General features: G+C 54.1%; 4 protein-coding genes across 9 annotated transcripts; 1 reads left to right on the plus strand and 3 right to left on the minus strand.

Moving 5' to 3' along the window:
- The first annotated feature begins 6 nt into the window (after positions 1 to 6).
- On the plus strand, positions 7 to 4,610 carry LOC130605609 (ornithine decarboxylase antizyme 1-like). The gene is given in 6 exon segments (XM_057421226.1): positions 7 to 156; positions 2,467 to 2,524; positions 2,526 to 2,612; positions 2,739 to 2,911; positions 3,972 to 4,057; positions 4,179 to 4,610. Coding segments are annotated over 6 exon segments (651 nt in total). The 5' UTR covers positions 7 to 40; the 3' UTR covers positions 4,310 to 4,610.
- Positions 4,611 to 6,529: 1,919 nt separating this feature from the next.
- Positions 6,530 to 10,488, minus strand: PEAK3 (PEAK family member 3). The gene is made up of 4 exons (XM_057421205.1): positions 10,343 to 10,488; positions 9,499 to 9,629; positions 8,585 to 9,240; positions 6,530 to 8,089 (listed from the first exon to the last, which is right to left on the minus strand). The coding sequence occupies exons 1-4, from the start codon at positions 10,447 to 10,449 to the stop codon at positions 7,088 to 7,090; spliced, it is 1,896 nt and encodes a 631-aa protein (XP_057277188.1). The 5' UTR covers positions 10,450 to 10,488; the 3' UTR covers positions 6,530 to 7,087.
- Positions 10,489 to 14,913: 4,425 nt separating this feature from the next.
- On the minus strand, positions 14,914 to 35,530 carry LINGO3 (leucine rich repeat and Ig domain containing 3). Of its 5 annotated transcripts, none has more exons than XM_057421222.1 (4): positions 34,505 to 35,529; positions 31,879 to 31,957; positions 26,274 to 26,377; positions 14,914 to 17,500 (listed from the first exon to the last, which is right to left on the minus strand). In XM_057421222.1, exon 4 carries the CDS (start codon positions 17,464 to 17,466, stop codon positions 15,649 to 15,651), a length of 1,818 nt encoding a protein of 605 aa, XP_057277205.1. In that variant the 5' UTR covers positions 17,467 to 17,500; positions 26,274 to 26,377; positions 31,879 to 31,957; positions 34,505 to 35,529; the 3' UTR covers positions 14,914 to 15,648. The 5 variants fall into 5 exon arrangements, with proteins under 5 accessions (XP_057277205.1, XP_057277204.1, XP_057277203.1 ...); XM_057421221.1 differs by lacking the exon at positions 34,505 to 35,529 and adding an exon at positions 33,774 to 33,884; XM_057421220.1 differs by lacking the exon at positions 31,879 to 31,957.
- A 12,866-nt stretch (positions 35,531 to 48,396) lies between these two features.
- LOC130605610 (uncharacterized) lies at positions 48,397 to 53,245 on the minus strand. 2 transcript variants are annotated; one of them, XM_057421227.1, is made up of 7 exons: positions 52,979 to 53,245; positions 51,045 to 51,131; positions 50,394 to 50,613; positions 50,074 to 50,213; positions 49,598 to 49,714; positions 49,175 to 49,405; positions 48,397 to 48,548 (listed from the first exon to the last, which is right to left on the minus strand). In XM_057421227.1, the coding sequence occupies exons 1-7, from the start codon at positions 53,039 to 53,041 to the stop codon at positions 48,531 to 48,533; spliced, it is 876 nt and encodes a 291-aa protein (XP_057277210.1). In that variant the 5' UTR covers positions 53,042 to 53,245; the 3' UTR covers positions 48,397 to 48,530. The 2 variants fall into 2 exon arrangements, with proteins under 2 accessions (XP_057277210.1, XP_057277211.1); XM_057421228.1 differs by lacking the exon at positions 52,979 to 53,245 and adding an exon at positions 51,211 to 51,270.
- Positions 53,246 to 65,238: the final 11,993 nt, after the last annotated feature.

Below are 65,238 nucleotides of genomic sequence, written 5' to 3' on the forward strand. Positions count from 1 at the left end.
AGGCAGCGGAGGGTTTCGGGGTTCGGACCAGAGCGGCCGGATGGTGAAATCCTCCCTGCAGCGGATACTCAACAGTCACTGCTTCGCTAGAGAGAAAGAGGGGAATAAAAGCACCATCATGCCCGCTGTGTTGAGCCTCAGTACCGGACAGAGCAGGTGAGGGGCCGGGGCCTCCCTCAGCCTACGCACCGCTGGGCGCTCGCCGCCTTCTCCTTCCCCCTCAGGGCCCAGCCTCCTCCCGGTCCTGCAAGCGCCGGTCGCCTCCCCCGTGGCCGGGGGGAGGGGTGCTCCGTGGCGGCAGGGGGAGGGGCGGCCCTCGCCGCCTCAGTGCTGGGCGCTGCGGCCTGGCCCCTTCCCTCCTTCCTCCCCCTCACAAAAAGGAGGGAGGGAAGGGGGTAAAAAAAGGGTTTTTATAACGGCCAAGGCGGCACCCAGGGGCCGTGCGGCGGCACCCGCCACCGTGCTGGGTGACACGTCCTTCCCCCCCCCCGCCCCGGGGGGTGCCTGCGGCTGCCTCCCGCCCTGTGCCACGTTAACTGCCCGCGGGAGAGCCTCCCTGGAGCTGTCACAGCCATGGGAGAAAGCCTTGGAACCAACTCGCTGCCCTCCGGGTAAGCGGCTCTCGAGCAAGCCAGCGGGCCCAAGGGAGCCTGCAGACAAAGCCGGGCCGGAGGCAGGGCCTGGAGGTGCCTTCTAACCCCTGAGGGGGGAAAAAACAGCAATTAAGCAAAGATATCAAAGGATTTGGAGCTGGTATCCCCTTATGTAATCGTAGATATTCTTGAAGTCTAATCGAGGGTACTGAGCCTAAAGTAGAATATAAGAGTGTTAGGAAAGCTGCTAGTTTAAAACTCGACCAAAAGATTAAACAGTCCCGACAGATGCTGGGGTGGCAATACCTGAATCTGGGTGATGGACACTTAAGATGCCAGTCTGCCTCGTATGAAGGGAGCTGGGATTAGAGCTTGTATGTGGACTGTGAAATGAGTTCTAGCATTAGTTTTAGAGAGCCATTTTTATACTTCACTGCTTTTTACTGCTTATGTTTTCTCGAAGAGGTGTAGGTGCGCACAAGCATCACTCTCAAATGCATTGTTGATTGCAGTGTAGGCAGCCTTCATTATGCACCACCCTTCGGTGGGGGAAAGGGGAAACTGGCTCAAGGGTTGCCACTGCACGCTTCCGAGCTGGGTGCTTAAAGGTTTATTTGTAAGGTAATTGGGAATGCGTGGCTCTGCAGTCATTGTGAGAGAAACCAAGTACCTAATGCTCATACTAAGAGGAAGTGTCTTTTGACCCTTTCAAAGAGCGTAAAATAATGGATTGAATGCTCCTTTAATAGTGTAATTTCATTTTTTTTAAATAAACCTTTGCAGTTGCTGTGTTGACTGATGTCTTCCCGTGCATAATATTGCACCTATGTAGACGTTCAGTGCCTTTCTCATGCAGATTATTCATCCCAAATCTGCAGCTCGTGAAAAAGAGGAAACTCCTGTGAACTGTGCAAAATGGTGGATTATTTGGTACATGTTTATTCTGATTTGCAAATGGCTGCTGGCACTCACAGACAGGATGATTGTGAAAATTTCCCTAAGGGCCTCGATTGCTGCATCTGCTGAGATGACGCAACTCAAGAGTGAGCCTGCAGGGTGAAGGATGGTGCAGAGGGAGGGGCCAGGCACCATGGCTCTTGCTACAGTAGCAGGCTTATTCATTTAAGCAGGCTTATGTGGATGGTGTGAAACTTAGCGTGCATACAAGAAACAGGCTTCATATCTTAAGAGGATAATGTTCTTAACCTGAAAGACTGAAGCAGTGTGAAATTGCTCTGAGGAATTCAGTAGAAAGGTTGCAGGTTTGCCAAATGCTCAGGTATGGTCTCAAAGTGAAAAGTGGTGATTTCGCCTCGGAGCATGGTGAAAGCGTTTGAGGTAGTGACATCTGTGAGGCTGTTTCATGTAGCTTGCTGATCCTCAAGCTGAATATGCTGGTGCCAAGGTCTGAGGTGGTTAGGGACATTCATCACAGAGAAAAATGACCCCTGGCTTGCTGGGGCAGTATACTGGTGCCAACCCCAAGAACAAGGTGGGGGAGAAAATGGCATCTTGTGTATGTGACAGCAGAATGGTTCCTCTCTTGAATTCAGGTCAAGCATTCTGCTGCCTTGGTATCGAGATAGATACCCTGCTCACTTCAAGCTGAGAGTATTTTCATCTCTAATTTAGTCTTTCCCTCAAAATACTGCAGTAGCAGCTTTCTGACCCTGTGGGTCTGGGTGCAAGGCAGCAGTGTTCCATCCCTGGTCTGGAGGCTCCTTTGTCTTACCACTTGTTTAGGTCACAGTGGGAGGAGTTCTCTTGCCCTAGGTTGGGTTTTATTTTCTATATCTTGCCATCTGATTACTGTTTAAAACATCTAATTCCTATAATCCCTTTGTCTAACACTCTAACTGTGCTCCTTTTCTAGTTCCAGGGTTCCCTTCAATTGCTGTAGTAACCTGGGTCCGGGGCCTCGGTGGTGCTCCTGATGTCCCTCACCCACCCCTGAAGATCCCAGGTGGGCGAGGGAATAGTCAGAGGGATCACAATCTTTCAGCTAATTTATTTTATTCGGTGAGTATCAATAATAAGCAGCTTGCTCTGGTGAGTTTGAATGTGTTTCTTGCCTCAAGCCTATCGATGGGATTACCCCTTCTCCAAACTGAACTGGAAATAACCATGCGCATCTCACTGCTGCAGGATAATCGGCTGAATGTAACAGAAGAACTAACATCTAATAACAGGACAAGAATTCTGAATGTCCAGTCAAGGCTTACAGATGCCAAACACATTAGTTGGAGAGCAGTGCTGAACAACAACAACCTCTACATTGAAATTCCCAGTGGTGCTCTGCCGGAAGGGAGCAAAGACAGGTGGGTTGGCTAAAATGCAGCTCTGGTTTGACTTGCCTCTGTCTCAAAGGTCTGTCAGTAGGGTGGAATAGCACTTCAGTGTCATTGGTTTGCCTTCATTGTTTGAAGTCTTAATTATGGTGCTTGATCATAGAAACATCAGATGGTTTGGGCTGGAAGGGACCTTAAATCTCACCCAGTTCAAGCCCCTGCCACGAGCAGGGACCCCTTCCCCTAGAGCAGCTTGCTCCAAGCCCCTGTGTCCAACCTGGCCTTGAACACTGCCAGGGATGGGGCAGCCACAGCTTCTCTGGGCACCCTGTGCCAGCGCCTCAGCACCCTCACAGGGAAGAGCTTCTGCCTAAGAGCTCATCTCAGTCTCCCCTCTGGCAGGTTCAAGCCATTCCCCTTAGCCTCTCCCTACAGGCCCTTGTCCCAAGCCTCTCTCCAGGTTTCCTGGAGCCCCTTTAGGCAGTGGGCACTGCTCAAAAGTTCTCTCTGGAGCCTCCTCTCCAGGCTGCCCCAGCCCAGCTCTCTCAGCCTGGCTCCAGAGGAGAGCTGCTCCAGCCCTCGCAGCATCCTCGTGGCCTCTGGGCTTATTCCAACAGCTCCAAGTCCCTCTTGTGTTGTTGCTCCAGAGCTGGATGCAGAACTGCAGGGGGGGATTTCCCCAAAGCACAGTAGAGGGGGAGAATCTCTGCTGGTCTTGATGCTTTTGTGTAAGAGGCTGCAGCTTAAGTGATCCTGCTTTGAGGATCCCTGTTCTGTCAGAACCACCCAAAAGGTCTGTAATTTCAAGCCCTCGCAGGTACTGGGTGGCTCCATCCATCTCTTGAGAACACCAGCCTGGTTCTTAGCCTGTCACTGCATTTCTGTTCAGCTGCCGCAGTAAAGCATGCTACCTGTGTTACTGAAGATTTCCAAGTTAGGCCTGGGGCTTGGGGATTGCTTCCAAGTACAAATTTCCACCCCAGCCTCTTTCTCAGGCCTGTACATTCATGTGCAGATGTCAGCAGGGTCTTACTGTCTCTAAAGGAAGTGCTTGCTTGTGTGTGCTGACCACGTTGTATTTGTCTTGCAGTTTTGCAGTTCTTCTGGAGTTTGCTGAAGAACAGCTTAGAGTTGATCATGTGTTCATTTGTTTCCACAAGAACAGAGATGATAGAGGTAGGTGAAAACTCACGGCACTGTCTCCAATGATGGGAACGTTGTTTGAAGCTGGTTTTGGTGGACACTTGAACTGTTGTACAGCATCAGTGGATAAAATGTTCTATGCTTTTTTTCCTAGCTGCATTGCTCCGGACTTTCAGCTTTTTGGGCTTTGAGATTGTGAGACCAGGGCATCCCCTTGTCCCCAAGAGACCAGATGCTTGCTTCATGGCCTACACGCTTGAGAGAGACTCATCAGAAGAAGACTAGATTGCAATGTTTGCCTCTTAGAGCTTTCTTGTTGTCTATAAAGATGATTCTGTAGAAATTTTGTCAACATCTATTACAGTACATATATAACTCTATATGAAATGTTGTGACCAACTGCTCTGGTGGTGAGATGTTGAAAATTTCAGACTCCACATCTTTCTCTGGATTTGTGCGCATGTTGTGGTTGTGCAAATAAATGCTCCCTCCAAATTAGCAGTATATTTCTTGAAGTTTAATATTGTGTTTGTGATACTGAAGTATTTGCTTTAATTCTAAATAAAAATTTATATTTTACTTTTTATTGCTGGTTTAAGCTGTTTTAGACTCACACGCTGAGGAGGTGGCTCTGGAACTGCCCCCGCCATTAAAGTTGCAGGTATGGAAAGGTGTTGGTCATTCTTTGCTTGACTGGAGCTCATGGCTGTTATCTACCAGGGCTTGAAGGAGTTCAGCAATCCTCTAAAAGCCCTACTTAGAGTGAAATAATGGTCCACTTCGACTGGTAATTTGGGACACTGCATCTGTGCTCGGTCACTGTTTCTTTGCTGGATCACTGGCTGGGGAGCTCTCAAGGAAGGTGGTAGGTGGAAGGTCTTTGCTGGTGGCCTGCTATAGCAGAGCCAAGGCAGAAACAGGTTCAGATGTGGGGTAGGCAGAGCAGGCTTCTGTTTACCCCAAAGCATTATGCCACCTTCACCCCCTTTGGGTCACGGGTTGGCTAAAGTTACCTGCTGGGTGATTTGAAACCTCACTGAGAGAGGCCAGCATGAGGGTGTGGTAATCTCTATGGGGACAGCATGCATTCCTTAGTCCAAGCCAAACTTCTGCCTCAGAGCTCATCTCAGTCTCCCCTCTGGCAGGTTCAAGCCATTCCCCTTGGCCTGTCCCTACAGGCCCTTGTCCCAAGCCCCTCTCCAGGTTTCCTGCAGCCCCTTCAGGCACTGGAGCTGCTCTCAGGTCTTCCCTTCAGGAGCCTTCTCTTCTCCAGGCTGCCCCAGCCCAGCTCTCTCAGCCTGGCTCCAGCGCAGAGCTGCTCCAGCCCTCGCAGCATCTCCGTGGCCTCTGGCCTCTCTAGGTGTCCCTCTTGTGCTGTTGCCCCAAGAGCTGGACTGCTCCAAGCTTCTGGCAGAAGGGGAGGGGGTCCCCAGAAGCAGGGGTGCAGGGGATGCTCGGAGGTGCCCCTCTGCTGGGCTGGTTTCCTCTTTGTTTTCCAGGATCAGCTGCCCAGGGTGGCTTTGGCCGTGCCATGAGCTTTACTGCCATCTTGTAGCCGTGCGAGATACTACAGGAGAGGCGGTGGGGACGGGGCTGGGGCTCACCCTGGAGAACCCCTCCAGCATGCTTTTGGTCCAAAAGCCCATACTGAAATTAGAGCAATGTTTCTGTGGCCTGGCTGTGCTCGGGTGGTGAGCCCTTCCGGGTCTGTGTGCCCAGGGAGCTTGTTTGGTCCCCCCCTTAGAGGCTGCACTGCTTTGGGTGCTGCTTTGGGAAGGAAAGTCCCCCCATGTCTTGAAGAGAGGTGTTGTGGTCTCGGCTGGGTCTTCAGCCCCAGGTGATGAGGCTGCTGCCTGCCCATGCACAGAGCCAGAGGCAGAAATGCATCTAATTATAGAGCAGGGAGCATCCTCTGTGGTTTCGCTTTAGGGGATGCACGTGTCACAGCGCTGTTTTACTGGGGTTTTTTGGGGTTGTTTTGAGCTCAGGGACTCCTAGGAGGAATCCTCCTCAATTCAGCCGTGCTGCAGGCTCTGATGACTGCTTTATGTGCTACTGCCCATGTCCATGGGCACGCTGGGGCTGCCCCAGCCGTAGCTGTGGGGAAGGCCAGGATGGTCCATCCTGCTGTGTGCACAGCCCGTGGAGGATGCTCTTAGATGGATTAATAATTAATTAATTAATAATAATTGTCATGACCCAAACAGGGCTTTGCTTGGTGCTTCACTGTGACAGTCACTCAGCATCCACATGGCTTCAGGGACCAGGGTGTGGATCCCACATGGTGCTGCTTGTTTCATACCAAGCATCAGATGCCACGGACCTGCCTTGGTGCAGCCAGAGACCAACCCTGCAGCCTGGTCCCTGGTGCACCAGCCATAAACTGACACCATTGAGGCCATCCTGGCTGAGCACCACTGGGCAGGGAAGTTTGGCTTTGTGTTTCTCTGTGCATACATTACTGGTGTGTGTAATGCTGTCAAAGAAGCACATAAAGGACCAGTATTTAAGAGGCTCAGCTCTGGGTTTTATTGAAGCTGTGTGGCTGCTGTATTTCCCCCTTTAAAATGTCATTTATATTTGTGACTGTGCCACAAATTGTTTCTAAAGAGAGCAGGTTATACAAGGTATTTATTGCATTTCCCCTTTGCTAACGGTGCATTCAGGTGAGCTGTAATGTGTGGCTTTGAAACAGTGAAAGCCACAGGAGAGGTCTGAGAGGTGTTTGTGTAAAGTCTGAGCCCCATAAACTCTACTTGGCAACTGGCACTTGATGCTGTGGCTTCTATCCTGTCATCTTCCCTGAGATGCTCTGATAAACTGGTCTCTATCAGACAAAAACTGGTTGAGGGTATAAAAACGCATGTTACAGGAGCCACGGGTGGGAGTTTGGTCCCAGCTTCATCGTTTTTGTGCTGGGGGGAAAGTGGGTTTGGGTTTGGCAACAGACTTTACCCAACCAGGACCAGCTTGGGTTCCTTGTGAGCTGGTGGATTTGGTCAGGTCCTCATGGGCTTTTGGCTTTGAGGAGACCTTTTGGGTGGGCTAAACTTCAGCTTGCCTTTAGGGAGCGTAGAGAGCCTGGGTCACTTGGTAGAGCGTGTGCTCGGTGACCTCCTTGAAGTACTGGCAGCAGAGCCACTCCTCAAGGCCAGGGCTCCCCACTGCCCCAGCCACGTTCTCCACAAACCTGAGGAGCAGCAGAGCCCTCTTCACCTCCACCCAGCTCCGGAGCAGGGTGAGGGTCTTCTTGGTCCTGGCAAAGAGCTCCTGTCGAGGCCCCCAGAGCAGGACCTGCAGGATGCTCCTTGCCTGCTCAACAGAGACCCTCTTGCAAGGATCTCTGTGGAGAAGCAGCATGGCCAGACGCTTGAGTCCCATGGAGTAGATGGACAGGGAGGGGATTTCAGGAAGTCTCTTGCTTCTGAACCCCAAGGCGCTCTCCAGAGAGATGTCCACGTGCAAGAGCTGATAGATCAGCATGCCTACATTCAGCTCATCTGCCACCAGGGAGGGTGGTGCAGCAAGGCCCTCTGTCCAGTCCTGCTCTTGGCTAGTAGAACAAGGTCTTTGCTTATCTTTAACCTTGTAGAAGCTGCTGATGAGCAGCCTGGGAAGGGAAAGCCCTAGGGATGCCTTCTTGCCTTGCTGGCTCTGGGGAGGACACAGGCATCGCACCAGCAGCAGGTTCTCAAGGCAGAGATCCCCTTGCTCCACGTTCTGCACCCGGAGATGCTCCAGCCCCATGCACACCTGCAGGAGGAGGAGGCAAGCCAGGCGTTCGTAGTGCCCAGGGCAGGTCCTGTGCAAACCATGGGATCCCTTCACGAAGTCTGCCAGGGTCTGGTAGGGAACCTCAGGGGAGATAAGGACCTGCAGGACAGGATGGGTGGCAGGATGGGCTGGCTCCTCTCCGGGCAGGGACCGACTCTGCTCCCCAGGGCTTCCCGGGAGCAGAAGCTCCCAAGGGAGGCAGTCGGTGAAGCGGCCAATCACGCGCTGGATGCTGCAGTGTACCCCAAGGGAGCTCTGCACCCCCAGGCTGGTGGAACCTGGCTTGGGGACCTGCAAGGAGAGACAAGGCACAGTCAGCTGCAAGGATGGAGCCATGGGGTGCCTCATCCACCACCTCAGCTCAGGGCCACCACCCTGCACCCTCCAAACCCACTGGCAGCCACCAGAATGGCTTTGAGGAAGAAATGGGATACAAGGTGGGGTGTTAACCCCCAGGTGAGCTGCAAAGCTGCTTTAATGGGTCTTATCCTGCACTGCCTGAGGAGCCAGCTCTGCTCCATCCTTTCCTTTGTGTACGCTGGCCCCTCAAGACCATGAGGTCCATTTCCCTTGATGCGTTATTTGGGAGCTGTCACCCTCCCTGCCTGCGCTGGCAGCGCTGCCTCATCCAGCAAATGCAGAAGTAGGTGCAAAAAGGGGAAGCACCAGCGTGGAACAGGAAACACTCCGGGTTCACACTTGCCTGCAGCACCGCAGCCCCCCCCCACGCCACAGGAGCTGCTCCCTCCGCTCCACCCGGACCATTCTGCCTCAATCCCTGCTTACCTTGGCTGCACACACCACCCGCGTTTGCTCCATACTGAAGCCCACCGGGAAGTACCAGGCATCCCGGCTCTCGCAGCACGGCTCCCGCTCCAGGATGCTGAGCGCTGCCCAGCTCTTCCCTGCCAGCTCTGCCTGCAGCCGCTGCTGCCGCTCCTCGGGTCCCACCAGCTCCTCCTGGATGCGCGCTGAGAGCCGGGCCAGGGCGGCCTCCTGGCACCCCAACAGCACCCTGCACACCCTGTCCGGGCTGTCCAGGAGCTGCAGGAGCTTCCCCAGCTCCCCGTCTGCCACCCCAAAAGTCAGCTCCGCCGGGATGGGCGATGGGGATTTTTGCAGGCTGCTCCAGGCCACCACTTCCCCCAGGCTTTGGGACTTGGTCAAGCTCTTGTGTGCCCAGGAGGGTCTGTCCGGTGAGGGGATGGAGCTGGGAGCCCCCTCCTCACGCTGTAGATGGGGCTGTGGGATGCTGCTGCCCCATGCTGTGGAGTCACCCCGATTGTGCTGGGATGGTCCAGGCTCTGGGAGGGATTCCGCTCGCTGGAGCTGCTTTTTGGGCAGTGGCGGAGGCAGGGGGGTCCCATCGGGATGAGGGGGGGGTCTCCCAGCTCCTTCCCCTCGGCAGGCCTTGCGTGGGGTGAGGTCAGCCCGCAGCTCTCCTGGGGAGGGAGGAACAGACACAGTGGGTCTGAGACCTTCCCAGGAAGGGAGAAAGTGGGAGATGGTGTGGGATGGGAGTATAGACACGTTGTTATCTGCCCCACTGCACATTTCCAGCCCCAAAGCGATGCCCAGCGCCAGCCAGAGGGGTGATGGCTGGGTACTACTGGAGAAGGATGTGGACAGCAGTGGGGTTCATCCCCACCACCCCAGCTGGGACGTTGGGGGGCAGGAAGTGGGGTCGCGGCATCACTCACCCACGTTGCTGTAGATGAGGGCTGAGTTGGGGGGCCGGGGTGGGTGGCTCCTCGGGGTGTCTGGCATGGGGTTACCCAGGTCCAGGCTGCTGCTGCGGGCACGCATGCTGCCCTGTGCCTGCATGGCGGCCCTGCATAGAGCCTGGAGTCAGCAATGACCCCCCCCCCCGGGGGGAATCTGGCTCCTTCCTGTGCCGGGTCAGGGGAAGAATAAAGAGAAAAGGGGAAGCAGTGGCCTGGGGAGCCCTGGCTGCGTGGTCTGGGGGCAAAAGGCAGCGAATTCGGTGGCCCAGGGACTCCAGGTCCTGCATTGGAATGTCCTGGGGGTGCTCTGGAGGGTTGGGGGCTGCCTGGGCGGGGGCTTCCCATGCTGGTTCAGAGCCATGTGTGTCTGTACACACAGGTTTGTGTCTGCCCTGCGGACCCTGTTGGGTGGCCACGAGGAAGACACGATGGTGGGAGAGGTGTGGGTGCCTTTGCACCCACAGCCCCGGTGTGTGGGGCAGGATGGGGACCTGTGTGTGGGGCAGGAAAAGCAGGAGCCCATGGGGAGGAGCGCAGGGGGAAGGAGCCGCCCGCAGCCGCGCTGGGGTTTCGCTTCCCTGCTCCTACGCCCAGCCCTGACCCTGCTGCCACCACCAGCGGCACCGGAACCACAGTGGGTTTCTTGACGAGCTCCCGAACAGGCTTTGTCCCTGTTTGACCCAGCTCAGTCCCCGTTACCCCTGGGGGAGTGAGGCTCTCAGCCTGCCTCTGGCACGGCGCAAAGCACCGGGCTGAAGCAGCCCTGCCGGCTCCTGCGGGAAGCTCCGATCTGGCCCCGTTTGCGGAGCAGTTTTGTTACCTCTGAGTTTTCCCCGGCAGCGGCGGGGGCCTGCGGGGCTCCAGCTCCATCTCCCGGCTCCGCAGCGGCTCCCGCTCCTCATCCCGGGCTCCCCCAGTGCCGGCCATGGCACCCCCGGGAATCTCCTTGCACCGCTCGCTGCAGCCCCGCTCGCAGGAGGATGCTCTTTCAAAACCTGCATCTCGTAAGGGTAAAGGAAGCCGGAGGCTTGGCCTTTGGTGCAACCTCCTGCAATGGGTTTGTGTCCCCCCCCCCAGGCTGCTCACTCTCACTGTGCCCTTCTCCAGGGCTGCTTTCCACATGGTGCCTGCATCGAAGCGGGGATTTCACAGTAACCCCCCCCCCCAAACAACGTAGTTAATTCCCAGCTCTCCAGGTTGTGAGGGACTGGCGAGGTGGGATTTGTCTGTTTTCTGCAGTGGTTTTGCTGGGGTTTCCTGCAGCCGTTGCACAAGAGGAGCACGGTTGTTAGAAACCACTTTTGTTTCCATCCCAAGGCCTTACAGGTGCTGAGGGAGCACAAAGTGACCTAAGTCAGGGGCTGAGCTCCCCCCATCTGTGTCTGTATCCCCTCTGGGATAAAGTCACTCTTTTAACACTTTAAAACACCCCAGAATATTTTAATACCTCTTCCCTGCTCTTCAGCCTTTGAGCTCATCAGCAAACAGCTCATGGAACTGGTTAGCAATGGGCCTGGGGGGGGTGTGTGTGTGTGGGTGAGCCCCTCTGCGGGGAGCCAGCTCCAGGGATATCTCCTGGGGATGAGCAGGCTCTGGGGGACATGGATTTGTACGAAGAAGGTGGAAACATCCACTGTATTCTCACCATTTGGGCTGGACCATGCAGTGCCCGTGGGAGCAGGCACCTCTCCAGGGCTTTAGGGGCCTGGTTTGGGGCTCAGTGGGTGCCTGTGAGTCTGAAGCCGGCTTCCTATCTTCCTTGCTGTGTATTTTGCAGCTCTGTGTTTCCCAGCCAGCCCCAAGCAAGCCAGGCGGTTTGTGTCTGTTGGGTCACGGTGAGTGATGGGAGCTGCTTCTGTTGTGCTGAGGCTGCGTGCTAAAGCTGATAAAAATATGTGCTGGGGCTGAGTCATGTTTGGATCCGGCACCAGCTCGGGGAGGATGTGCAAGGCTTTGGGAGTTGACACCCGGCGCTGGTCCTTCCCACGCTGCTGCCTGGCCCATCGCTGCCTGGCTTTGTGTTGCTCCCTCAACACGTCCATTCCTGACATAGGGAATGGCTTTAACCTGCCGGAGGGGAGACTGAGATGGGATCTTATGGATGGAGCAAGCTGCTCTAGTGGAAGGTGTTCCTGCCCATGGCAGGGGGTTGGAACTGGATGAGCCTTAAGGCCCCTTCCGACCCAAACCAGTCTGGGATTCTATGAGTATAAATGGAGCATTTAAGATTCAGCAGGATCCTGAGCTTATTGATGGTGTTCAGCAATGGGGTCAGTGTATGTGTATCCCTCATCCCAGTAAGTGATTTATGTTAATGACTGTAGTACAAACTGTTTTAAGCAACAGAAAATCATTAGAAGCATCAATATTTTTCCCTAATGAGTAACGTTACCTTCAAGACCATTAGGAATAAAACTGCAGAATTAATGCAATGAGTGTGACCCCACCAAGCTAGAGAGGGGGGGCATGAGCCTGGAGGAGCCTTGCAGTGGGCAGGCACGAATTGCCTTCTGCTGGAATATTAGCTGCATATTTCCTGATGCCTCTTGATAGAATAAAGGAGATGATGCCAAGTTTAAAAGCAACCCAAGCCCTTTAAAAGGGCTGTGACTTTACACTGCTAAACCCTACAGAACTGGGAAACAAAAGCTGCTTTGCTTCTCCAAGCATAAGGGCACCCCTGAATCCATCAGTGAGCTCCTTGTCCTGTGCAGGGGGATAAAGCAGCATCAGGACAGTGATGGCAATTGCAGTCTGTGGTCCAGGGGTTGTGGAGCCGTTTGCCCCCCCCCCCCAACCCAGTCTGCACAGGGTGGGATTTGGAGAACTGATGCAGGGGAGTTTTATTTAGCTGCAATCTTTTTAATTTGCAAAGAAATTGGTTTCTCTTCCCAGTGGGAGATACGAGTTTTAAATGCACCCACTGGAAAATTGCTTTTTTCCCTAATTGTCTCCATTTTTCAGCACTTTCTTCCCCATCAACATTATTCTCAATGCGTGGCTGCTGCAGGGATGCTCGCGCCTGGCTCCAGGAAGGTCAGGGTGATATCTGTGGCACTGCTGGGCCTGTGTGGGCACAAAGGGCACCGAAACCACCTGAACTGGTTCCTCAGCATCTTTGGTCCTGGCAACTCTCATCCCTCAGAGGCTGCTGATGGAGTGGGTGGGCTCAGTGCTGGCTCCCATGGCTGTCCCAGAGGCCACGGTGCACCCAGGTCCTTCAGCACTGGCCCAAACTGTAACCCCAACCCTTCACCTCCTGGCTGCTCTTGTGCCATGGGGTATTATTTTATGCAGGAAATGAGAAAAAAACCCAATTTCCTCTTTCACTCCCATGACAGCTCTCGCCACTGTGACTGCAGGAGGTGCAGGGCACCGGCAGCACCCAGTTATTTCACAACCATGCTCTGTCGTGTTGGTGAGGCGGGTGTTTGAGCCTCCCCTGTCTATGGGGAGCAGTGGGGTGAGGAAGTGGGGGTGCAGAAGCTGGGAAGCAGGGCCCCTTTCTCCTGCAGATGAAAGCGTTGCTTTGCTTCCACCAGCCCTCAGCCTCGCAGTCCTCAGCCCAGTCCCATGCTGGAAAGGCTGGGATTGGGACTGGCATGGGGCAGGTCAGGCATGGAGCCTGGGATGAGGGAAATTTGGGTGCTGGGGAGGTGTAGCCCTGTTTTCCCATCTCACCGGAGGGGTTTGGCTCTGTGTGTGTGTATACATGCGTGTCTGCACACTCCTGTGTGTATGGGAATCCTTTTAACCCCCCAACCCCAATTTCCCTGCAAGCAGGAGGGGAGGTGCTGGCTTTGCACCCTCCAGCTTAAGTGCGTCCTTACAAACACCCTATTAATAATTAATAATAGATTAATAGCAGCGGCAGTTTGTTAACATATGCGCATTAATCATTTATTAGTTATAAATAGGGACTTCAGTATCCTCTGAAAGATGGTTCATTAAGGGGTTTGTGGAGCTGATGACCAGCCGATGGGCTGCACTTCCCAGCAGAGCTCCAGGGGTTTAACATCTGCCTGGATCCAGGGACTCCTTTGGCTTGCACCGGGCAGGAAAGCACAAAAGCACCAATCCTGCATGTGGTGCCAGTGACTCCAGCTGCCCTTTCCAGGTTCTGCCCAGCTCCACGCTTGCCCGCAGCCCTGCTTGGGCTTTGTCTGCTCATTTTGGCTTTTCTTACTCAGGAACAAACATGGGGAAAAAAACCAAAGAAGCCACAAAAGTCCCTTTTTTTTGTCTCTTTTCCCCGCAGATACAATTCACATGCTCGGTACATACAAACCGGTGCCAGGTCTGTGCTGCCCAAACCTGCCTCTGCTCCTGGACACGAGGGTCCATCCCTGACCCCCTTCCCACCCCTAACCCCCCCCCCAGCTAAAAAACACCAGACAAGGGCACGCGGGTGAGACCGCGGTGGGACACGGCATGCACGGCTCGGGGAGCGGGGGGCACCGGGCATGCGAAGGGAGAGATGGGCAGCATCCCCCCCACTTTGGGGCTGGATCCTGCCAGTGACCAGCGGGAGCACCTTGGAGAGGAGGGTGGGTGCTGAACCCAGTGGCTCCATCGCTCCTCTCCCCGCTGGGGCTCCCATTGGTGCGAGAGGGGAGCATCTGAGCAGCCACTTGTGCAGCAAAGCCCTGACCCCTCGGGAGCCCCTGCCTCCAGTGCAGCCCCCAAAGCCCAGGGATGCCCAGCAGAAGATGGGCAACTGCCTTCTCCAGCTCCCAGAGCCCTGCATCCAGGTAGGTAGACGTGCCCACAGGAACGGGGCCAGAGGTGGGATGTGCAGCAGCTCCCATGGGTGCACATGGGAGGAGAAGAAAGAGGAAGAGGAGGAAGTGATGGGCTCCTTGACTCGTCTAGGTCCCATCCAGGCTCTTCCTTTCTATCTGTGCCAGCTCTGCTCCTTCTCCCACCCAAAATCCTATCCCTGAGCTGAAGCCAGCTCTGCCCTGGGCAGGGGTGGGGTAGGAAGTCGGGAACAGTCCCCTTGGCAGCAAGGAGCCAAGCCCAGGGACACCGACCCCTGGTCCTCAGCGCTGGAGGGTGCAGGATCCGGGCGGACACAATGCAGGTGCCAGCCGGGTCCTTCTCCTGGTATTTGCTTTTGCTATTGGTTCCTGAGCGGCTCATTCCAAGCCTTTCTCTCTTCTTCCATGGGCTGTACGGGCCCCCCTGCACAGGACGAGCCAGCTCCTGCTCTGCTGCAGACTTTGCAAGCCAAGGAAAATGGACCCAAAACCGCCTTTGCACTGCAGGAATCCTGACTCCCCACCCTGCTGCTCCCACGGTGGCTTGGGCGGATGCAAAGACAGGGCCTTGCATCACCCCAGGGCTGCTCCTCCTCATTTAATGACCTTGGCCTCATTTTGCCTTCCTTCCCCCTTCTGTTTCTTGCTGTTGCCTCTTCAGAGCCCAGCTTTGGGTGGGTTGTTATTGCTTGTGCAGGAGCATCCCTGGGCACCCACGTTTGCAGATGCCGTGTCTTCAATTTGCCGATGGGAAGCTCTCCAGGCACAGATGTGCCTTTGGGGATCCAGCTTTGCCAAGGGGCTGGGGGGCACCCCGACTTAGCACGACCTCCCCCAGTGCCTCTCCCAGTCCCGCATCGCCACGGAAGACTTTTCTCTTGGAAATTCATTAAAAAAAAAAAAAAATCATTGGACCAAAAATCTCCCAAACCCCAACAAGAAGAAAAGAGAAGAACCAGAACCGACCACCAGGAAAGTTTTCCAGAGTCTTTAAAAAAAAAAAAAGAAAAAGGGAAAGGGGGAAAAAAAGGGAATCAGTTTGTTTTTCCCAGGTCCAAACGCTGCTGATTTGTTGGCTGGAGAAATGCATAGTTGGTAGCAAAGATGTTGGCTACATTGGGAGCCCCTGGAGCCGGGATGGCCCCTGAGCCATTTGTGCCCCTGGGGTTCACCATGGGGCTGGGGTCATCGCTCTCCAACCCCAAGGTCCATGCGGTTCTGACCATGGTTCCGGCCATGTCCCAGCACAGCGACGTCCCATCGCCAGCCCTGGGACATCACCAGTGCTCCCACATCGCCCAGCCCCATCCTCCTGCGGCTGTGCCCATGGCCAGGCAGCAGACAACAGTTCTCCGCCAGGAGAGGCTCAGATCATCTTCATGTTGAACTTCCTGGCTCCTCCTTGGCCGGTGGTGGTGGTGGGACCGTCCACCTTGCGGAAGGAGTACTCCACTGAGAAGTTGTTCTTGTGCTGCCCGCGGCCCCGGCTCCACACAAAGAGGAGGAGGAAGCAGAAGAGCACCACGCCAAGGAAGGTGATGCAGCCCATGGCCGTGGAGACCAGGATGGTCTTGAGGTCCAACGTAAACTTCAAGAAGACCTGCGTGTCATTGTGAGAGGTGTCGTTGAACTCATGGAGGTACAAAGTCCGGTTGGCATAGTGGGAGCCGTCATTCAGGCGCCCCTTGACCGTCAGCGTGGCGAAGTAGGTGTCGTTGCCACCGGCGTTGCTGGCGATGCAGATGTAGGTGCCACTGTCCTGCACCTGGGCGAAGCGGATCTCCAGGGTGCCCCCAGGCAGCACGGTCACCCGCCCCGTGCTGCGGGTGGTGATCATGCGGTGCTGGGGGGACACCCAGGCAATGGAGGGGTCTGGCTCCCCATCCGCCCGGCAAAGGAAGGACACGGACTGTCCTTCCCGGGCCGTCACGTGCTGCAGCTTCCGATCCTTTATCTTGGGCTTCTGGCAGGTGAAGTACTCGAAGAGCACGGAGTCCGGGAAGTCCCGCAGGGCATTGCCCTGGATTTCGGGCGGTGAGGAGCACATGGGCTGCTGCCCGTCGAAGTTGAGCGTCTTCCGCCGCTGCAGGATCCAGAGGAGGCGGCAGTCGCAGGCCAGGGGGTTCCTGTCCACCCGCAGCGTCTCCAGCGTGTTGACGGAGTGGAAGGTGCTCTCCTCCAGCGTGGAGAGAAAGTTGCTGGAGAGGTTGAGCAGCCGGATTTGTCTCAGGCCGGAGAAAGCCTGTGGTTCCACAGACACCAGGAGAGCACCCACGATGTGGAGCTCCTGGAGCCGGATGAGGTCTTTAAAGGAGCCCTTCAGCACAGTGCTAATGGGGTTGTAGGACAGGTTCAGGTACCGGAGGTACACCAGGTTCCTCAAGGCAGCAGCGGGCACGGCTGTGATGTTGGTGTAGGTGATGGAGAGAAAGGTGAGGTTCAGGCCCTGAAAGCTGGTGGGGGAGATGTCTTCCAGCAGCGGCCAGTTGTCGATCTCCAGCTGCAGGAGGTTGTAGAGCTTCTTGAAGTTCTGGTCCTCCAGCGCAGAGATGCTGAGGTGCCGGAGCCGCAGCACCTCCAGGTTCTGGAGGTAGGAGAGCGACTCGGCAGAGATGGAGGTCAGGTTGCACTTCTCAATGGTCAACTGCTCCAAGCCGAGCAGCCCGGAGAAGGCCCGCTGGGAGATGTACACCAAATCGTTATCCCCCACCTCCAGGCTCTTCAGGTTTCGCAGGTCCTGGAACATGTAGTCCAGCAGGATGACGAGTTTGTTCTCACTGATGTCCAGGAGGGTGAGGTTGGTCAGTTTGGTGAAGACCCCCGGCGGGATGAGCTTGAGCTGGTTCCCCCGCAGCCGCAGGGTCTGCAGGTTGAACAGGTTGCTGAAGGCGCCCGGCTCCACATTGGAGATGATGTTCTCGCTAAAATCCAGCTCCTCCAGCAGCGGGTACGGGGAGAGGTCCCCCGGGTTCAGGCAGCGGATGCGGTTCTTGTTGAGCTCCAGGATCTTGGTCTCGGTGGGGATGCCCTCGGGGATGGAGGTGAGCCGCTTGCGGTGACACACCACCGACTTGATCTGCGGGGCGCACTCGCAGCGGGCAGGGCAGGCGGCCGCCCGCCGGGGGCTCAGCAGCACCAGGTGGAGGACCAGGACCGGGAGCCAACATCTCATTGTGTAGAGCATGATCTTATGGGCTCACGACCATTCTCCCATGCGCCTGGAAGGGAGAGAGATGCGGAGTCAGCAGCGAGCTTGGGGGAAGCCAACAAAGTCCTGCCCAGCCCCAGATCACCCGTGTGGGCTGAGATTGGAAAACTCTCCCCAAACCATGTCCCGTGGTAATGATGAAGTCCCAGCCCCCAGCAAGAATCCCTGCAGGACCCTCAGCATCTCAAGTGTGACCCAGTGACTGTGCCCTGTGCAAAGCTGGGCTAAACAAGCCTCATTGCCTGCACGTGCTGTTAGGAGAGCAGGGAAACTGAGGCAGGGGGAGAGACCTGCAAGAGGAGACATGGAAACAGACTCGCATCCCAGCCTCTGCTCCCTGCCTGGCTTATGCCTGCTGGGCACCACTGACAGTGCACACACAGGCATGGGGACCATGAGTGCCCCAGGATAACGGGGGACACAGACCCCCCAGGGCAGTGTAGAAGCAAAGAGATGCAGTCAGAGGCCCTGCAAACTCATGACACAGGTGGGATGCCACATCCCCTCTGCTCCCTGTCCTGGTCTCATCCCGTGGCACAGATCCTTCCCAGGCCCTGGGCTCAGTGAGGTCCCGCAGGGCAAGCAGATGCTCAGCACTGCACAAAGGGACCTGTCCTGTCCCTGTCCTCAGCGTCACCCTCTTGGAGTGGAGATTAAAGCATCCATGGGCACAAGCGTCTCAGATGAGGGATTAGCACTGATCCTGCGCGGAGCCTGGCTGCCCTCCTTCCCAGGGATTAGCACTTTGCTGCTGCTTTCCCTTTTCTCTGCTTCCCTTTCCCTGTTTCCCATGCCCCAGATCTTCCAGGCTGCCTGGAAACACCTCTCAGGGCCTGCAAACTCCTCAGCTGCCTTTCCACAGGGAAGCACTGTCATTAACCTAATTAAGTGGCAGAGCTGCTTGGCTGGGGTGCTGCGGGCTGTTTCTCAGCCCAACAAAGGCAATTTGGGGGGTACAGAGGGCAGAGGCAGCCCCTCCAGCCACCCCTGCAGAGGTGATTGTCCTCACTGCCCAAAAGCTTCTGATAAGGTGGCTGGTGCTTGTTTTAGGGGGTGATGGAGGGATAGAGGAGGAGGTGCTGCTTGCCACCAGGAGACATGGTGGGAACTGCTGGGGCAAGCCCACAGCAGGAATAGGATAAGGCACCACCACCCAAATCCCCCATCCTCGTCCCCCATGGAGGAGGGAGCACCCTGGAGTGGTGGCGCAAGACACATTCCCCTTCCTCTTCCAAAAAACCAAACCAAGAGGGAGGTGTTATCATTTCTCCCACAGGGAGGGGTTTTGCAGCATCGTCCTTCCTTGCTGTGGGACAGCAGTGTGGGACCAGAGACCCCATTGCTGCCCCTGCCACACATCCCAGCTCCTCCTTCTCTCCTCACCAGCCCCACAACCCTCTCTCCAGCACTGCTCAGGCTTCACAACTTGCACCCAAACCCCTGTGTCCTGCGACTGGGGATCCTTAAATGCCTGAGGACCAGAGCTCCTTGCTCTGGAGCTGCTCGGCAGCCTCTGCCTTCAAGGAGGCTGCTCACAGCCGTGCCAAGAGCCATTTTGCAATGGGCTCTGCCTGGCTGGTGCCCTCGGGAACCTGAGCTGGCTCAGGGGGAGGATTTGCTTGGTTCCCCCTAGTTCAGAAGCCTCCATTCCTGCTCTGCCACAGGGCTGGATAGGATGGGTGCAGCCAGGCACGACCTGCAAACCCACAAGGAAAAAGCTCTCCCAACGTCTCATAACACTTCTTATTTAGTGTCTCTACACTAAACAAATGTGCCCAGGCACCACTGCCAGAATAAGGGTCTCCCATGCTTGGCTGCATCCTGACCCCTTCACCTCCCTGCCCACACCGCTGTCCCGAGGCAGCCCGAAGCACGCCAGCTCTGTGCTGTGTTCATTATGAATGAGCCCGGGGTAACCCTACTCCACTTTTGGTTACTACTCCGGCCACCTGATCCCCTAAGCAAAGGTCTGAACCCACTGGCATTGTTTTACCCAGCAGATGGGGAGCGGGAGCCTTAGCCCCAGGCTCTCCTCCCCGCTCTGCTGCTGGAGCAGAGCATCGGCCACCCCGGCTGCCCCATGGGTGCTCCGGTGGAGCTGGGCACAGCCCTGACACCCTCAGCAAAGCCCGTGGGGGGAGTTGCATGAGCCCCCTCCCAGCAAACCCTGGCGGACAGGAGCTCTCATGAGCCACGGTGGCTGATGCCAGCTCTGACCGTGGGGGTCCCTGCCAGCTCCAGGACATCCCATAGGAGCCAGCCCAGTGACAGAGACCCCGCGTCCCCTGCAGTGACAACCAGGGGGATGTGATCCCCATCCACCGCAGGCAGAGCCGAGCTCAGAGCTGTTTATTAATAGCTCATTACCCCGATAGTGCAGCTTGGTCCCTGGGGAGTGAGGCCAATTAAGCCTTTAGCTGAAGGCTCAGATTGAGGCTCTCCTTGCATCTAATTCGGTTTTAAAAATAACACGCTTGCTGCATGCAGGGATGGGGAACGGAGCCGGGAAAACCCGAGGGGCTGTGGCAGGGTAGGGGGGAAGCTTGGACCACCTCTGACCCCTTCCTCCCCTCCCTTCCCAGCAGGATGTGAGGCCACAGAGCCCAGTTTGTCCCAGCCACCGGCACCATGGTGCTTCCCAGCAGGCAGGGTCAGAGCATGGAGGAACCGGTGCTCTTCAACCACCCGGCTCTCGGATGCTCAGCCCCTGCAGGTGGGGTTTTGCTCCCTTGCACCACCACGTTGTAGAGAAAAGGAGGGAGCAAGGTCTCTTCCACCCCATTCAAATGGCTCCTGCTTTGGTGTACACGCTTGGCCCAATCACCTCCTCTAAGAACAATGGCTCCTCAGCTGCCATTTTCTCCCTTTTTCTGAATAAAGACCAGAAAATAAGCCAAGGTTGACAATTCCAGGTTCCCCTCTTTTGACACTGTGCAAGTACAAATACTTCAGTCATAGCGGCGTCTTGTTTTATTCTTGCTGACTTGCAGGATGCAAAATGGTCCTGCTGAGACCTTCTTCAAGAACCCACTGCTGCTGCTCGAGGCCAAGCCCGAGTCACCCCACTGCAAATGGTGACCCCCATGCCTTTTGGAAAGGCTCGTCCTCAAAATACTGATGGAGGGATAGTATCAGTGCCCCGACGCACAGGTCACAGGGTGGTGGCAGTGCCAGCGACTTGCACCGGTGCCAGCAGGTCCCAAACTTGGCACGGGACAGGAGAGGGCTCCTACAAACACCAACAGCAGCCAAACGCTGCTGGAAACACCCCGAGTGATGCCCATTCACTGCTCAGCCCTGCCCTGGCAGCCAAGTGTCCCAGTCACTGCCTGCATCAGGCTCAGTGCCAGCGGCTTGGCAGAGGCAGCCACCTTTACCCCAGCACTGCCAAGGCCACCACTAACCCATGTCATTAAGGGTCTTGTCTACACGGACATGTACCAGGATGGCTCAGGGGAAAGTCTCGGATTCACCTTCAGCACAAGCTCCGTGTGCTCCTTGGTCCTGGGCTATCAACTTGACTACCAGGAATGGGAATACGGCTGCATCAGCTAGGCTCCATGGCTCTTCTGGGACTCAACCCACCCACCGCCCTTGAAATGGGTTTATAGTGGAGGATGGGCACCCTGAACGTCCCGATGGTGACCTGTGCTGCATTTCTGAGGTTTCTTGTGCCATCACTCAAAAATAAACCTGTGCCTTTATTTAATCCATTGCCTTGAGTCTGCAAACCCAGCAGGTCTGTGGCCACACTGAGCTTGGAAAAGCCCTGGAAAAGACCAGGGGGCATGGAGAGGATGGATGTGACAGGGAGGAGGGGAAGGGGCATCCCTAGGACCTTTCCTGGGTCCAGGAGTTACACCAGCATGTTTTCCCTCTTGGAAGGCATGACCCATCTTATGATGGGGAGCGGAGGGGATTAAATCAGAGCTGAGGCACAAACAAAAAGGCAGAAAGCTCAGAGGGTCAGAGGAGGCCAGTGATGTGTCTGCCTCATTCCAAGGAGGCTTTGGAGATCAGGCAATTAGCAAACCAAGCATGAGAATAATCCAGCTGAAACAGGGAGAGGAGGTGAGAGCTGGGGCTAAGCAGGAAGAAAATCAATCACCAGACCTAATGGAGAATTATCTAGCTGGGAGTTATTCCTAATCCCATCGGAGTCTTTTGGGGGAACAAATTACCCCGGCTCTGCTGCTCTTGGTGCACCCAGAGCACATTCCTTTGGGTCAGTTCATTGTCCTGCAAAGCCACGCTGGGGCAGGAGGAGCACCGGGGAGAACCGAGCAGCTGGGTTGGTGCTGGGACACCCACGGTGGCAGGGGTGACCGTGCTCCTGACAGACACCTTTGTGTCCCTCTTGAGGCTGCTCAAACAGGAGCAGATTTTCCTGACAACTCGCAGAAACAGGGAGAGAAAGCCTGAAAGGAGAGATGTGTGTGAGGAGAGAGGCTGGGTCACTGCAGGAAGGGTCCTGAAGCGCGGCTCAAAGGGACTGCTGGAGAAACATGAAAGCCTTCTCTAGAAGGGAGTTATTTTGGTGACTGGCAGCTGCTGCATCTCACGCATCAACCCCTGCTCAACAGCCCCAGGTCTCGGGGCCAGCCGAGACGATGCTGGAGCAGGAAGTCTGTGTGAGCTCTCAGCAGAGGGAGGATTTACCCTTTCTACCCAGGAAAAGCCAGGACTGACGTCTGCATGGAGCCGTCTTCCCACCCCATCCTGAGTCTTCGACAGCCGCGACCACTTCCCTTCCATGTGGAAATTCCCAGCCCTCACAAATACTGTGAAAACCCAGAAACGAGGATTCCCTAATGAGCTCAGATGCCAAGGAGACAACTCAAAAGAAGCCACCGCTTATTTTTAGAGACAACCTTATGATTCTTGAGCACATGGCCCAGGCAATACTGCGCAGGCAGCCACAGATTGGCCGCAATCTGCTTTTCTTCTTGATAGACATCATGTCTGAATCTCTATCTCCACAAGATGCTCCCAGGGGAGAAGACATTTAGATACGACCACAACGTTCAACATTTCTAAAAGGTCACTGCATGTACTAGGGAGCGAGGTGCAGAAGCCACTCATCAGCAACAGGGGCTTTGGGGAGGTATTTAATATTCCATGAGCATCTTTATTTCTCTACCAAGGTGAATAACGCCTCTAAAACCAGGGAAGGGGGAGCAGGACAAGTGGGTGCTCTACTCTTACTTCGACCCAAGCAGTTGAACTGAACCATCAGCCAGATCTGAATCTCGACTGCTACCAGGAAATGTTGGCTGAGAGCAAACCCAACCTGGATCTCAGCAACTTCGGCATCTGCTGGACCACATGGGAGCTAAGGCTGAGCTTAACTCCCTGTCTTCAGCTGCACCCAAAACCACTCTGGTGCCAGTGAGTGTTCCACTAGCGCCCATTGGAAACACTTGAGCTGAACTTGGCTCTAGGCGGTGGCACTGGTCCCCACATGGGCACTAGGAGTTATTTTGTTGAGGTTTCCCAGCAAATGGAAAGGTTCACAGTGAGAACTTTCAATGTGCAGAAGCCCATTAACATCATGGGCAGGGCGATGAGAGTCTGGAAGGGAAATACAGACTTGACAGCCCACATCCCCAGGACTTCCCCCTGATGTTTTACCATCGCTGGCTGTCACCAGGACCAGCTGCTGGCCACAAACCCCTTGGTATCCTTGTCTGTTAGCACCCACCCAGCTAAAAGAACACCCAACAACGAGCTCAGAGGCAGCCTGGGTCTAGGACACTACCCTGTAAAACCACCTTCCTCCTTTCCCACCAAAGGGCAGGAGACAGCCCAGGGGCTCTGGGCTTTGCAAAGCTCCCCATCTGAACCGAATCTGAACCAAAGCTCCCCATCTGAACCAAATCTGAACCAAAGCTCCCCATCTGAACCAAATCTGAACCAAATCTGAACCAAAGCTCCCCATCTGAACCAAATCTGAACCAAATCTGAACCAAAGCTCCCCATCTGAACCAAATCTGAACCAAATCTGAACCAAAGCTCCCCATCTGAACCAAATCTGAACCAAAGCTCCCCATCTGAACCAAATCTGAACCAAAGCTCCCCATCTGAACCAAATCTGAACCAAAGCTCCCCATCTGAACCAAATCTGAACCAAAGCTCCCCATCTGAACCAAAGCTCTCCATCTGAACCAAATCTGAACCAAAGGTCCCCATCTGAACCAAATCTGAACCAAAGCTCCCCATCTGAACCAAATCTGAACCAAAGCTCCCCATCTGAACCAAATCTGAACCAAAGCTCCCCATCTGAACCAAATCTGAACCAAAGCTCCCCATCTGAACCAAATCTGAACCAAAGCTCCCCATCTGAACCAAATCTGAACCAAAGGTCTCCATCTGAACCAAATCTGAACCAAAGCTCCCCATCTGAACCAAATCTGAACCAAAGGTCCCCATCTGACCCAACCCAGGGCCCAAGGTTTGCCCGTACTCAGGTTTCTGCACTAGGCGCAGGGATGGGGAACCTGAGCCCCTGGGAAGTGTCTGCCTGGCATCTGTCTGTTTTAAAGCCCACACCACGACGTTGCTGAGAGATTTACAATCCACGAGCCCATAACAGCCCCGGCCAGCGCAGACGTGACCGTCGGGCACGCACGTACCCTGGCTACGAGCAGAGCATCTTGGAAAACAGGGCTATGCTCCTGGCAAGGGCTCCTTCCCCTACGGAGGCACAAATAAAGATCATTAAATGAGAGAGGGGAATTTGCTCCTTCTCCTGCAGCTGCTTCCCCCTCCTGCCTCCTGCGGTGCGCGGTGCCCGATTTACGAGCTCATCGCTTAACACAGCCTGGGAGCAAAACCTCGGCAGAGGAAAGCACTGAAGCCAACCATGCCCGGGCTGGAGCCACGGGGAAGGGGCAGAGGGAGCTTGCTGGAGTCTGCCCAAGCAGGACAGCCCCAGCAGAGCACTGGGGCTGCCGGGGGACACACCCCACACTGTCCCCCCATGCTGGGAGCCCCCGTGTCCTACAGAAACCGAAGGCGCAAAGCCCTAGAAGGGCTCCTAAGCAGCATGGAACGTGCCACCTCGGCACATGAAGGGACCCTGTGCCCACGCTCCTCTAACACAGGCAGCTCTGTAATAAACGAAGTGCAGGAGCAGGATGATTAATAATCCCAACAGAAAGACACACGCTGTAATTAGCCACCTTGCAGAAAGCTGAATGATGATGCTGCCTGGGGCCATGACGAGGGCTTGGGCTGGCACACGGGCAGCAGCCCCGTGGTCCTGGCCTGGCTAAGCCCCCCCCTCATGCTGCTGGTGGAGCTCTCATGCTGCAGCCCAAGAGCCAGATGCTTCCTGCAGGCTCTGCCCCAAAATGACCCCATTTGTCCCCCTGGTCCTGTGCGCCAGCCCTCGTACATTAGGTTGTTCATTAAGCTCAGCATCTCGGTGATGCTGGCCTGAGCTCCTCGAGGGCTGGCACATAAATCACACCCTGATCGATGCCTGTGGCTGCCAGCGCTGGACCTTGGATGGCAAAGTCTGCTCTTAATCCCTTACCTCAGGTCTGCTCCGAGGACAGCGCGGGAGAGGCAGCCATGGGTGGAAAACCACCCGACTCCGACACCACTGCTTGGCTCTCCAGAGGGAAAACAAGCTCGTAGCTCTGTGAGCAAACCTCTGTGCATGCAGAAGGGTGCGAGGTGCAGATGTGGGGGCTCTGAGCTGCTGGAAACCCTGCTTGGAGCAGGACCCCCACAAGGGGAGCCACAGCCTTCACTCCTCCTTTCGGCTCTGCTCAGCATCAGTCCTGGGCTGGATGCATTTCTTAAGAGCTGCCTACAGCTGCTGCATTGGAAATTTTATTGCCAGCCCCATTATGATCATGGGAGCAGCAAGCAAACAAAGCAAAAAGCTGTTACAGGGTGGAATAACGTCTGACACTGCAAACCTATACCTTGTCCTGCAGGTGGGAGTGAGACCAGCCCTTGAGGGCAGGGGTACAGGGGCTCATCCGAGGCCTGCCCAAGCCCTGGGCAGAACAGATCCCTCTCAGCCTCACTGCTCAGATTTGGAGAGAGCCAGCCAAGCCTCAGGGGGGTTCAGCTGCAAACCCCCCCCCCCCCCATCTCCTCCAGGCTGGACATTGCAGCAGTGACATTTGGAGAGAGACACACTGGCGTCAGTGCCCACGTCTACAGCTTCGGGGCATCAGCTGTGGCTATGGACCCAGGAGAGCATCTCCTTTCCCATATGCAGCCCCAAAGAGGTTCCCAAAAGTCAAAAGTCTCTGGTGGGAAGGTAAAGGGATGGCAGGACTGGATCTAACTCCCTGACTGGCATCCTGACAGCAAGGCAAGGGCAAAGTTACCAGAGCCCCTCTCCCAGGATGGAGCTGGACTCCCATGTCCAGCTGAACCGCTGCTCTTCAAACGGATGCTGCACGTGCATCCCAGTGCATCCAAGGCTGGGCCCCCACTGCTGTCTGCCAGCAACCTCGAAGTGAGTACCAGAGCTTAACGCCCCTGAGCTTCGCATTATGTCCCCACTTCAGTTAATTCTCGCTCATTTTGGGGTCAGGCAGGAGATTTCTCAGCTGTTACATGCGATAAACCTCTGGCTTGATGGTACCACACTACAAAAGGAAGGTGGGCACAGGGAAGGAGCTAATGCCACCAAGCAGGGATGGCCATGAGTTAAAAATGAGCTGGGTTTCAAGCATTCAAGTGTACAAACCCCATGGGGTGCAACAGCAGTGATGATGCTGACCCTGCCTCACCCCACTCAAGCCCAGGGAAGCACTCACCGTTCTGCAGGTCCAGGGCTGCACCGACATCTGGGTCTGCTATGGCATCCAAGACCAGGAATGTTTAAGTAGCAAAGCATCCAGCACAGCCAGCCTCAGCCCCTCTGGACAAAACAGCACAAGGAGACAGCTGTAAATCACCCCTCCACAGTGTCCAGCACAGCAATTCCAAATAAACACCCCCAAAGCCCAAGGACGTGGACACAGGCACCTCCCAGAGAGGAGAAGCATCCTCAGTGCTGCTCCAGCCTGATGTGCGACCGGACCATTGCAGCTTGCCTGCTTGTATATATAAATTATACAACAAGAGATTGGGACCCCAGGAGCCCCTCCACAACAACCCAAGTGTCCAGGGTCTGGCCAGGCAGTGTTGCACTGCCTGGCATCTGGGAGAGTGTCACAGGGAGCACTAAGCCAGAGACTTCTGCTCATTAGAGTAATTACCATCAGCCTTCCAGCCGGCCAGGCTTGCGCTTGACCTTTAGCTATTGAAATATGAACAATAAAAATGACACATTCTTGTGGAGGGGGTGTCACAGGCTGCTCATCTGAAATCATCAGTGAAATCCTCTCTTAGTGAAAGGCCCTCAAACAGCATCTGTCTGCACAAGGAAAAGAAAAAGGAGAAAAGACCTCTTTCTCCAGAGTCTTTGGAGAGTGGGAAGTCACTGAGCTGGACCTCAGCGTCAATAGGTCCCAGCCCAGCATCAAGCGATCCCCACACTGGTGACTCTGCCCATGTCCTGCTGTGAACCATAACTCACAGGCCAGCAACAGGCAGGACCCAGGGAGAACCCTAGGGGAAATCCATGGGAAAACAACCTGGCAGCCGTGACAGGAGAGTGTCCGGTGATGGATGAGACTCATCCATCAGATCACAACCCCGTTTGCCACTGCAACAGCAAGCAACCTGAATTTCCAGAGGTTGCCAGATGTTGGTGCAGGGCTGAGCAAGGCAGGGGAAAGGCTGTGGTGCTGAACCCCAGCAGGACATTCCTTAAGCTGGAAATTCCTTTGGCACAAGGCTGGTGCTTGATGCAAGTAAAGTGATCCTGAAGACAAGAAGGAAAACTGCCCCTTGAAGTGATGATGGGACCCTTGAAGTGCTCCAGCCTCCAAACTAACTCCTGGAGCAACACACTGCTGGGGCATCGGGCATGGAGGGATGCCACATCTGCACTTCCCTGGAGCAGAACAAAGGCTCCAGTTCCATGTCAGCCCTGAGCACAAGGACTAATGAAGGCAAGATCATGCCCCCCTCATTTGTCACACCTAGTTAGTACTCCTGCTTATGGAAAAAGGTCACAATTTAGATCTCATTTATGTCGCTTCCATCTTCTGTTTGCAATTGCAGGGCCCTGCTCCTTTTCCATCCCCAATTAGCATTCAATTATGGGGGCCCTGCTCCACCCCACCTTGTTGCTGTGATACAGAGGAGAAGAGATGGAGGTCCTGGCCATACAGTCCCCATCTGTGTTTCCAGAGAGGAGACACCCTGAAAAAGCTGACCCAAGAGCAGCCTTTTTCCTCTGGCAGCACGAAGGGAACCAGATGGACTTTCCTTCAAATGAGATTTAAATGGAAAAATACAAAATAGCTCATTCTGCCAATACCGAAGAGTTGGTGCCCAGCTGTCCCGCACACGGGGAAGGTCAGACCGGGTGACCCTCTGGAAAAGAGGCCAGAAGCATCAACCACCCTCATGGTTTTGCTCCTCTGGCTGCACCACTGAGCCAGGGTATGGCTGTGGGCACAGAACTCGGTGCTTCCCACAAAGGGAAACAAAACCACCAGCCTAATTTGAGGTATTAAGAGTACCCATGAAGCAGTCACTATGGAGACTTGGCTGATGGAGTTTGGATGGGATGGTCAACTGCGGCTCTACAAACCCCTGATGGTCACTGACCTGCAAGAAGCACTGTAGGGACCATGTTCATGAGGCCTATTGAAGATGGAAAACGCCTTCCCAAGCCCACCTGGGTCCTATTCAGTCCATCCATGGTCCATCCCCACTGGCAGCACGCTGATGCTCTGCTGACTTTGGTTATTTTACAGCTGATCCGGCTGCCCAACAGCTCCACACTGCAGCCAAAGCTCCTGGTGTCGCAGAGCCAGGTGAGTTGGTCCCTCACCACGCAGCCCATCAACCCCTCTAAGTCTGCAAATGAACCTTCCCATCTGCCCAGGCAGAAACAGCACCCAAATTGACCAGGAAAAGCAAGTGAGGCCTCAGGGAGACTTTTCTGGAGATGCCAAAGATGGGAGATGATTTGGAGGTCAGGCGCATCCCCCTGCCCTGCTGCAGGTCCACCATATCTCTGCTTCTTCCCTCCCACATCTGCCAGCATTTGCTGCAGAAACAACCATGATGTCCCCACGCTCTGAAGACAGAGGCAGCTTTGCCACCTCCATAGTGATGGGTTCCACAGCCCCAGGCAGAGGCAGGACCCCAGGCTCACCCCAGGTCCCACACGACCTCCTCAAGTCTGTTGGCAGCACTTGGGCTCAAACATGCCCATGGCAGCGAGAAGGGCAATATTTGTTTCAACCGTTTCTTTCTTCCTTTCCTGTTAAATATTTTCCATCCTCCTTTCTAAGATCATCCTTCATTTCCTTCTGCCTCCCTCTAGCAACAGTATCTGGGAGAAATAATGAATTTTTAATAAGAGGGGGCGGTGCAAAGAGGGAGACCCTAAGGCAAAGTGATAAAACATTGATCTATTAAATAACCCTCATCATCACTAAACCACATTTCAGGGAGGCAGAATCACACAAGGGACCTCACAGCATCGGGCAGGGACTGATGGGTGTGAGCATCAGCTCACGCTCGGGGTCGCAGACCCCCCCCCCCCCCCCCCCTTTTTCTCCTAACCCAGTGGCAGGATGGATGCTGCTCACAAACAGGTTGCAGACAGCATGAATGCTTCTCAGAGGGACTTTTCCAGCCAGGCCACATGTGCTTGGTGGCTTGGTGTGTGCAACACCCCTGGCAGGCCATTGCACTGGCAATGGGAACCCTCCAGCTCTCCTCCCCTGCAGTACCATGGCTGGAACCTCTGCAGCATCTCAGAGCTGAACCTTTCCCAGCTCCTGGTCCCTGCATCCCCCCCATATCCTCCCCAGGCGCTGCAGGGACAGGGCTCGCTTCCCATGGTGCCTGGCCCTGCTGCCCCAGCACATGGCTGAACCTAAATATAGTCCCTGGTTCTCTTTCCTTGTAGACACAACCGGTGCTCTGGGTGAAAGTCTTTTCCCATGAACTCACTGTTGCTTAATAAAGCACAAACCCTCGGAGACCCTGATGCTGGATTCTGTCATTTTAATTTTCGGTGACACTTGTTCCTCTCCACTACGGTACGTAGCCGCTGCTATTTTGGCTGGCACACTGGGAGCTGAACAAGGAGCCCCAGTGCTCCAGGCCCAAGCTGCTAAGAGCTGGGATGCAGCTTTAAAAAACAAGCCCCTATGATGGATGGGGCTGCAAACTGCAGTGGAGCTCATGGTGGCATGAAAAATTCAGGGGGAGTAAAGCAAGGAAAGAGCTGGGCTGAGAGAGATGCTGCAGGAAGGAGGAGGGCATGTGTTGGGGCTGTGGCCAGCTTCACTGCTTGGGACAAGTACCATTTCCCTGCTCTGCCACCCACACCAGCCATGGACCCACATCCTGCCCGGCTTTAGCCCCCACCTCAAACACCCCACAGACCCAAGGCATCCCCAGGCCACCGCAGGGATCCAGCTACAGCCCCAAAGCATCACGACTTAAAGCAAAGGGATCAAAAAGAGGACAAACCAGCACATGCCATTGCCACTGGCAGCCCAGTGCACGCTGCCAACGCTGAGTGATGCTGTGGTCCAGCCCCGCTTTGTCCCACATCCCTGCTCCTGCATCCCCCAGGCCAACCCTCATGGAAGCATTTGCTTTGTTTTTCAAGGTAAACCCTACATAAACTTCAAAAATAGCCTCCCAGAAAAGTCAACCAATAATGCCCACAGCACAATGAATTCCCTACCACGGCAGCGAGCCGGAGCGGCTCTCTGCATCCTTTCCGAACGCTCTTGCAGGTTTTATTGCTTTCCTTCATCTCCTCTCAAATCTGCTCTGAACATTTCTGCCCTCCCCTGTTCATACTGGTGTTTTTCCAGGACACACAAAACGGCCCTTTGGGCTCCAGCAGCACCTCCTTCGGCAGCACCTTCTGCTCTCATGCTGCAGCCCCTGCCTGGGGACTGGAGAGATGCTGCAGGATGCTGCCTGGACCCTTCTCAGGCAATTCAATCGTTGTTTTACAGCTCAGACACAGACTAACAGCAGGAGTTAGGCTGACTGAGAGAGTGCACAACCTGCAAAGCCAAGCCTGCAGACTACATCCACTTACAGGCAGGGAAACTGAGGCACGGGATGTATGTTGGGGTTTTTTACAGCCACCTGGTGACTGGGGATGGCTGGGGACAAGCTCAGATACGGCCTCGCTTGGCCCTGGGGTCCCTGAGCTCTGAGATGTGGGATTTGGCACTTGGGGAGATGCTGCTGGCAACGCATCCCACCCAGGCTGCCCACGCAAAATGCTCCCATCCATGTTCTTCACATTCCTGATGTTATTTCCAGGGCTACAGCAACAGCTTGTGCCTGTCCCAGGGATGTGAACGCAGCAGCGATGTGGCTCATATCTGCCGGAGCAGCCCAGCTCCTCTGCCACTGACTGCTCCTCCTGCCTTACGGCAGCTTCGGGTCCCATTGAAGGGCCACCCGCTCCCTGGTGGGATGCTCGGGGGTGAGACAGCAGCGAGATAACAACCAGGAGTTGAAAGAAATCGATTCCAACAGCATCGATTTAAAGCCTTTAAACACCGAGTGCTCTTGCCCGTCCGTACCATCAGGCTTCAAATTCAACGTTTAATTCGGGCCCGTGCTGCTGCTTGGAGGGAAAGCGCAGTGATTAGGTTTGGGCCTTGGAGCGAGGGATGCGCTATCTCGTGATGCAGGATTAACACAGCTAATGAAAACAGACATTCCTGAGCTCAAAACGCTAGGAAAAAATATGGGAATAAAGCCCCCGGCCCTGCTATCTTCAGCGAGGGATCAGCACAAGCGCATCCCCTGGGAAGGGTGAGGCTGGCAGCAGCGGGAGGAGGTGCAGGATATGGCCATGCCTGCGAGATGCCCTAGCTCTGCCACTGTGGTGAGTCCCTTGCTCAGCCACTTTGATGCAAAGGGGCAGCTTGGAAGGGCAGCCCAAGATGGGTGAAACACAACTCAGCCCCGGTTTCTCTGCTCCCCCAGCTCCCTCCTCCCAACGGGGCAGGATAAAAGCAAAATCTGCTGATTTTTAAGCCCCAAAGCCACAACTCTTTCATGAAGCTGCTTCCCTGAGGCAGTGGGAACACATTCCCTGCTCTCGGGGTGCTGTTTTGCAGACTGGGTATTGCCATGTTTGAGAGCATCTTCCCCTCAATCTTAGCTCAGCTGAGGACCAGGGGCTTTGGGAAAGGTTGCAGGTGCCCAAGTGGGTTTTTACAACCTCTGAGAAATGGGTTTTCTGCAAACCATGAGAAATGTTGGGGGGGTCAGAAGCCTTTTTTCTGAGCACCTCTGGCCATAACTCACCTGGCACTGCCAAGCCTCCAGCAGCAAGAGGCAGCAGCTCTGCTCCCTCCCCTCCGCCGTAATGAGTGCCACAGAAACGCTGATGATACAGACATTAGCTCAAATTAAACCAGATCAATCACAGGCTGTCAAACTGGCACCTCCCCAACACATCTTGAATTATTCTCCTGTTCAGAGGACATGCACCATGTTTCTTGCCATGCCCTGGGGTGCGGGACCTTATCCCATCTCCATCCTGCGGCATTAGGGATGATGAAGCAGTGGCAAAGGGCAGAGCTTTGGGGTGCAAAGCCCCAAGGTTCCCCCCTCCCCTTTACCAAAGGATATCGTGGGGTTCACAACCTGCAGTTCTGCATTTTTAAGGCCAATAACAGAATCTGGCCCCAGCTTCAAAGATGCACGTGGATACATTGCATTGAGCAGCTGCTGGGCTTGCTGGGAGCTGCTGGGCAGCTCTGCTTTTCCAGGGTGTTTTAATTCCTTGCAATTTGATTGAGAGAGATTGTTTGTAGGAACTTTCTGTCTCTGGATGTGGCTTTTCTCCTGGTGCCTTCCCAGCAACGGGGCTGGACCTGGGTAAACCAGCTTGGCCGGGGCAGCCTGCTCCAGGCAGGGCGGCCTCCAGCCCTTAGGCAGTGCATGCCCAGGACCAGAGCAGGCAGCATCCCCCTGGCATCTGAGACCAAGCCATGAAACCAAGCGTCAAGTGGGAGCTCTTTGAAAGGCCCAGGCTGGTCCTCTCCAGGCCCCTGAGTGTCCCCAACCCCACTGTGTCCTCGGAGTTGAGCTTCTCAGGGCACTCTTTACTCCGAAGGGATGGGCTGGTGCCCTGGGTGCTGCCAGGCTGCGGGTCCGCACACCAATCCGCTCTCCACCTATTCTGCAGGCGCTCTGCCTGCTTCTGTTACCCTCTACCCTCCTGTCGGCTCATTCCTCCTTCCCCAAAATCTCATCTCAGGGTAAGGCTGGGCACGGATTTAAAGAGCAGCTGCTCTTCTGCAGTCGCTCCCTTGCGCGAGCGCTGCGGGAATTAGAGCACCTTTTGGCAGGTTTTAGCTCAATCCGCTTTGCAAGTGGATTAAGAAACTGGCACAAAAAGTACTCTGGATCTGGAGTAGGAAGAGGCAGGCTGCTCTTCCAGAACAGCGGCGATAGGAGCCACGTCTGCTGCGAATGCTGCCTGCTCCATTTCCCTGAGAAACACAACCCCGGTAACATTTGCATTTAAACCAGCCCTGGATTTTTGACAGGAGAATCCACGTAGCCCTAAAATCAAGGATGCTGAGAGGAGGGGACAGGCAGGGCCCTGGGGTGACAAGGAGCAAGAACCTGCAGGACTGGGAGAAAAACAGGAGCGACACGACATGGAGGGGGGGAAGACCCTTTCCTGACGCCTGGTGATGCTCAGACCTCAGATGCTCACTCGGGTCTGCAGGGAAAGGCTGAGAGCAGCAGCCCCAGCGCTGACTGCGGGTACCAGACCCCTGGGGCGCCGGGGCCGAGCGGCACAGGATGGAGCGGGGCAGGTCCGCGCTGGACCCCCGGGCAGCTCTCCGCCTGCTCGAGGCCATTTAAAGCCCCGGTGCCAACCCAGCACGGGGGACCACAGCCCTGCCCGCCACCGCCGCCCTCGCCGAGCCCCCCGCCCCGGCCGGAGCTGAGCCCCTGTTCCCGGGCACCACCGGTGGCTGCGGGGAGCGGAGGGGCCTTGCAGCCCCGGGCTGCGGGCAGCGGCCCCGCGCAGCCGGTTTCAGACGGTGGCCCCTGGAGGTGCAGGGCTCCCCGCACCCACGTGTGCGCCCCGCCGGGCTCTGCTCCCCCCGGCCCGGCTGGGTCCGGTACAACACGACCCGGCTCGGCGCCGTCCTCCCCCCTGCCCGGGACCCCGCACTCACCGCTCGGCTCCGGCTCCCGGGCTGCCCATGGCGCGGCGGCGGCGCGGGCAGAGCCGCAGCCCCGGGGGCGGCGCGGCGGCAGCTCCGGACGGACCCCGGCCCGTCTCCGGCCCGTCCCCGGGGGCGGTGCCTTTCCCCGCCGTGCCCGGCCCTGCGGAGCGGAGCCGAGCGGGCGTGGAGCCGCCCCCGGCCCCGGAGCGCGGCGGGGAAGCGGGACCGGGGCGATGCGCGGCCCCTGCTGCGGGCAGAGCCCGCGGCCACACGCGCGGATGGGAGCGGGGGTCCCGACCCCGCTGTGGCCGAAGGCGGAAGGGTCCCCCCCGGACACCCCCAGCCCCGGCTGCCCGCGGGCGGCCCCGACCCCGCGCCAGCGTAAACCGGGTTCACCCTCCCCGACCCTGCCTGGGCTCCCCCAGCCCCTGGCACCCTCCCCGCCTGCCCTGGGACAGGGCACCGGTGCCCACCTCATTGCCCTTGGGGGGGGGGCACCCCATAAAGGTAGTTATGGGCCAGCACGGCCAGTTCCTCCCATCAGCAGAGAAACTGGGACAAACAGCACCCACGCAGCCCCCAACACTGCTTTCGTGCCCCCCACAGCAGGCTCAGTTGTCCCTCACAGCAGTGCCCAGCTCACCTGCAGCCAAGGTAGGGCCGGGAAGTTGCCAGGCTCACAGGGTAGCAGCGCAGTGAGCCCTACCAGCACCCATATCCCGTGTATAGACTGTGCTCACCATCAGCCATTCCTTCTCTCTTCTTGCCCCTCTCTGCTCCCGCTGAAGCCTCCCACAAATACAGACGATGTGGTTCATTAGGTTTTGAGGCTGAGAGAGCCCAGCTCCCCTGTTAGGGCTGAAATCCTTCCAGGGCAGAAATGTTGCTCTTCTTTATTCATCACTGCTTGGTCCAGGCTGGCATTAGCCTTGTGGGTCGCAGGGCTCAGGGGACACGGGCTGCCCTTGGTCTGTTGTGTGACAGCCGACGAGCATCACCTGAGTGATTCAGTTACATCTTCTGCATTCGACAGTGGTTTTCAAGCAGCGGTTGGTAGCACATCCTCCATTTTACAGATGGGGAAACTGAGGGACGGAATCAGGGGTAAGAAGCAGGGCACAGCACTGAATCCCAGGCTGCTTTAGTGCCAGGGGCTCCCCTATTCGATGTTCTTGCCTGAAGTGACTCCATTTGTGCAGGGTGTTGTCAGGAAAAATGCCAACAGCTCTCCCAGCTTGGGTGCCTTTTCGGTTCCACGTGCAACTTCCATCCCCTGCTGCAGCCCAGCGCTTCTGCTGATGGTGATTTCTGGCTGCCTCCTACTGCTCATTTGCTCTGGGATGTGGATTTATAATTTCATTGCAGGCACAAGCATCTCAGGCTTTCCCATTCGAGGTTCCTCCCAGCCTCATCTCTGGATCTGCAGTTAAAGCCAGGGGATTTACATGGCTGTGAAGGAATTTCATGGCTGTTTTAACCGGTAACAATTTAACTGCTTAATAAAAAGATGAAAACCCAAATCCGAGCATGAGAAATGCAACTGATTTATTGGAGATGTGTTTTTAAAGAGGCTGCAGTGGGAGGAGGGCACGCCGGAGCAATCCCCATTTCCTTTCGGTTCCCCGGGATGGAAAGGTGGTTCTGGCTAATTTGAACCTAGTTATTAAGCTGCTGTTTCAAAACCCGAGTCAATTAAGCAGCGTGGCCCTCGCTCAGCAGATCTGCCTTGTTATTAATCAAGGGGCAGGGGGAATTGCTTCCTTCATGTGGCTCGTGCTCCTGTCGCTGGGAGCCAAGTGCTGATCTGATTTGGTCTGATGGAAGATGCTCTCCTGCCTGCCGGCCACGGTTAGAGTTGATTGGGGGGGTAGAGTGCTAGCAATGCAGCAGGGGAGCCCAGGTTGGATGGGGCCACCTCATCCTTGTCCCCTCCTGAGCCTCTCACCTGAAACCCATGTTATTTATGTCTCACTGTGCCCCCTTCACGCCATTATTGTACTTTGGGAGAAACCAAGGCACAGACCAGTGATGTGCCCAGGTTAAGACAGGTTGTTTCTGAAGCTTTTGGGGTTTTAGCTCAGCCCTGCTCTCCCCCTCTGGGTGCACTTGGCTGTCACCTCCTCCCATTAGTTTTGATGCCTCTTTAGCACCACTTTGGGCTTTAATGAAAGAACAGGACAAAGATGGTGAGAAAAGGCACCAGGCTGAGGTTAATGCTTTGCTACCCTGAACTGGAGGTCAGAGGAGCCCCATGAGGCCGCCTGGGGCCATCCAGGACCAGAACTAGATCTGGTTCTCCAGTTAATTCAAATCGGATTTCATCAAAAAGGACCTTATGCCAGGAGAGAGGGGACAGATTGGGCCAGGGCCCCCCTGTCCTCTGCACACCCAGAACCTGCTCCCTGCTGAGGGCGATGGCATCTGGGGTGCTGAGGGGAGCACAAATGTCATCTCCTCCTGTCGTGGTGTCCCTGTCCCCGCAGCTTGGAGGGGAAGAGCACAGAAGAGGCAGGGCCCTGGGGCTGGGGCTGTCCCATGCAATGCTCCGGGGAGGGTCTCTGCCTTTGGAGGAGCTGTTTGGCACGAGCTGGAAGCATCTTGACAAGTTTTAGTGCTTTCTGGGGCATTTTCACACAGACTCAGCAAAATGATTAAAAACTAAAAAAAAAAAAAAAAAAAAAAAAATAAGCGAGAGAGAAATAAAAAAATCACAGCTGCTCTGGCACACGCTCAAAATCCCAGTTTTGGGCTGAAATGTGCCAAGGGAGAAAACCATCTATCCAATAAACAGGGAGGTAAATTCCCTTTTGCCCCCAGTTTCCCTCCCATTGAGAACTGTGGGAGCTCCCCTGCTGAGCCCAGGGGCCAGGGTCTCTCCCTGCCTGCCCAGGGCCCTGGCAGCCCCAGTGCTGCTGGGCACACTGGTCCCCTGCCAGCTCCGATGCAGCACTCCAGCACTGCCAGCTCTGGTGACAGCCAGTGGTTTCCACCCCTCCTTCCTAAGGATGCAGCAGTGGGAGCCATGTGATGACTACAGGCTCTCGGTGGCCATTTATTTTGGCTAGTGGAAGCCTCGATTAACTCTTAGAAGGAGGCAGTGGATGGCTCACGAGCCACATGGTGGATGCAGAAGGAGGCAGTGTTTGACCCTGTGGAAATGGGGTGGCTGGGAGCTCCCTGAGCATCCTTTCAGCACTGGGCTGATGCTGTGAGCGCTCAGGGATGCCAGGGTCCTTGCTAGGGGAGTACCATCCCCAGGGCAGGGCTGGAGGGCAGCTTAGACCCCCCCTCTCGCTCCCAAATGCCCCTGCACCAGAGCCAGGCAAAGCAGAAGGACTGGGGACAGCATGGTCCCTGGGATTCACCCCCCCAGGGTGGAACTGAGTCCTTGCCTGGGACGTGCCATGGTGATTCTTCCCTGGGGACCTATGGATCCCGAGGCACACCGATGGGATTATTCCTTTCCCCCTTTGCCCCACGATGTACTGGTTGGAGGCTTTGCAGAGACCCAAAACCGAGTGGAGAGTGACTGCTAGGCCAATGGTAGCAATGCCCCAGGGACACCACCCCACACTGGCCTCTCCTCAGGCTGGAAGGGCAGGAGGAGCCCTGCTCCATCCCCAGCTTCCCAGCCTGGAGCAACCCTCTCCCCATGTTGGGACCCCACATCCCATGGACCTGCTGTGGCCAGGTCCCCTCTTAGCAACCCAAACCGTAGCCTCCCTCTGTCCCTTGGGGATGGCTCCAGCACACAGATGGAGGGACGTGACCCATTGCCCCTGCTGCTGGGCTTTGGGGAGCACAGGACAGGGTCACTGCCACAGCACAAGCAGCGTGTGACCTGCTCCCCATGGAGCCAGTGATGTTCCCCTTACAGAGCCCGTTTCCTCCCGCTCACTGCCCTGACCCCGATGTTCCTGCGTCTGCACCTTTGATCTGCTTCAGAGCATGAACCCCTGAGGGAAGACATCTCACCTTGTATTACCCTACAAAGCACTGGACCCACGTACCTGCCCTGCGAACACAGCCTGAGCTGATGACTAATCCTAGTTACTTTTAATAACTATTTGGTAACTACAATGGAAGTTTCTTTGGCCAAATACCTGCTGTTCTGAGCTGTCCCCAGCAGAAACACCACCAGGCAAAAGCTTTTCATCCAAGCACGAAGGAGAGGGACCTTTTTCCCTGTCTGTCTGCCAGGGCTCCGAGTGACAGCAGAGAGGAGGTGGGAGCTGGACCTGGGCTCCTCATCCCCCCCTTGTTCCCAGCTGCCTTTAGCAAGCCCTAAGAGAGCCCTTCTGCCACGTGTGGGTCAAGGTGTCCCTTCTGGCACTAAAGTCAGCCCAAGGTGACAAACTCCTATAGAAGAACTCCCTCTAATTCCTTTCTGAAGACCTTGGGCTCAGTTTTGCAGAGCCACTGAACACCAGCACCAGTTGGCTTCAGGAGGAGCTTTGCACCTGCAACAGCCCTCAAAACCAGCACATGCATTTCCCTACCCGAGGAAGGAGGAGGCAAATTATCTCTGTTTTCCCCACTGCCACACGATGCTCATGGTGGGGCTCAGCCCACCCTGGGTCCCTTTGCAAGGCCACCACCTCTGCTCTGCTGTGCTGGGGGCAGAGGTGCTTGCACAGCACCCAGCTCCCAACTCCTGCCTGTGTTCTCGGAGCTAATCCCTGCCTGGCACAGGGTGCTCTGGGTGCTCAGGGCTCACCTTTGGGTGCTGCTCGCCCCCAGCTCTCGGCTCCACTGCAGCCGGCAGCAGAGTGCGGAGCTGCCTCACTGATGATCTGCTGATGATTTATTCCCCTCCCACTGCCCAGCTCATTGTCTCATCCCGGCAGCTGCCAGGTTTCTGTTTGCCCTCCTGATCCAGGGAGGTGCTCCAGGTACCAGGATGCGTTAACAGAGGAATTGCTGCCAGCAGAGGCGTCCTGCTTCCTCCTTCCCACCGTGATCCTCAGCTCCAGAGTGGGGTTTGCTGCTGCTGCTGCCCAGCCTGGCAGGCTTGCAGAGCCATCCATGTTCCTAAGGGTCCCCAGCCACTGGCAGGGCAGGGAGCAGCCTGGTGTGGTGGGATTGGTGCAGTGACACTGTGGGGTTGGGGGTACCTGGCATGGGGGGTCCCATTCATCCCTAATGAACAGCCTTGTGCTGGGATCCCTGCTTGACCCAAAAGCAGTGGAGAGCAGGAAATGTCAGGCTCTAAATCAAGGAGCAGATTTGGCAGCTGCCCACGCAGCGATTTTCTTCCCATTCCTTGTCCTGGTTCACCTCCTCTCTTCTTTGTGTGGCAGCAGGAAGGGTCCGAGGTCTCCTCTCCATCCCTGGGCAAGTGCAGGGGTTCACGCCAGAGCTGTGCCCAGCAGCATCCCAGTGCTCCCCGCTGCCGGAGAGCTGGGGGCGGCTGCTCGCTGCCTCCTCCCCTCTCCGTGCCAGGAAATTGCTCCCGGTGAAATTCAGCCCACGTTTCCCTTCACTCGGCTGCATCGTGCGAAACGTGCTCCCCACCCCCGGCCCCTCACCCTCCCTCCGTGCGTGCCTCCTGCCTGCCTGCCTCTATCTCAGCGTGGCATCGAGTCCCTCCCGGCACCTCCGAGCTCATTTCCAAACATCATTAGGGCTGCTTTGCAGGCGATCAGGAGTCCAGGCTCTGCAGATGACATTTGCACTTGCTGGATGGAAGCATCCCTGGTGCCTTCTCTGTCCCATGCCCCTGACGTGCTTCTTCATGCTTAATGCCAATAGACCAGGTTCTCCTCTCCTTGATTCATCAGCTCAAGCCCTGGCTGCTTCTGCTTACAGCTCTGGGAGCTGCTGGTTCTCATTCGGAGATGGAAGAGCAGCAATCTTGTCCCCAGCCAATCCGAGCAGAATTGCAGGAGTGGAGCGCAGAGCATGGTGGCAATAACCCCCCAAAAGTCATAGAATCACAGAATCAACTGGGTTAGAAAAGACCTTTCAGATCATCAAGTCTCCATCAGGAAGTGTAGTGGTAATGGGTTCGAACTTAAACAGGGGGAGTTCAGGTTACATATAAGGAAGAAGTTCTTTACTGTGAGGGTGCTGAGGCGCTGGCACAGGGTGCCCAGAGAAGTGGTAAATGCTCCATCCCTGGCAGTGCATGGAGCCAGGTTTGACAGAGCCTTGGGCAGCATGGTCTGGTGTGAGGTGTCCCTGCCCATGGCAGGGTTGGAACTGGATGATCTTAAGGTCCTTTCCAACCCAAACCATTCTATGATTCTATAACCATTCCCAGCCCTGCCAAGGCCACCCCTGACCCATGACACTGAGGCCTCGTCTCCACGGGGTGTGAACACTTGCAGGGACGGTGGCTGCAGCCCTGCCCTGGGCAGCCTGTTCCAATGCCTGAGCACCCTCTGGGGCAGGAATTGTTCCTCAGCTCCATCTAAACCTGCCCTGGTGCAGGGACACATCCCCTCCACCAGCAGGCTTTTTCCCTTACTTGAAGGAATTAACCCCTAGCACCGGTCACACAGAGGAGACCACCTGCACCCGGTCTGGGCTCGGTGCCCTTCTCCCTCCCCACTAGCAGCCGCCTGGCCCCTCTCCTGCTCTGCTGTGTCCAGTGGTGACAAATCACTCCTCCGGCCCTTTTCTTCTTGGAGACATTCAAGGTTTTCTTCACGCTGCTCTGCTCAGCTGGATGTGCCCTTTTCAGTCCCTTTCATGGGTCAGGGTCATGCTAATCCTCAGTGATTTGCTCCATCTTCCCTGTCCTCACATGTACCATGTCCAGAATATGAACTCGGTGAAGAAACTCCCCCAGGCCCTGTCTTTTACTGCTCTGCTGAGTCCAGCACATGGGGTCTTGCTTTTTTTGGCTGCTTACTTTTGCTCTATGTCTTCTGAGTGGGATGGGAGCTGCTATGTTGAAAGAGAAGACAAATTATGCTGATATGCAGTGGTGGTAGAGCTGATTCATAAGACGGGTGGATCTACAAGGTCTAATTTGGGATGGAAGATAGCTGATGAATCCTCTAGTAAGAATAATAATAATTCTAATAAGAAGACTTGGGTAACTAACTTTTCTTTGACAAACACCTACCAGTGCTGAATGCTGTTGACCTGTCCATCCAAGCACTTGGTTTCTGCAGGACAGAGAAATGTCACGGTTAGGAAACAGGATTTAAAGAGGAAATGATTTAATAAAAAAAATGGCTTAAAATTTCATAGAATCAGACTGGTTTGTGTTGGAAGGCACCTTAAAGCTCATCAACTCCCAGCCTCCTGGCACATCTGCCCAGAGAGGCTGCCCCATCCCTGGCAGTGTTCAAGGCCAGGTTGGACACAGGGGCTTGGAGCAAGCTGCTCCAGTGGAAGGGGTCCCTGCCCGTGGCAGGGGTTGGAGCTGGATGAGCTTTAAGGTCCCTTCCAGCCCAAACCATTCCATATTAGTGACAACCTGATCCTTTGCTCACAAAGACCCAGATGTAAAGATGCTGGTGCTGTATATCAGGGGCTGCTGCACCCACCCGGCAGGCTACGAAGGGATGTGCTTTGTAGGGAACAGCATCTCTGCTCAGATCCCACGAGCCTGGGGGGCACATCCACATTAGCCAGTGGCTGGTGACACTGAGCCACGCTGTCCCTGCTTTGCCTCAGCAGCTTTCCATGGACAACACCGCCTCACTCAGCACCATCCCTTCCCATAATGAACCTCACAGAGGCTTCACCCAAGCCCTTGCATTCGCTGGAAGCCCCCAAATGCATCTCATCAGTGCAACTGAGAGGAGGGCTGGATGAAGCAGCATCAGTGGTGCATTACAGCTTAAGCAAACACCCAAGGAAGTGTTGTCTCATTGCTCTCCCCATATGACAAAAACTACCAAAGCTTTATTAAACTATAGGAGTAGCAATAATCCATCACACCACTGCTATTGTTAATCCTGGGTAATTGTTTCCATAATTAAAAGCCACATTGTCTCTTGTCTCTCTAATATGATTTATCAGATCGGGAACACCCTTGCATGAATGATGCATGGCTGGTGGGAGGGCATCTGCCTCGGGGCTGCTTCATCTAAGAGCAACACTTGGTGCCTGCCTTCAATGTCTGCTGTTCCCTCACCGTCCCCATCCCTCATGTGCACTTCAGGCTGTTCAACCCTGGGATGAAACCCCCATCCCTGAGAGACCTCTTTGCTGCCTGGACATCAGAAACCAGGTGGTTTTGATCCTTTGTGGCTCTGATCTGCAAGTGAGCTACAGCCAAGAACAAAACTAGCTCATGAGTGAGGCCAGCAAAAGAGAAGCCACCTACTTCCCTGGAACAGCAGGAGGGCTGGGTTTGGTGTCAGCAGATCAGGCTCCTGCCTCTGCTATGAGCTGCATTACAAACTTACAACAAGGTGCGAGGACCTGACCTTTGCTGGTCTTCAGACTCCCCTTTCCTGCTAGAGACCCTGGAGCTGACGAGGGGCCTGGCTGGAACATGCAGTAGAAGGTGCAATCCAGGGTGTTTCCTTAGCTGTACAGAGCTGTTCTGGGCATCAAATTCCCTTGCCTGCAGGCTCCTCCTGAGAAAGCATTTTGGTGATAAAGCCACGAGCTGCTAAGGTGTCTGGAAGAGTCATTGAGGTCCAGGGAGTCCCTCCTCCATGCTTTGCAAGAGCATCAGCCAGGGGCAGGTACCTGCAGCCCCTGGTAGCAGCGAGTGGGACACAGCAACCAAGATGAGACAAGCAGAGCAGAAGTCCACTGGGACCACCTCAAGAGGACAAGTCACTCACTGCAGGCACAGAAGCACCTAGCTACTGGTGGGGTCCCTGAGGGAGTAGGGGAGGTCAGAGCAAGGATGGGATAGGGGGTGGTCTACCCTCCAGCCCTGCTGGTACCCAGAACTGAAGCTCCAAGTGCCCCTTCATGCAGACAGATCCAGGGCACTCTGCAAAAGAGACTCAATGCAATCCTTGGGTCCTCTCTGCACCCATACCCAGAGCCACCTCTAGAGCATAGGCACCAGCTCGCTGGCAGACCTCACCCTCCTTTACCTCCATGGGGCTGGGATGGAAGCTGTCCTTGGCTCTCATCCTTCCTGTCACCTCCCGTTTCCCTAAGCCAGTATCTGGCAGCATCTTAAATGAAATACGAATAAATACAGCGAGTTTTGGGGAGTGCACGGATGAAGCTAATTGGACCTGAAAATTACTCTCCTTTCTCGTGTGAGTCACACACCTAATGTATGTGCATATTAATGCCTGCAGCACACTCTCCTTCCCAGCTTTGTTGTCGGGAGCTTTCACTGGGGATTTAGCTCAAAAGACACACAGGAAGGCTGCTGCAGGAGAGGTGCAACTCGTTTCCAGCTCAGCTGAACACAGCCGTTAGCAGGGGGAGGCCTGGCCTGCTGGATCTCATGATTTTTCCACCACTTTACTCACAGTGGGACATGCAATAAGAATCCAAGCCTCAGCTCTCCATCTCCTAGCTGGTTACCAGCCCAACTGTGGCATCTGGTAAAGCACCAGTTTCTCCACGCCACCCAACTGTGACCAGCAGCTTGGCTCCGGCTCAAGGGACTGCAATAAAGGCAGCAGCACAGAAATTGGCTCAAGGCCCTTGGAAAACTTCACCATTCAGACTACAAATGAGCCAAAAATATCTGTCCTGGAAACAGTGCACCTCCTTGGTGCTGGCCAGGAGCGCTCTGCCACTGGGGTGATGATAACTGCTCCCAGTTACACACTTGGATGCAGCCCCTCTTAAAACATGGGGGCTGTGTGCCCAGCTCAGGGCTTAAACGTTGCTTAGCCGGTCTGAGGCATCTTTGCATTCAGATAAACCATCAGAATTAGAGGCCAGCCCTGATGGAAAGCCCTTTATTGACAACTACAAACCCTCACAGGGCAACTCGAGGCAGGCAGCCTGGCTGGGTTTTACTGTGCACATGCCTAGGCAAAGCAGAGCACATCACCAGCCCTGCCTCCAAGCCCCTGTGTGCACTTAGGAACCACACCATCCCCTCAGAGAGGTCACAAATTAATTCCCCAGTCACCCAGGACCTGGCTGGACGTAATGATCTAAAAGGTCTTTTCCAGCCTAGTTGATTCAATGCTAAGCAGGTATGGGGAGAGTCGTTTGCCTCAGGACCATGCAGATGTGCAGCTCCAACAGCAACTGTAAAACCCACTGGGTTTAGGGCAGCTACAGCACTTCCACCCTGGCTGCCTGCATCGCAGAGGAGAGCCAGATCCTCAACACAGGCCACTGGCGCTACCTGGAGCTTGTACTGAGCTCCCCACAGGGACACATCAGAAACCCTCCCTCATTCCTGCATGAGGATAAAGGCAGGATTATTGCTGTGAGCTGCTAACAGTTGCAGGCAGGAGTCTCACATGGATGACAGCACCAAGCAGTCATCTCCCGCACAGCTGAGGGCTTGCAGCTGCTGTGACACAGTAGGAGGCTGAGCAGGATGGGCAGGAGCACCCCAAATTCCCCCTCTGCCTGTGAAGAAGGAGGCTGCAGGTCATGATTGCTCCCGATGCTTTGTGGGATCTGCCTGCCTCTCCCATTGCAAGGGATACTGGTTTTGCTGAGACAGAGGTGGGACCACACCAGGCACAGCACCACAGCCCAGCATCTCCAGGGGGTCACAAGCTCATGCGTTGTTATTCACACAGTGGAGTCCCTTAGAGGAGTCACTGCTGGGCTGGAAAAGGCAGGGGATTAAGGTGAGGTGATGCTCAGTGCCTGCCCCTTGCTGCTGCACTTGTGTGAATAACCAGTTCTAGAGGACCAGGAGATGGAACAGGAAAGAGAAGCCCGATGAGAACAGCTCAGATTCATATATTCCCAAGAGGAAAAATATTTGTAACAAAAATTACAACCCATAAAGATGATTTTGCTGGAAATAAAGCAGTTGTGTGCCTGTGTATGAACGCCTCCTGTCATCTGCAAAGTTATACTTCACATTTAACATCATCATTGCAGGATGCCAGGGCAGAGGCACCACAGCCCAGCACGTCCCCCCCTCCACAGCCCCCAGGCTCGTGAGGAACAAGGCAGTCACCCCTAAAGGACAAACAGGACAATTTTCCTTGGGAGGAAAGTGCAAAATGCTCCTTCCAGCCCCGCAGCAAGGTTGGAATGGGGTTTCTGACCCTCTCCATTACCAGCTTTGAGCAGCTGACAGCAACAGCAGTTGTTGGGAAGCTGCTCCTCGGGAAGCGATTGCTTCTCTGCCCATCAGCCCCCTCACCCCTGGCAATTCCATTTCTCCATCCTAATTAGGCTCCATCCAGGGCACAGAGCCAGCAGCCCGAGGAGGAGCTGATGTTAATGAGTGCCAGTCCCAGGGGAGCACCCATCACCCCGTATCCCTGCCCATCCCGCACCACCCAACACCCATGCTCCCAATGACAGACCCAAGGTAACTGGCCCCAGGCTCCTAATTGGATTTGCTCATGCTAATTATGATCATTTTTGCCTCAATTAAGCCATTTGTTTCCCACGCAATGCCCTCGTCATAGATCTAGTGTAGAGCCTTTTGCAGGCAGCTTGGTCCATGTGTCCCCTGGGGGACCCCGACCGTAGGGGTCACCTTCACCTACCCCTTCAGGCTCCCTCCAGGGCCACATTTACGTATTCATCCCCCTACCACTGCATTAACTCCTCAATTTCTGCCCCTTTCCCCATCCTCTTCTATCACAGCACCTGGCTTGCTCTTTGATGGCCCTTGCCAAGGAGAAAACTGGCCCTGGTGTCCACCCGCTGAGCCACAGGGACCACATAAACCCCATGGTTATGGGTCGGCTCAGCTCGCATGGTTCCCACCACCCCAACCCCACTGATCTGCAGGAGGAGGCAGGGTCACGGCCTGGAAAAAGCAATCATTGGATATTTCCAGGGTGTGCAAGGGTGGAGAGAGGGAGCCTGCTCCTCACCACAACCCTCCCCTACAGCTCAGTGCCTGCTCCTCACCACAACCCTCCCCTACAGCTCAGGGCCTGCTCCTCACCGTGGCCACCCCTCTGCCTGGCTCCTGGCACTGAGAAGATGCTCAGGAGGCCTTAGCAGACTCTTGCCTTTTGGCAGGGCACTCTCCCATCCTTCCCTGCAGGGGTAAAAAGGGACCAAGTCCTCAAGAAGCATCAGGTTCTGTAATACCACATCCTGGTGAACACTCTGGCTGTTGCACCACTGACCCAGCCAAATAGCCTTTAGCCACAAGGCTGCGTTTCTGGGATGTACAATGCTCATCACACTGCAAGTAGACAAAGCCCACGTGCAAGCAGGTATTTCATGCAGCTCACTCACAGCCCTGTAGCACCCATTACCTACCCCCAGCAGTGGGGGCACCCAGCAGGCCACCAGCAGCCACTGTCACATTCAGGCACCTTCCACAGCCACCTCCCTCCAGTCTGAGCCATCACACACAGCCAGCAGCTCCCTCCTCTTCACCCCACCTCCTCAACAATACAAACAGGCACCACTTACTTGGGCTGGATGCAGGATGACGACCTTGGGACTAAGCAGCTCTACAGCAAGGTCTCACTCCACCAAGTCATTTACTTCCCCCCATGACTCATCTTGAGGATGTGTCTTCTTCCTAAATCGGGGCTTAAGATGTGGGAAGCTCTGGGCATGCCCCCCATTGCAGCCAGGTGTGCACAGAATTCGTTTGCAGGTGAGCTCAGAGCACCAGATTTAGTGCGAGTTGCTTCCTCACTACATTTTAAGGCATAATCATTCTGCAGCCTGCCACCCAGACAGTGAACAAAGACTCCTCTTTATCTCCATATCCAGTGCTACTAAAGCTCAGGAGCAAGCAGGAAAAGCCTGCATAGATTTCAGAAAGAGCCCTTACCTAGCTACATGTCACTAAAGGATGTTTTATTAATCTCTGCTTTACAAAGTACTGGCTGCAGAGAATGGGAGAGCTATCAAACACAACCAAGGAGCAACCGAACTGATGCAGAGCCCAGTATAATACCCAGGAGTTGCAGCATCAGCTGCTTTACCAATCTTCAGACAAAAACCTTGCTCTTATTCAGCAGTAATGACACCACTGCTATTGTGGCAGCAGATGATGCCAGGTAAGACGCATACCTGCATTTAAAGAGATACCGCCATGGGGAAGGCTGTTGAGCAGCTTTATGACTATGTAAGCTTCATTATTCAGGACTGTTCTGTACACTGATGATGCACAAATAACTGGTGTAACCTGGGAGAAAAATGTCTTTGCCTAGGCAGAGGCATGTTCCACTGAAGCAGAGGTACAAGGAGCCTGCACCAATGCTCTGGCCAGAGCTACATGGAGAGAATCAGCTTTAGAGTGTCAGGAAAAGGTTTAAGGGCTGCAGCTGGAGGAGAGGGGTCTTGACCCAGCCACTTGGTTAGGGTACCCGTATTTCTTCCTTTAAATGGCTCACTGTTGGCCAGAGGAGCCCTGCACACAGTCACTGCAGCCCAGCAGGAAGGGCTGCACAGAGCACAATGTGCCCCAGAGCTGCTTTTAACAGAAGAAACAATCTTTAATTAGAAAGATATTAGCATCCCTGATCACAGCGGGGCCTGGGCAGGAGGACACCTCCATCCTCATTACTGCCCTGCCTTTAAACTCCATGGGATTTATGCTTTTTAACTCCCACTCTTTCTTGCAGCCCACATGTATTGGGAAACATAAGAACACCACCTCAGGGCATCTCAACACCTCCTTCCTTGCAGCTTAAACTTCCTCAGAGGCTTTGCCCATGGCAGGGGACGTGCACAGACATTACTAAGCTGGCAGGCAGCAGTGGCTACCCACTGCCATGTTCGGAGCAGAGCTGGCCTGGCCCAGCCAGGTTAAACCTGCCCCAAACCTCAGCTTGTTCAGTCCAACATCCCTGCTGCAGGATGCCACAGTTATTTTTAACACTTAGAGAATCATTAGTGCAAGCTGATACACACAGGCTCATACAGCTCAAGGCAGTTGTGTGTCAGGCACAGCCTCCAGGCATGCCCCAAGCGACAGCACCAAACACCCCAAGCTGTTCCCATTTTTACACTCACATTTGGAGGAGTTACTGCTCTTAGCAGCCTCAGATACTGTGACTTGTTCCAGGCAATGTATCACGTGCTGGTGAAGTTCAAGTCACCCCAGGTTGCATTCAGGCACTTTCCAATCCCAACCTGACTCTCCAGACACCAAATTGCTGTTTGCTCAGGTCTGTAGGACCAAGAGAGGGAGAAGGCTGCATGGGGAAACGCTCAACCAAAAAGCCTCTAAATGCTCACTGAGCAGCTGGGACTCCTCATGAAATCAGCTGGTTTGCCCCAAGGGTACAGACTTGCTACCCCTATATTTCTTGGGGATGTCATGCATGTGGAAGGAGGCTCTGAGACACCTATCCCATGCCTCTGCAGCCACCTGGGGACCAGTCAGCCTGGCCACCCATGCTTAGGAGCATGGACACCCAGCTCCTTTCAGCCTGAGCCTCACCTCCACACCCCTCTCCTTCCCATTCCCAAAGTCATCACCTCCCAGGAGCCACAAAGGGCCTCTCCCCAAGAGGGAGCAGAGAGAAAGGTCCTGCTGGCAGCTCCCGACAGCACTATGTCCATGCTATCTGGTGCGCAAGCAGAACCTGCCAGCTCCAGGTACTGACAGCCGATTGCATCCCAGTTAGCATGAAAAATAAGGCAATTTTATTGTAGAGTTCAAAAAACACCAACATAACATTTCACAGTCTTACTTCAGGACGCAGCTGCCCAGAGAACCAGGCACTTGCAGCCACAGCAGAAGTCCAGGTCCATGGATCAGATTTCCTGCTTCTCCTGGAAAACACAGCAGATTTCACCCATCACACTGGCCAGCCACCACTGACAGAGTACAAACCAACCCACTGAGCAGCTCTCCTCACCCTCCATTTCCCTGCAAGCCAGGGATGCCGAGCACGAGCTTCATAGGAATTAGGAGGGTATTCACCAGTGCTTTGACAACAGATGGGTCTTGAGCAGTAAAGGACCCCACGAGAAGTTGCTAATGATGAAGACTTTCCCATCAATCCTCTCCATTTTAAAGTGCAAGAAGATGCCTGGGCCAGTGGGTCATGAAGGGCTCATGCTGACCGGCTGGGAGCGCCTGCAGTTCAGAAGTGGCCACCCAGGGTCCCAGCACAAGATGCTCAACTGACATTTGGCGGTCCCATCACACAGCATTGCACATGCCCAGCACCATCTCAATGACATATGGGGATTCTCTCTTCACACAGAGAAGAGCTAGAGCCCCTACAACCCTTTCCTAGCTCACTTGGCAGCAAAGGGAATGGAGAACTGTTTCACAATGGCTCATATCCCAGGGACATCCCTCCAGGCTGAAACACTTCCGAGCTCATGTCCTCTCCTGCCACACACTAAAATAGGATGGGTGGGATTATGGCTCAGCACAGAGGAATCCTTACCCCATAGTGTGACAAACTGCTGCTGTCATCATCATCTGCATCAGCTTCCTGCTCACTGCCATCCCCACTGCTCACATCTGCTTGTGGCTTCTGGGTATTACCATTGCCACTATCAACAGTTGGAGCATCTTCTTCGCTGTTGGACACAGCTGGATCCTCTGGTCCTGGCTCTGTGCCTGCAGCTGGCAGCTCTGGGGTATCATTAACATGGGTGGGTTTTATGTTCTCCACCTGCAGAGACAGGGGCACAGTCATGCTGCAGCTCTGCAGAAGGGCAGCACAAAACCCATGAGTGATCTCATGAAACTCAGATGAGTCTAAGCAAACCCAGACACCTTCTCCTTCTGCAGACAAGGGAGCAACGACTGAAGTACATCCTTAAAGCCCATTGTTAGTCTACAGCCATGGAGCAGGTACACTCACCTGGAGATCCAATGACTCCTTCAGCATAACAATCCCATCCTGCTCTTCAAACTCCAGGTCTGCCTCAGTGTCATTCTGGGTCTCATACTCATCACTATCTGTTTCTACATCCGAGGGCTGGGGAGGAAAGAAGTAGCCTGAGGAAGGACACACTGGCCCCATTCCGAATAATGCTGGTAGCCACAGCCAAATAGCCAAGGATGGCAGAGATGCTGCTTTGCAGGGACATCAGCCAAAAGGCTGTGGGTACCCCAGTCATCCCATACCTTTCAAACACTGAAGATGCTCCAGTGTTCTTTGGACACCTGCAGCCCTCAAAGGATGCACAGTAAAGGAAGCCTCTTTAGAGCTCCCTGCACAGGATCCCCTGCAGACCCATGCAGTGACATTCCCAGTCTACCAGCAGCTAAACACAATCATCACCAAATTGCTCAGCCCCCGAGGAAGAAACCTGCTCAGCAGCCAGGAACTCTTACCTTGTATGTGAGATCATCAGAGTCATCTTCTAGCAGGTCCCTTTCCAGTTCCACCAACAAGGACTCCTCCTCCTCCCGATCTAGGTCATCCCGCTTCCTCTTGCTTGCTTTGTTAGAGTTGATCAGGGCTTCTTGGATCTCTGCAGGGATTCATAGCAGGCACAGTCATAATACACCCAGAACAAACGTACATCTGCATGCTTCCCAGCTTTCTACCCAGCACAGATGCCCCAGTCCCAGTGTGTTCCCACAGCACACATGGCCCTGTGTGCTTCTTAACTGCAAAGCCTTCAGGTGTCGCAGAAGGGCACAGCTCTTACCTTTGGGCACATTGCTCTGGCCCCAGCCCACTGGCTGGTAGCCCAGGATGCTCTGGATCCTGGTGGGGATGATGGAGAGGACAAAGCACATCAGTCTCCCCCGGCGCTTCCTGACAAGTCTTCTGGGCCTGGGAGACTGCAAGGGGTAGACCTTGCTGATAATGGTCTCCACAGGGACCACAAATCCAATCCAGGCCGATGCTTTCCGAAGGATCTTCAGCTGCAGACAAGAGGTACATTGGGGCATGAGACCTCCCGGCTATTTGAGGTCCTCAATAAGGCTTTTAAACCCTGCTTCGACCCAGGATGGAGCTGAGATGGGACCAGCTTCAGCCAGGTAAACCAGGACCAGTTCGGTTATACCTTGTCTGCCCAAAGACCTCACACCTCTCCTGGCCCAGAGAAAGAGAAAAATGCAAGTGCTGCAACAACCATTAGCAAAAGGGGAGCAAGGCAACCCCAAACCAGGCAGAGGAGAAAAGCTGGGATGGGGGGGGGGGGGAAGCAGAGACCAAGCAGGCACTGAGCACAGGGAAAAGACTGAAAGAAGAGAGAATGTCCAGCAGAGAAACCAAAGGAGCTGCCAGTCTCAAGGTTTTATCAGCCCTCCCCTGGGCTCCAAACTCCTCCAGCAAGAGGAGCACCACCTACCAGGTACTTGACTGAACTCAGCTGAAGGAGCTGGTGCAGGAACCTGCTGGAGAAGGAGTGGGGCTCACTGCAGGCAACTGGCCCCCCCTAAACAGAGAGAGAGAAAGTCGGGCATCCTCTATGGCACCTCTGACAGGGCCCCCAGCAGAAACAGCCCCTTTGGTACCTGAAGGATCTGTACCTGCTCTGGGCTGGTGCATGGCCTTCCTTGCTGCTCCATGAAGCCCAAAAGTCCACACTAGGCAAGCAACCTGGCTTAGCCCAGGCTGCAGCCCTCAAGCTATTTGTAGCTACTGCCCAGCTGCTTCTCATTGCCCTGATGAGCTGCCGACCTCCCGAATCAGTGGGGCAGCTCCACACCTTCCCATATGGGACACCCACTTCCCTGTTCCTTCCACCTGAGCAGGGCGTTGTGGCGGAGGGGACCCTGCAGAGATGGGCACCTGTATCCAGCACCTGCAGATCTTGCTGGTAGCCCTGCCACTGGCCATGCATTTCGGGGCCAGACGTGAGCCCCTTTGGAGCTGGGATGCTTGCATGTGCCAGGGTCCCTCTCCCAGCCTGTCCATTGCAGGCAGGACCTCTGCTTTCAGGACACAGCAGCTTTCCTGAAATAGTTACTCCACAGGGCACATTTGCCGACTGCTCCTAACCAGCTGTGATAAAGGCAGTGCCACTTTATTGGCTGTGCTCTCAGAAATTGCTTTTTGCTGTTATTGAGAAGCAGGACCTGCAATGCCAGACTTGAAGCGCTCATCGTCAGCAATCTTTTGGGGCTAATGAAGCAGAGCCTCCTGCATAGGCAACGTTGGGCTGCTGCCACGTTCACTCTCAAAGCTCTTAATTCCCAATGAGGATCAATCCCCAAGGGGTGGGACTGGCAGGGCTGGTTCCAGTCCAGGGCAGGCAGCAAAGACAGGGGGACAACGGAGTCACTGATGTCCGTGCAATGAGACCACATGGAGCAGGCAGCAGTCAGGGTTTGCATCGGGGCCATTAGGGAGTTTATTAACTCAGTTTGACTTCCATCACTGCCGGGCTGGATGTGTGACCTGTGCCACATCCTGCTCCAGTGAGGGGGCTTGGTTTCCCCCAGCTCTTCAGTCCAGCTCAGCCATAAGCTCTTTGCTGGAGCTGCCACTCACAAGGAGGCTTTGCCCGGTGTGGCTGAGCACCTCCCAGCAGCAAGGGTGAGCAAGAAGCAAGACAAAGGGCCCCTGAGTCCCTGCTCTCCTCCAGTGATGCTGATGGAAGCACTGGTACCCAGAGGACTTCAGTGTTGGCGTGAAAGGAGGGGTGGGAGCTTTTTATAGTGCAAATCCCAGACTTCTCCAGGCATAAATGTGCCCCCTGCTGAGCTCATGTCATGGATATTCACAGCTCTTTTTCCAGCCCAGGAGAATGTGGCAGCCAGAGCTTCTAGAAAGGGAGCTGGGATTGTTTGCTATGTGACAGGAAATCAGCTCAACAGTTATTATCAGGAGTGCTGGCATTAAGGAGCGAGTCAGGGACTGAGGCTTTTGACAAGTTAAATTGATCTCCAGCTCCTGAGGGCATCATCTCTGTTCAGCACTTAGGGCTGAGAGGGCAGATTGAGTTACCAGAGATTAATAAATGAGCAGTTATCAGTTACTTGACTTGTGATAGCTGAACATGTTCATGCTCCAAGCTGACAGGCAAATGTGCATTAAGCCATGCTTCTGCAAACCTCTCTCCTTTTTCTTTTGATGCTTAAGCTACTACACGGCTCTGCCTAACTGCCTCATCGTCTTCCAAGGAAAGCATGGGGACAAATCCTCAACGGCTGCTGACTGAAATGGTGAGCCTGCTGTATTTAGCAATTAAACCTGAAGGTTGGGAGCCACGACTCCTGGGTTTTCATTCTCTGCTTGGTGACCTTCCTGAGCTCCTGGGAACCTTTCTGTGCCCCTCACTTTGTCTACAAAACAGGCAGAAATCAGCTTTGCTTCACAGGGGGATTGCAGGGCTTCATTCATCCTCGTTCACAAGACATACCCGATGCCCTTGGCAGGATTTCCCAAGGGAAGAAACATTATATGTTATTATGACAGCCTGCCATGGTAGAAGACTCATTTCCTCTGGATGTGCCAGCGTGGGGATTATCAGCCCGGACAGAATCACGGGTTAAAGGTTTGTTTAAAATGCCTGTGGTGGGAATTGCAGCGTGACTGAGTTAGGAAGGAAGCATCAGTGCCCTGCCACACAGCAAAGGTGCTCTGTGGTCAGACTGTGCCCCTCTGCCGTAGTTCTGCTGGCTGCCAGCTTACAGCTCAAGGCCTCCCCTCAGCCTGCAAGGTGAGAAGGACAATATCTCCCACTGGAGCAACGTGCCTCTGAGATTGACAGGGCGTCCTTTCCCTGCAACCCCGCAGCAGGCAGCGAGCACGGTACAATGGGAGACATCAGTGATGTGGCAAGAGAAAACAGTCATTACCAGCAGCTGATTATTCTGCCCAGGCCTGGTGCGTTTCCTAAATGCTGCTGTTGTCTGACTCAGAGTTCTGTTCCAGCCTCCTGCAGGTACAGAGAGCAGAAAAGCTCAGGGCTAATTACCCACTCCTAATCCCACGTACAGCGGGCTCGGCAGCATTGACTATGCTTGGCTCTGAGGAAGTGGAAGCAGAAAAGTCACCAGCTCAAACCCCCTGGGCATGAAGGGCTGCATGGGGACAGCTCTAAGTCCTCAGACACCAGGCAGCTCCCCTGGCACCTTCCTGCAGGTCTCTGCTGCTGCAGCTGGGAAGCCAGGTACTCCCACCCCACCGTGCCATGGCCTCCCTGGTTGAGATGCTCTCCCGTGATACTGAGACCCTTTGGAATGAGCAGATGCTCCAGATGCAGGTTTACTTGAAACAAACCCAGCCAAAAGGGGCAGATACCGAGAGCATTTTCCAGTGCCTCATTCCTGTAAAGTCTATCAGGAAAAATAACAGACCTTCCCTCAATGGATCTAGTATATCTCTCAAGGTCTCTCTGGTGGCATTATCTCCTCTTTTCTCCGGCATTTCCACTGCAACCTATGGAGATCAGGATATATCCCTTTCCTTTTCAAACATCCCAGCTTGCGAGGGCAGAGCAGAGACCCCCAAGGGGTGCCAGTCTCTCACTGTCGACAACCTCAGGTGCCTACTGCATGACAAGGGCTCTTCACCATGCTGGGCACGGAGAGCTGTTGGTCTCACGGACACTGGGCCTTAAGCAGCAGCAGGAGACAGATGGGAGCAAATGAACATTACTCTGTATGATTCTTATGCATCAGAGCACCCGACCTTCCCGAGATCGATACCGAGCTGCTGCGTTTGCCAAGAGTTTTATAGGCAGTGTCCATGCCTGCTGGGTGAGATAACCCCTCATGTGCTCATTAGCTGCACAGCTCCTCTCCCAGCTAATTGGTGCTGGAAAGGTCAAGCTCTGGCCATGAGACAGTGCTGCAGTCTGAGGTCTCAGCTTGGGAAGCAGGGAGGCCCACGGGGCCATAGGCAGGGATGCTCTTCCACTGACTCCGCTGGAGTTGAGGATGCAGTTTCCCACCCTGTGTGTCTCCCCAGCCCAGCTCTCCTGCCCTCCACCCTGCCCACCCCTCCTGAAACACCCCCACTGCCCTCCAGCAGCACGTGTGCTCTCACCACCCTGCTCCATGCTCATCTGTGGGCTTCATGGGTGCCTGGATGCTCTGAAGGTAACAGCTTATCATGAGGTTCCATTTCACCTCCTCAGCTGGCAGAGTGTCTGCGACCAGGTAGTGACTGTCTCTGATTTAGCTGTTATTTGTTCCAGGGATGGGTTGGTTTCCATTACTGCAAGCATCTGACAGCCAAGCTGTGCTCATTCCCTGCGTGTGGCACAAGGAAGAAGCTCAGCATTCCTGCTGGGCAGAGCCATGTGAGCCTCTGCAAGGCACATGGCAGCAGCTGCTCCCTGCTCAGCTGTGCTTGAACAGAGAAACCACTTTTCCACCCTGGCTCAGCAGCAGGACCTCTGTCCCCAGTTGCGGTTCGCAGAGGCACAGCTGTGTGAGTGCATCCAGGTCCTTGCTTCTCCCTTCAGGTACTCCTGGAGAGCCAGCTCTGGTGACACTGATCCACTTGTGAGGAGGAGAAATACTGGCTTCCAGCCTCCCTGATGTGAGGGTTGTCCCAGGCTGCAGGGGATGTGGGCTACCCCCATTGCCCATGATGGGCAGAGCACAACGATGCTGCAGCCCTATGGCTGTGCCCAGGGCTCCTCTGTGCGCACACTGTGCAGCCCTGCACATCACCATGGTGCTGGAGACTCACCTTCAGCAAGCCCAGGAGGACCAGGGCTGGTCATGGTGCACCTCAAGCAACCTCCTTCCCCTGAGTCTTCCTGTCATTTGCTGTCACTTCTTCCCCTCCAGAGAAGGGACAGTTGTGCTGAGATGGAGCAACAGAGACAGAGCATGACCTGCTATGAGAGATGCTGCAGTTGTTATGCTGCTGAGCCCCCCAGCTGGGGTAAGGAGTTGGGGGATCCCTCCACCGTTAGGGTTAGGGTTAGGGTCTCCCAGCCAAGGAGATGCCAAATTTACCGAGCTGGAGATTTTCACTGATTGCAGTTGCATCCCTGGGTGCTGAAGGGTGACTGGAGACCCGTGGCGGTGAGACAATGGTCAGGAAAGCTATGCAGGCAGCCATAAGGAGTTGCCCAATGATTTTTCCACCCACAGTTTGTCTGGCTGTGGTTTGCTTGGGCTTGCTCCTGGATGATGTCACTCACCCCTGGTTTAGTGTAGCTTTCAGGCCACACATCCCAGATACTTGACTCAGCCTCCTCTTCAGTGCCAGCAGAAGGAACATGGTAAGCAAGGTGGTGACAAGCTCAGCATGAAGCAGTCCTGGTGATGCCAAGTGACTACCCATCTCCTTTAGCAGTCCCCCAAAACTACACCTCCAGAAAGCAGCAGGATGGAGGGTGGTGAACCTGGAGATGGTTTTCCATCAGAAACAGCAGTATGGGGATCTCTGACTCTGGTTTGAGGCTTCCAAGGTAACTACAGAAGGTCTCCAGCCATAAGAAATGGCCTGAGAAACACAGGTGATGCTGTCGCTGATGGCAGCACATTGCAAAGGTGCCTCTGTAGCAGCATGGCTCAGCAGGAAGAGACCTCAGTGCCACACGGGCTTCATTACAACAGCACAATGGAGAGCACGGTGGCAGCGAGGTCCCTCTCTGGGGCTGCTTTCCCACTCACCATAAAGATGCAGCAAAGAGTCCCGCTGGCAGGACTCATCCAAGCTGCAACAAAGCTGCTCCCTCTGCTGCGGGCTGGAGCTGGCCCAATCGAGACTGCCAGCTCAATTAGAGGGAGCACATGGAAGAATCCGCAGGGAAAGCTCTGGTTTTCTGCACAGGGCAGAGCCAGGGAGCAATATTTTCGTCTTGTTTCTGCTAATCACCCATGCAGGAGAACCAAGCTGTTAAAGTGGGAAACCAAATTAATTTTCTCCCATCTTCCATTGCCTTCGCACCTCCCAGGATTTCACCCCACCGAGGAGCTGAGAGCTGCTTTGTTCATTTGTGGGGATCTTACTTCCTCCTGGCACCTCTTCCATTGAGCTTGTCTGGACATGGCTGATTCGCAAGCCAAAGCCTATTGCTGTGCCCACCCTGCAAGAAATGGTTTCCCCAGGATTGGGGTTGTTTCTTACCTGGCGTGAAAACGCTTCCAGGCTCAGGCCAGATGGAATAGTGCTGGAAAAGCAATGTGACCGTCTAAAGAACGTGTGTGGATGTTTACACAGCTATTCAGTCACCCCCAACAACAGAGCATCACACCCATCCCCTGCTCTTCCATTCCTTACAAAAACCCGTGACTCTTTGCTCCTTCCAAAGCTTAGCATATTCCTAACCCCTGGAAGTTTGACAGGAGGTTTTTGCCCTGCCCAGAGATGCCTCTTGTCATCATACCAAGTATTTTAGTCTCCATATTAATGGTGTTCAGCCTGCCCAGGGTCACCCCGCCCTGCAAGTCCTCCCTTTCCCCCCACACACTTGGCACACTTCATGGATCCAGATCCATTGATATTTCCGCTCTCCTTGGCAGGTATCTCAGCCAGCAGCCTGCAAAAGGGCAGGAGAAAGGAAGAGGCTGCTGCCACATTGCTGCTCCATAGGCCAGCTCAAGGAAGAAAACCTGTGCTTGGCCATGGAGGAGGGAGGAGCAAGGGGGCTGCTGTGTATCACTGCCTTCAGCAGAAGCGAATGCTTTTCAGGATAGAGCTGTCAGGGAGATCTCTTTCTCCCTTCCTTCTTTCCTTTCTTTGCTCTGCCACCTTGCAGCTCTGTTCCACTGCATGTAACCTTTCGGAGAGGCACTTTCCTGCAGCCCCAGCGGAGCCTCTAAACTTGACAGCACAGTGAGAAACTGCTGGAGGCAACCAAACTCCCAATCTTCTCTGAGGATTACACTCTGCAGGAGAGCTCCTCTTGCTCTCCTCTCCCGCGGGAAGCTGCAGTTGGCCTCACAGCCTCCTGCCAGTAAGGGTGGTACGTAGAAAAAAAGATGACTTTAGCCGACATTGCTTATACTTTTGGAGTTGACATAGTACTAAAAAAATGGTTGAGTCAAGCTTTTTATTATAGGAGAGTGATGAGAACACAGAAGTAGTTGCTAGATCTACCCAATTAATGAGATCAGTCCTATTGATTTTGATGAGGGTGATTCACTGGCCTGAGATGAAACAGCAGCTTATTTATCTCCTGGATCATGGCCAGACGATGCAGTATCTTATAGGAGCTGCCCCTTAAATATCACAACTAGCTCCATTCAGTGCAGGAACTCAGTCCTTTCAGTAGTCCTAGTCTTGAGATTATGTTAGGGGTTTTATTGCTGTTATCTTAGGCAGAGTGCCCAAGAGGGAATCAGTATGATTAACATTCAGGGAACAAATCCAGAGGTAATGTTCCCCCTGAGCCTGGGGACAGGGATGCTGACAACTCGGTTTTCTGGGTAGCAGGGTGGAACCGCTGATTTCCGAGCTGTGCTTTGGATACACTGCCAGCAATGCTTAGGGATGCATGGATAGGCCTAGAAATAAAACCTGTTTACCCACACAGCTCACCATCTCTGCTGAAAGGGATCATTAGCCCTGGTTCTACAGGCTCAGTGCTGCCTCTGAGGTATCGTCTATCACAGGATGTGGAGGTGGGATGTCCCTACTTGCGTGGCCCCCCCACCTGTGCCCAGGCAGCAGCCTGTTTGCATATGAGCACCTCTCCTATGAGGAACGGCTGAGAGAGCTGGGCTTGCTCAGCCTGGAGAAGACTCCAGGGAAACCTTATTGCAGCCTTTCAGTACTTAAAAGGTGTCTATAAGAAGGATGGGAGAGACTTTCTAGCTGGGCCTGTTGTGATAGGATGAGGAGTGATGGTTTTAAACCAAAAGAGGGAGAGTCAGGCTGGATGTGAGGAAGAAATTCTTTACAATGAGGGTGATAAAACACTGGCACAGGTTGCACAGAGAGGTGATGGATGCACCATCCCTGGAGACATCCAAGGCCAGGCTGGATGTGGTTCTGGGCAAACTGATGTAGTTGTTAAGATGTCCCTGCTCATTGCAGGGCATTTGGACCAGATGATTTTTGGAAGTTCCTTCTGATGCAAAGGGTTAACTGATGTACAGGGGGGGTAGGGTTAAGCTGTTTGCTTAACAATGCTACTGCTTATTCGTGCTTATTCGACAAATTCGTGCCCAACACTTATCGTGCTTGCTGGAACAGAGTGGGAGGACCAAGGCTATTAATAGGAGGAAGGAACAGTAACTCCTGTTCCCTGGACCCCTAAAACAACTGAGATCAGCTTTGCGGTTTGAACACTGACTAAATCACCAGTGAACATGCGCAACGACTGGAGATGAGAAGTTCAAGGAAGACTCGTTTACTTCATCTTCCTACCCTTGCCCATGACCACCAGGAGACACTAGGCAAGCAAGGACCTTTACCTCATTATAATATGAAGCAGGGATAGGTCATAAATATGTATAGGCATGGTGTGTAACCTCATGAATATGTAATAGCTTAGAGGATAAATGTGAAGGAGAACAATGTTGAGGCGTGCATGCCTTTGGAGGAGCTATCCCCCATGCGCCTCAGCGCTGAATAAAAGCATACCTACTTTACATCCTTAACGAGTTGTGGAGTCTCCCCTGGCTTCACTTCCAACCCAAACCATTCGGTAATTCTATGTGCTTTTAGCACTAACCTGAACTCAGGCACCCTTACATCAGCAAGCATCCATCCTCCCATGTCCACAGACATCCAATGTGGCTCACCACGTTGTCCCCAGATGGGATAGCTGGACAAGGAGCCAGATACTTCCAGGACTCCCAGCAGTGGAGCAGCGTGCAGCAGCCCAGGGATGGGTGCAAGCTCAAGGTGCTGAGCTCCAGCACCTACATCCTCGCTGGCCTCGGCTGCGAGGGATGTGGCAGCACCTCGGCTGCTGTTGTGCAGCATCTGGTGCCCTCCCCTGGCTCTCTGCCGCACTGCTCAAGCCTGATGCCAACCTACAGCTGCCGTCCGGTGCTCACAGGTTTTCAGCACAGGCAAGAAAGTTGCTCCTTGTCCTACATTTTAAATGCCTGCGGGTTTGTCGTCTTTGTGAACAGTTCAGGACCTTTAAAAGTCCCTCTCTAGGTTACATTTCATAGAATCATAGGATGGTTTGGCGCAAGGAATTCTGATGGAGCTGAATCCAAACACACGCATTGCTTGTTCAGGAGTCAGTCAATGTTTCTGAGAACAGCATTCGGTTTCCTCCAGCACCAGGGCCAGGACTGACACTGGGCACTGGGCAGAATGGATCCCCTTCCCTCAGGAATAGCTCGCAATTCTCGGTGTTTCTCTGCAAATGTGATGCTATCTGTTAGCGAGTATCTGACAGGGAGACTGGGCCCTTTCTGCTGCTCCCAGGCAGTGCCCGTAGGAGGGGTGTTATGAGGTTGTTTCTTAAAAAAGCCCTAATCTTACCCTTAGCTAAATGAGGATGGGTTTAAACCAAGACACAGAGGGGAATGAGGAGAAGGAAGCTAAGCTAATGATAAAAGAAGAAATAAAATATACTAACACAGAAAGCTGGAGGAGAGAAATCCCCATCCCTGGCAGTGTTCAAGGCCAGGTTGGATGGAGCTTGAAGCAACCTGGTCTAGTGCAAGGTGTCCCTGCCATGGCAGGGGGTTGGAACTGGATGAGCTCTAAGGTCCCAGCTCAATGATTCCATGGTTTCCTATGGCCATTCACAATGGTGCTTCTCTTCTACCTCCTGTAGCCAGTTTCTGCTTTGCATCACAAGAGGCAGAACCCTGGTTTTAGTGGGACATCAACAGTTTCCAAATTCGTTTTTAACAAACATGTCTCTAAATTTGTAGCTTTTCGTACTTCGTGGTAGGTTCATTGTGGGAATGCAGGGACCTGGAATAGATGGTCCTTCTCATATAGCCATCAGATACTCCATGTTCCCATGGTGAGGGCAGAAAACAAGCCCTGCGAAGATAAACGTCCTGCAGAGAGTTTGTTGGTCCTCAGTACTTTGTGAAAGAACTATTCAGATGCTGCCTGAAAGGAAGTGGGCTCTGAACAGGAGCCACTTTGGGACTGTTGGAGGTGCAGACCTGTATGACAAGGTGTACATCACTTTGTCAGCACACTCAGCGCTCTGCCCTATTTCAGATGAGCCTGCTCCTCCTGGGACTTGTCAAAGCTTTCCGTGGTGATGGAAAAAGGACAGCTTCCACTCGCAGGCTTGCAGCTCCCAGCAGAGTCAGCTCCCATGGGAATACAATCAATGCTTCATGAGCAGGAGTTTAGAAAGTGAGAGCAAAGTTTTGGTGTTTTCTTTGAGTGCAATATGACAACGTGATGTTACATTATTCATCGGACACTCCTGACAGTGCACATCACACAGGAGAATAGTCTCTGCTATGCTTTAAGTTCTGAGTCTGCCTATGCAAGGGGAATAATAATTAGGCTCCTGTAGATGTTAAAAGAGAAATGTCTTAACCCTAACTAAACCTCTTTCTCTTTCACAGTTAGAGCGGTTAACATCCCAATAAAAGGCATCACAGGAAAACAGTATGTTTATTCATCAAATGATTTTCCTGAATGTAAGGGCCTCTCCTTTACAAAGTACATGATGAAAGAGCAGATGGCATGCGAAGGCGCAAAAAAGCCTTACTGTTGCCCTGTGTGTGATCTCAGAAGTGAGGCAGCTCGACTGAACATCACCATTAATATTTAAGGGAAGAGCAAGACTTCATCAGGATCCAGAGCTGCCTGCTACACATGGATAGTGTAAGGACAGTCCATTCCAGCAGGACACTGTGGTCCTCTGGGCTGGAGGACACCTGCCTCACCAAACAGGAGTCTTCTGTCCATCACCAAGCTGAGCATCAAAAACCTTGTGGCATCTGGTGACTGAAAAGGACCAAAGCCCTTCACTAAGGGGTGGTTGTGGTACCCAGCCTTTGCAGTGATGGCAATGGCCTCGCAAACAGGAGGTCAGCGATGAATGGGATTCAAGGTCTGCCTGGGTCTGCTGCTCAACTCCTGCCTATGGTCATGCTGACTGGTGCTGCAGAGCCAGCAAGGGCTGTGTCCTCTGTGGTGTCTCAGCAGGACAGGCAGCCCTATACTAGCTGGAGTGTCAAGGAACAACTAAAAGGTGAGGAGATGCAACAATCACCTGCATGAACCTGCTGTGCTGGGTTGCTGCCACTACAGCTGTGCAGTCATGGCAGGGTGAAACAAGCTTGCCTCGTGTAGAGATGCCCAAAGCCATGGACCTGGCATAGGAACTACTGGAGCAACTGCTCCAACCCATCCAGGCTGCACAAAGAGGTCAGATGCTCATGTCCAGGCAACACGGCGCCCAGCGCCTTGTGAGCACCAAGAAGGCTCTCTAGCAGACCCTCCTCCTAGCTCTCAAAGTCCAGGTATAGGAGGCCATTAACCTTATTGCAGGTCTTTCCAAGGCCGTGGAACCAACAACATCTGACTTCCAGAGCCTGGAGCAGAGGTGACCTCCACTGACAAAAGTGCTGACGGAAGCAGGACCGTGCCTGCATGCTGCCTGCATTGTCACCTTTGTCATGCTGCATCCCTACCTGAAAGCTCAAAAAGCCCAGGGGAAGGCCAGGCAAGAGACAAAGTCAGCAAATAAAACATCTCCACTCAGCCTTTTTAGCAAGGACATGAGTCTTTGAGAGATGAAAGGTGCTGCATGCAGTGGCAACTTCCAAATGACAGACATGGCCTGGAGGAGACTGGCTGTTTGCTGCAGTGTTCCTGTTGACCTGGGTAGGAGAGTTGGTTGGGGGGGAAAGGAGGAGATGAAGGGCAGAGCCGAGGAGCAGGAAAGAGCTGCAGTGTTTCTGGGGGAGCAGAGATGTGAAAGGAATGAGAGAGGAGGAAGTCCTCTAAGTACGGAGAGCTGGACATTAAAGAGCCTGAACTTTGGTGTACAGGGGGACAAACACAGGACATACTTGACATGGAAAAAGCTTTGGAAAGTTCTGTCTTAGTGAAACAGTGAATAAAAGCCAGGCTGGAGGCATCCTGATGAGAGAGGACAGGAACGAAAGCAGTGTCTGATTATCATTTTCAGTAAGAGGAGTTAGGAGAGCATCTGCTCCTCAGTGGAGTGGAACCATGCTCTGTGCACACACTGGTTCTCCAATTCAGACCAGAGACTGTCAGAAGAGAAAACTAAAGCACTAAACCTGCTGCATTGACACCCATCTCCTGTTGTAGATGTGAACAAAGTGGTTTGGCGTGTTTCCCTGACCCAGCCTGTGCTGGGAGGCTGCACCGAGACCATCCCTGTAGGTACACAGAAATGTGCTTTCAATCATCTGAACCCCCATACCAGTCAGTCTGCAAAAACCTGAACTGCCTTGTAAAGCTAGAGTGTCCTCTGCACCCATGAAAACAAGTGGCTGCAAAATGAGGAACTTACTATGTTCAGAGAACATATGTTTATCTGCTTGTATTTATTTGAGGTGTTGATCTTTAGGTCTCAAGATTCACACTGGCTTCTTACCATCAAGCTGAGAATCATTATGGAGTGCCGGGGAATGGCATGTCTTTACTAGTGTGATACCACAGTATAATTTTAACAGAAATGTAATGCAAGTTGTGTGATTTCCTCTGCACAAGCTCAGAAGCTTCACCTTTCCCATCCAGGCTTTTCTTCCTAAAGGAAAATAACTACATTTACTTCAGGGTGTCATTTTCTGAAGAAGGGTTTTGTCGTTTGCTGTTCCATTAAACTCCACACTGCTCTAGTATCACATTCTTGTGGTGAGATTATAACTGCAACAGCTATCAAAGCCATTGTCAAAATTGGCCTGGACTTTTTGAACTTAAGTGTTCAAAATACTAACTTTGTTCCTAGAAAGAAAACTTCTCGGCCTTACATTGAAGAAATGTGATAGGAAATGGATCCTATCTTGAGTATGTTGTTACTATAAATAAGAGGTATGGGCATTTAAAGAATTCCAGCTGAATCTCATGCTTCAAAGGGCACGTGGCTCTGTGTAAGTGCAGGAGAGGATTCCTCCCCTCCCTGATGCACCACCACGTTTTCAAGGGTTGTATCAGATGTTTTCAAGAGTTCTGTGGGCCTGGGCCTGGTCCAGGTTGGTTCCAAATGCCAGACTGCAGGATGCTACTACTGAGAAAGCACAAGAAGGGAAAGGTCTGGCAGCAGTGACTGCTCCTGAACATTTGCTTTCATTAACGCAGTCTTTACATTCTGGCCAGGCTGCAGTTTGGCTTAGTTTGCAGCAGACAAATGTGCAGTTACAATGGGAGCCGGGCAGATGAAAACAGGCTTGTGCGTGGTACCCAGCAATAGCATCAGCGGAAGAAGCAGCAGCTGCTCTTATCCCCGCTACTGAAGCTACATATGGCTTGCAGCATATACCGGCAGAGATTTGGGTGGCCAAGAGGGATGGTGTCCATCAGCTTGGCAGGGCAGTGTATGAGGTGGAGGAGAAACCTCTGACCCTGCTCTCACACGCACCAGGTTCCTGTAATATCCTGCTTTGAAAAGCAATTGATGACACAAAGCTCATCCAAGCGCAAACACCGATGACCGCAGGGCTTGCCAAGCCTTCCGCTCCACACTATGATACTCCAGGCTGAGCAAACTTCCTGTCTGCTGTAATTCTTTTGACACTTCCAGTTCTTCCTGGGGACAAAGGTCAGGTGGAGGCAGCTGGACCTGGCACCTCGTCCTTTCTGCAGACCAAGATGCTCTTGAGAGTGCAATAAGCTCGTAAGCACATCCGCCTTCCCTCTGCTGGCCTTGCTCTTGCCTCTACTCCACCTCATGTTCAAGATGGGGTGGAGCAGAGGCACTTTTGCTCACTTTCTTTTGCTCAAGAAAAAAGGGGTCTGTCATTGTAGGGCTGATGTTTAGCTCACAATGAACTTGGGGTAAGAAGCTCATCCCTTGGGAGAATGAAAACCACCTTGGGACCCACATTGGTCAAAGGCAGCTCCCCTCTATCAGCTATTCAGAATGCCCAGGAATCAAGCTGATTAACAATATTTGATCAACCTGCTTAGTGGAAGGTGTCCCTGCCTGTGGCAGGGGTTGGAACTGGACGAGCTTTAAGGTCCCTTCCAATCCAAACCAGTCTGGGATTATATGAATCCACTAGCAGGGGAGAAACTGAGATGAACTTTTGATAATAGATATAAAAATTCCTTGCTGACCTCTTGTTAGGATTAGATTCATTACAGAAATCACATAGGGAGGATGAAACCTTGCCTGTCTCTGCAGCCTCATCTGCTTGGCTCAGTACAAACATAAAATTCAACAGCTGTACTGAGAAATTCACATAATTCAATTAGACCATCAGAAAGTTGATCTAATCATGTCACTTCAATTATTCAGACCACTAGCTAAAATCTTTCATGTTACTTAAACTGGAAGCCTTCTGCTGTGCCAGTCCCCTGTTAGCAATGCACTCATCTAAGGAAGAGATTAATTCAGACTTTGTTCTTGCTTTTCAGTGTAAAGAGTGGGTCTTTTCAGGTAAGAAAATCCTCAAAGTCTGGTATTAATCAGAAGGGAAAACATATCCTGGACACCACAGACTATATTCTGCAGTGTAGGAACAGATGTAGCGTGGGCTGGGATTCCTGCAGGT

Source organism: Pezoporus wallicus, unplaced genomic scaffold, assembly GCF_028554395.1.
Source record: "Pezoporus wallicus isolate ANWC-B61680 ecotype Strahan unplaced genomic scaffold, APGP_CSIRO_Pwel_v1 scaffold_14062, whole genome shotgun sequence".
Classification (NCBI taxonomy): Eukaryota; Metazoa; Chordata; class Aves; order Psittaciformes; family Psittacidae; genus Pezoporus; species Pezoporus wallicus.

Coding starts and splice junctions, on each gene's coding strand:
- LOC130605610 (XM_057421227.1), bottom strand. CDS start 53,041: ATGAATGAAGCCCTGCAATCCCCCTGTGAAGCAAAGCTGATTTCTGCC. Junction 50,214..50,393: donor CCAGAGCAATGTGCCCAAAG/GTAAGAGCTGTG, acceptor GAATCCCTGCAG/AGATCCAAGAAGCCCTGATC. Junction 49,715..50,073: donor CTGATGATCTCACATACAAG/GTAAGAGTTCCT, acceptor TTTCCTCCCCAG/CCCTCGGATGTAGAAACAGA.
- PEAK3 (XM_057421205.1), bottom strand. CDS start 10,449: ATGGCCGGCACTGGGGGAGCCCGGGATGAGGAGCGGGAGCCGCTGCGG. Junction 9,630..10,342: donor CTGCCGGGGAAAACTCAGAG/GTAACAAAACTG, acceptor GGCTCTATGCAG/GGCCGCCATGCAGGCACAGG. Junction 8,090..8,584: donor GGGTGGTGTGTGCAGCCAAG/GTAAGCAGGGAT, acceptor CTCTCCTTGCAG/GTCCCCAAGCCAGGTTCCAC.
- LINGO3 (XM_057421224.1), bottom strand. CDS start 17,466: ATGCTCTACACAATGAGATGTTGGCTCCCGGTCCTGGTCCTCCACCTG.